The sequence below is a fragment of the Chenopodium album genome, chromosome 23 (assembly GCF_948465745.1).
Source record: "Chenopodium album chromosome 23, dcCheAlbu1.1, whole genome shotgun sequence".
Taxonomy (NCBI): domain Eukaryota; kingdom Viridiplantae; phylum Streptophyta; class Magnoliopsida; order Caryophyllales; family Amaranthaceae; genus Chenopodium; species Chenopodium album.
The window spans coordinates 5,686,085-5,757,583 of NC_137856.1; the positions used below are offsets into that span (position 1 = coordinate 5,686,085).

Consider the following 71,499-nt stretch of genomic DNA (forward strand, 5'->3'; position numbering starts at 1 on the left):
GTAATCTTATTACTCTCTTTCAATGTAGAAAGCATGTTTAGATTTGTTTATTATTGTCTTATAATTCCTAGTATCATGTTAGGATGTTTAATATTCCTAGTATCATGTTAGGATGTTATTTATGCTTTCTAGTATCATGTTTAGGGTGCCTTTAATCTTTTCTAATATCATGTTATCATGTTAGTACCATGTTAGGTTTAAAGCTTTGATCTTTATTGTTTAGTGACATGCTAGGGTTTGTTATTAACCTTGTTAGTAGCATGCCTATGATCTTGCTATTATTATTAAGCTTTATTATGCCTTATCATGCTATTATCGTTATTATCATTATTGTTTATTATTATGTTGCTTGATATTACTTATGTTTTATTGTTATTGCTTGATCACACCTTTTATGCTTGCTAAAGGGAATTTGTACTTGAAATCATGCTTAATAAGATAATTAATAATTTGGTTTAGGCTAATGTGATTTTAACTCAAGTGATCGCCGATAATAGATTTGTTTGTGCATTAATATTCAACCAACATAGATAAACAGGTTAGGTTTAATATAATGTTTGTATGTTATTCGAAAAGCGCACAAGAATACGAGCAGAACAAAGTAGAGGCCTATTTTATAGGGCGGGTCCTTTCTTTTGTAGATTGGATTCGTACCCTCATCCCCGGACCCTATTTGGTTCAAGACCTTATGGAGTAGTTGATGGTCCTTTTGGATTGTCTTTTGGGTTTACAAGTTCCTAAAACTTGTTGGCGACTCTTTTTGCTCTTTTTCTTTCCCTTTGGAACGCCACCGTACTTTAGTGTATGATCACAGTGGGGTTCAAGTTTGGGGTCATAATGCTTGAAATATTCCCTACAGTAACTTGCTGACTTTTTTTTTCCTATCCTAGTTCTAGCAATAATTTTTGTTGTTATGCACACTCTAAACCAAACCAAAATGTGGTGTATGTTGTTTATCTAGCTATTAGGCAGTGGTGCATGAAAAGAATTGGAGTGAGGTATGAGAAAGCTGCTGCTATGGGGCCAGATGACTTGACTGAGTATGCATCTAGGATTTTGCAAAGTAGGAGTGATGAGTCTAGGTTATGTTATGCTACAGCTTGTGGTGGTGGGGAATTTGAGGTGAGAGATAGGCATGTTCTCTATCCAATTAAGCTGCAAACTGGTACTTGTGGTTGTGGGGTATGGCAGCACTCTGGTATCCCTTGCAAGCATGTGTTAAGGGTGATTTATCATGAAAGACTGCAACCTACAGATTATGTTTCTGCTTGGTTCAAGGGGGCTGCATATAAACAAGTGTATGGAGAGCATATACATCCCATGCCTGATTCAACTCAGTGGCAGTCATTCAATCTTCCTGAGATACAACCTCCATTCATAAAGAGGAGTACTGGCAGACCACGCAAACAGAGAAGAAGAGGGCCAAATGAAGCAAGGAAAGAAAAGAGAACAAGCACAGTGAAGTGTAGCTCGTGCAAAGAAATGGGGCATAACAAGCTAACTTGTGCTACAAGGAAAAGGAAGGCAACTGATGAAGCAACCACATCCAAGTCCAACTCAAGAACAAGAAAGAGATCAAGGAATGAATCATAAGCTCCACCCCAAACCTGAATAGCTGCAACTGTATTTTTTTGGAAACATTTTTTTGAACAAAACATGACTTATTAGTGTACTTAATTTAGGCAGCATCATTTTGAACATTACTTGTACTTTTTTTGGGTGTCAATGATGAAATTGCTAAGACATTTTATTCATTTTTTTTTTGAAGCTGTTACAACCTAATCACTTCAACAACACAACTACAAAGACTACAACAAAAACTATCCCTAATTTTATAAGCACATTAACAACCTTTTGCTGCCTTTTGATCTTCTTCTTTAATTGCTTCAACTCTTCATGCATACTGATCTGTCTTTCTCCATCCCTTGTGTCCATGCTTCCAATTCCCCTGCTTTGACATTCTTGGTGTTGATTGCTCGAACTTTCGTCAACAACAACTTTGCACCATTTGAAATTGTTACATGCATCACACTTGTAATATAGCCTTTGTGGATTTAAAGATGAATCGGAACTACGAATAGCAAATTTCCTCCCACAAACACAATATTTGTTTGCCACTCTAACGTAAGAAACCTCATGTATAGAGGAGGAAGATCTAGAAATATAACTCATAATATGTTAATTTGTGCTTACTTTGATGAAAAAAAGATTATTATGCCTTCTACATTCAAGAGTATTTATAAGAGACCAAAATAACGGCTAGTTCCCCAATTTGAAAAGTAGCCGTTGTACCTTAAACAAAACAGAGGTATTTTGTGTAATTTTTTCCAAAAGTTGGGCATTCTGTGTAATAAGTTTATAACTTAAGGGCATTTGGTGAATTAAGTTTTGCACTAACGGTGGACTAACGTCAGAGCTAGTTACAGGTCATGGTGTGAATAGTACAAGACGTCACTGGTATTTGGTGAATTTTGGAAAACTTGAGGGTATTTGGTGAATTTTCGAAGAGTTCAAGGGCATTTGGTGAAAAAACCGAAAAAATTATAAGGGGTCTAAAAAAGCTAAGAGAAATTCCAAGCTTCTTTTTTTTTTTTTTTGAAATAAGAAATTCCAAGCTTCTCAACATGAGAAACAAATTATGTTTCTCAAATGGCAAAGTCGTAAATTAATGCATTCTTTTTACTTGTCATCGGCAAAATCAAAGTAGCGCTTTTACCCTAAAATCACTAGTTCAAGTAGCGTTTTTACATTTAATTTTACAAATTTAACCTTTTGAATTAATTCGCAAGTACTTATTCTTTTCGGCTCAGCTCAGCTCAGCTCAGCTCAGCTCAGCTTAATAAATTAATGATAATAATAGAATAAAAAGACTGAAATACCCTTTTCCAAAATAAATACACTGACTCTTGGTATTTCTCGTTCAACAGCCCTCTTTTTTTCAGTTTATTTTTCAATTCAATTCATTTCATTCTCAATTTCTACCTCTTGAATCCCTAATCCCTCAAAATACTTCAATCTGAGCCCCAGAGACGAAGAAATTGTTCACCATTTATAAATCATCCGGTCTAAGTTTGTTTTTTGTTTAATTTATTGATAAATTGTTGTAATTTATTCTTTAGTTGTTGTATAAATGGTTATAAGTTGATTTTGAAAAACTTTCGATCGTACAATTGTGCCCAAATTGACGAAGCTTGTGACTCATCTTTGTGAGTTGTAATTTTTCATATGAAGTGGCTTGTTTTTTTATTTTCATTTGGGTATTAATGAAAACATTAATATTGGAAGAACCCAATTGAAATTAGTTTAATAAATTGAAATTTATTGAAAGAATTGGGGAATTTGGGATTGTAAAGTATAAGAATTTTGCCCAGATTATCATAAGATGAATATGCATTGTAGCTTGGACCCTTTGGTTTGCTCTGATTGCAGCAAGCTTTACCAGTACTTACAGCAGGGGAAATGTGAAATTTCATGTTTTTTGCTGTATAAATTGCTCTAATTGGTACATTTTGAGAAGTAGAAGAGATGAAACATTGTTAGTTTCATAATTATGATTAGAGATCTGTTCACTTTATTTTCACATAAGTTCAATTCAGAAAAAATAAGTTTTTGATAAGGGTTATCAAGTTCAAATTAGAACTTTTTTTTTTAAAAAAAAAAAAAATAAGTTCACACATAAGTGAAAATCAAGTGAATAGAACATAACCCAAGTGTTGTTTTGCTACATTTGTTATTGTAGGACAAATATTTGTGCTAGTTGTATATAGGATTAAGTTGGAAAAGAGGTGATACTTTGGACTTGAAGTAAATGAAATTGGTATTTGAATGGGTTAAGAAAGATGTTATATTTCCTTTATTTTCTTATTTCGTAGAAATTTTTTTTTATCTCCAATGGTTGACTTAAGTCTTGTACCTCCATTCCAAAACTTCAAAAGCTAATGCTTATGTAAAACCTATCCCTTTGTATTGTTCTTGACTTGTTCTGCTGAAGTCATCTTAGGCTTTTCTTTTGCTGCTTCTAAAATTGCACAATATCCTAACTCTTTAGTCTTTACCTTCCTTGCTGCCGTGCCTTTTGGTCGCTGTCTCACGTGTTCAAACCAACATAGCCGGTTCTCCCTTACCTTATCATCAATATCTGCAACTTATATTCCTCTGAACATCTTCTTTCCTTGATCCGTATGATTTGACAGCTGTAAATTGTTTGTGATGGCTGCAGCTCTAGCATTATAGGCGAAAAACACTGCATTATGCTTTGCACTATATTGTAACTAATTCTAAGTAGTGATACTGAACTTTGTTTTCATTTTCAGCAAATAATCTTTTTTTGCGGGAAACTATAACCCTTGATTGCATGGAAGAAGAGGACTCTGCTTCTACGCTTGTGTGGAGTTGGGTTATTGAAGCCTTAGCAAAGTCTCAGCTTGTGGATGCCACTCTTTTATATGGTGACATGCTAACTCCATAACACACACCCCCCCCCCCCCCCCCCCTCCTCCAATTCAGCTTTCAAAGTCTGTTGAGATGCATGTAAGATTCATTTTTTGGTCTTTTCAGAGTTGGTTTCGAAGACACCACCATTATTGGGCGAGTCAGGGAGAAAAGCGAGGGAAGCTACTGCCTTGAGGTGTTTAGAAATACTCTTCTGCCCTTCTAATGTGTCAAGTGAAAATCATGTTGCGTCTGACTGGTCAAAATTTGGATTTGATCCAGCAGAAAGCTGCGAAGCTGCAATTCAGCGCCTTTTACGTGAGGTGACTAGCTTTGTCTTGTATTTGAATGGTTCTTCGTTGATTAGGTATTAAGAAGTTGAAAGTTTACTAGAGAAAATATTACAAACTTGGGATGATCATTCTCTTGGTTGGCTGCTAACTCTTGTCTTCATACAGACTTCAGGTTTTAAGGGTGCATCGGACGAGTTAAATTGCAATACTGATTCTTTCGTAAAGCACAAGAATGCAAGTTTGCCGAAATCTACTTTGGAACTGGTACATGGTGCTTTTCATGGTTTTTTTTTTCCTTGTGGGTAGTGGTTCTATTTTGCTGAGGATTTTTGGTCTTAATTTTTAGTTTTTGTTGTTTTTTGTTTTTTTTGGTTTGTGACGAGCAGTTAAAGGACATGATTGTAGAAGATACACATCCACTGGCAGCATCCTTGAAGGAAGTTAGTGGACTCGTTGGAGATCAATGTGTGTTAGATATTCCCTTTGACGGTGGTGATCCTACATCTCCTCCATTAAGGAGCGATGAAGATGATCATGTTGATAAAACCATGCTAGCAGAAGAAAATGGGTGTTCCCCAATATCTGGTATTGACAATCAGCTTAGACAAGCCTACCTTGCAAACGGAAAAACATCTTCTAGGGGTGGTGTAAGCAGTAACCACACTGATACTCATATGCAAGAGCTGGAGGCTGCCTCACATGACATGGACAATCTATGCCCCCCTGGAAAGAAGCTTAAATTGGACAAGGAGTATGGCATACAGTCTAAGCATCAGCATTCAGCTCCTGTTGACAGCAATCAAATGTGTAACCATGCAGAAGATAGACAATATCATGAAGTCATAAAAGTTAATGCAAAACACGATGGTAAATCTTATGGGAAAGATGACGAGCAGTCTAAAGAGTATGCGGAAAATCATGATCAGCAACAAATTTCACCTAATAATGGTAATGCAGAAGCTGAAGAATATCATGAAGTCATAAAAGTTAATGCACAACATGATGGGAAATCTTATGGGATTGATGATGAGCAGCCTAAAACGTCTGTGGAAAATCATGATCAGCAACAAATTTCACCTAATAATGGTGACCACTTCCGCAAAGAGATTGATCTTGCCATGAAAAACCATAACTTCCCGAGTTCACAATGTGTATTAACTGGAGACTCGCTTGAAATGACAGAGTCACAGACAAATCTTTGTATGAAGTGCAATAAAGATGGCCAATTGCTCTCTTGCAGTGCTAGTAGCTGTCCCTTATTGTTTCATGAGAGCTGCTTGGGTTGCTCTGTTAGCTTTGATGATCTAGGAAACTTTTACTGTCCGTTTTGTGCATATTCCCGTGCAATGTCTGAGTATGTTAGAGCCAAAGAAAAAGTTTCTTTAGCAAGGAAAGAGCTCTCCCTATTTATTGGAGGGAGGACTAGGGATCTGCCAGAACGTGATGGTGATTCATCATCAGGGGGTGATGTTAACCTGGGCAAGCATAAGAATGTTGATAAGACAGCTGAAGTGAAGAAAGGTGCTAATTTTGTAAATCAAGCTGCTAAGTCTCATCAGACAAGTTTGAAAGGTAAACAGTTAGAGCTAACACACTCATCTGCCTACATGAATGTTAATGGTTTTGTAATGGCTACACAACAGCATTTATCTTTTCAAGACAGACAAGGTGCTGAAATAATTATCCAACTTTCAAGAGACCCACCTCAAATCTGGAATAAGGAACAAGATGATCATCATTGTGATGGTGTCAAGTTGTCTGGTGATAATAATGAGCTAAAAACTCAAGGAAAACTCACTAGGTGTAAAATTACTGAATTTCATGAAGATGCTTCCTCTGAATCAATTAGTGATTCAGATGGACCACTACAAGATAAGAGGAATGATGGTACCTTGGCATGCCCTAGACCGTTAAGGTGAGAAGCAACGGCAGAATACTGTCTGTTGCAGTTGCTAATAATTCTCAAGTCCTTTAGTATGTGTTAGTGTTGGTTATTGTGTTACTTCTAATCTGTTTTTTTGTTTGTTCCATGCTTTTGTTTGGTGGATTTAAACTCAATTATACGTGTTACACTTGCTGACTGCTTCAATTATTCCTACCTTGTTATGAGTGGTTATGCTGTCTCAACTCTCAATTGTGAGATCTCTCAATTTATGCTTTTTTGATTGGGAGCTAAGGAGTTCATCTGGAACAGTGGAATGTGTCTTTTCATTTTAGCTCTGATTGGTTTGTCAGCCTTGTTTTTATTAGTAATCTTTTTTTAATTTTGTAAGTAATCCAATGTTGGAATACTTAATTGTACAGCAAACTATTGGGTGTCCCTCACTCCCTTGCACTATAGCATATGATTGGGTCTTGTATATTATACTTAATATATTTTTTCCTTGATGAGTGATGGATTCTAAAACGTTCTGTACTGCGTTGCTGGCTGCTTGTTTCATTCTTTACTGTAGTTTTGATGGATTTTTGCCTTATTGGTAGGGTTGCATATATGCTGGCTTCCCTGGATCCTACTGACGATGGAATCCTCCTTTCACATTGGGTAGTGTACAGTTAGTAGTGTTGCCGAGGAACTTGTAGCCGTTAAGTGTGGGATGTGGCGAGAATGACCTATTTAGTTTCTTGCATTCTTTTGCCACAATGTTGATCTTGTTGCTTGTGATTTTGTTTTGTTTGGTATAAGTTTTGTTTTGTTTGTAACTTGCAGCACTATTGTTTTTTAATCAGCTTATAACTATTGCTGTGTCTTTGGATGTTGTAGGTATGATATCATTGATATGACTTTGGAGTTGTCTCTGGTTGGCTTAAAAATGACTGAACTTTTGTTTAATTTGCAGGGCAATTCCAGGATCTCCAGTAGGTAGACGTAAAAAGGTTCGTTGGACAGCAGAGGAGGAAGAAACGTTAAAGGTACCTATTGCCTTGAGATTTTCATCAGCATACCTTCCTAATGTTATTTACTTAATTGTTTTATGATGTTTTTTTGAAGAATGTGATTCTATGCATCTCTGTTTGATATAATACTTCCACACTTCAGGTTTTGGCTCCACCTTTCGTTCTCCATCCTTTTCATATCTTAAATTATTTTGCAAAAGAAAAACATTAGCCATCTCCTGGAAGAAGTCAATCAATCAATCAATCAAAGCCTTAATCCCAAAAGTGGGGTCGGCTAACATGAACCAAATTTGATTATTCCGTGTAGGCATCAACATAAATCTTTCTCCTCCATCCCTTACGATCCAAAACTTCATCCTCACGTAAATCCATGCACTTCATATCCTTCCTCACTCCTTCCAACCAAGTCATCTTTGGTCTCCCTCTTCCTCGTTTAACCCCTCCATGGTCCCACTCTTCCACTCTTCGCACCGGTGCACCCTCGGGTCTCCGTCTTACATGTCCAAACCAACGCAGACGATTTTCCCTTAATTTATCTACAATGCCCGCCACACCTACTTTCTTGCGAATAACCTCATTTCTGATTCTATCTCTTAAAGTGTTTCCACACATCCACCTTAACATGCGCATTTCCGTAACCTCCATCTTTTTAATATGCTCTTTCTTAGAAGCCCAACATTCTGTACCATAGAGCAACACTGGTCTTATGGCAGTCCTGTAGAATTTTCCCTTCAACTTTAAGGGAATGCTGCGGTCGCATAGCACTCCCGTGGCCGCTCTCCATTTAAGCCACCCTGACTTAATCCTGTGGGTCACGTCTTGATCAATGTCACCATTCTTCTGGATGATCGACCCTAGGTACTTAAAACATTCACTCATGGTCAAATCCTTTCCATCCAAACTCACCACTTCATTGCTTGTCCCCCTCTGAGTGCCAAAACGACATACCAAATATTCAGTCTTACTCCGACTTAGCTTAAACCCTCTAGATTCCAACCTTTGCCTCCATTGCTCCAACTTGACATTAACCCCATCCTTAGTCTCATCCACCAAAACGATATCATCTGCGAACAGCATACACCATGGAACCTCATCTTGAATTGGTCTAGTTAATTCGTCTAGAACCGTTGCAAAAAGAAAAGGGCTTAATGCAGACCCTTGATGCAATCCGATTGTAATAGGGAAATCTTTTGTCAACCCTCCGCATGTCCTCACATTTGTTGACACATCCCGATACATATCCTTAACTAGGTCTACATACCTTCGTGGGATACCTTTCTTCAACATTGCCCACCAAAGTATCTCTCTTGGCACCTTGTCATATGCCTTCTCTAAATCAATAAAGACCATATGAAGATCTTTCTTCTTTACCCTATAAAACTCCATCATTTGTCTTATCAAATGGATTGCCTCCATAGTAGATCTCCCAGGCATAAAACCAAATTGGTTATCTGAAATGCTTGTGCATGCCCTCAACCTTTGTTCAATCACCCTTTCCCACAACTTCATAGTATGGCTCATAAGCTTAATTCCTCGATAGTTAGAACAATCTTGAGCGTCTCCTTTGTTTTTATAAACCGGGACCAAGGTGCTCTTCCTCCAATCTTGTGGGATCCTTGTAGCCGTCCATATCTTGTTGAAAAGGTTTGTTAACCAATCAATACCAATCTTACCCAAACACCTCCACACCTCTATCGGTACCCCATCAGGGCCAACCGCCTTCTTAGGTTTCATCTTCCTCAGTGCAATCTCCACCTCTACTCTCCTAATCCTTCGCACATACTCCATGTTGATTTCTTCATCACTCATAGAGGTATCTCCTATCACAACTCCATTACTTCCATTAAATAATTCATCAAAGTACCCCTTCCACCTGTCCTTGATGCCCTCCTCTTGCACTAGGACCATTTGGTTCTTATCTTTGACACACTTCACCATGCCAATATCCTTCCTTGCCTCTTGTCTTCTCTTTGCCATCTTATAAATGATCCTTTCTCCCTCCTTGGAATCAAGCTTTTCATAAACCTCCTGATATGCCTTTTCTTTTGCTTGGCGAACAGCTGCCTTTGCCTTACTCTTAGCCTCCTTATACGCTGCAAAGGTTTCATCACTCCTACATTTTCCTAAGGCTTGATAGCATTCCCTTTTTTGCTTAATTACTGCTTTCACCTCTTCATTCCACCACGAAGTATCTCTCTGTACCGAAGTTCTTCCCCTTACTTCCCCTAAGACCTCTTTGGCCACTCTTAGGAAACAGTTCTTCATTCGTAACCAGGTCATGTCCGGATCCACCTCTCCATCCCAATCCGCTTCTTCAATTACCTTTTCTGTAAAAAACCTTAGCTTTTGCATCCCTTAGGGTCCACCATCTTATCCTTGGTTCTTCTTGTCTAACTTTTTTCTTCGCCTTCTCTTTCAGACGAATAGTCATTACCAATAGCCGGTGTTGGGTGACCACACTCTCCCCTGGGATAACCTTACAGTTTATGCAACTTTGTCTATCTATGCTCCTTGTGAGCAGGAAGTCTATTTGAGTTGCATTTGCTCCATTCCGAAAAGTTATCAAGTGTGAATCCCTCTTCTTAAACCAAGTATTAGCCAAAATTAAATCATATGATTGGGCAAAATCCATAATAGCTTCACCACCGGCGTCCCTCTGCCCATACCCAAAGCCTCCATGGACACTCTCATAGCCATCTCGGCTCGCCCCAACGTGCCCATTTAGATCCCCTCCAATATATAACTTCTCTGAGTGGTGGACACCCTGCACCACCTCGTCTAGGTCCTCCCAAAATTGTCGTTTCTCTTCTGCATCTAAACCCACTTGGGGAGCATAAGCACTGATAACATTCACAATCTCCTTGCCACATAGCAACTTCAGCCTTATCAACCTATCGTTCTTCCGATAGACCTCGATCACCTCTTTTGCCAACCTCTCATCGAGAACCACACCAACTCCGTTCCTAGCTCCACCATTCCTTGTTCTGTGGCTCGTTTCTTGCCCAACATACCATACCTTATACCCCAAAACCAAGCCTCGAGCTCCTTCTCCTGTCCATCTTGTCTCTTGGAGGCACATGATGTTCACGCGTCGTCTTTTCATTACTTCTACCAATTCTGCTGATTTTCCCGTAAGAGACCCCACATTCCAAGAACCAATCCGCAAACTAAATTCTTTTCTCCCACGCTCCCTCCTGATCCCAACTCCAAGTCCTTGATTATTTGACACCACAATTGGGCAATATGGCGCGTCGCTTCTGGGCGACGACCTAGCAACCCTTACATACTTATCACTGCACCCGGGTCTGGGAAGTGCAGCGCGTCGCTCAGTAGGGAACGCCCCAATGGCACGCCCTTGCTCATTTGACACCACACTCGGGCAATGTGGCGCGTCGCTTCTGGGCGACGACCTAGCAACCCTTGCATACTTATCACTACACCCGGGTCTAGGAAGTGCAGCGCGTCGCTGAGTAGGGAACGCCCCCACGAAAATATCTGTTTGGCTCATGTCATGGGATGTGACGAAGTTTTATACTGGCTGTCACTGGCCTACCGTAACCCTCCTCCTTTATCCAGGCTTGGGACTGGCAGCGGGAAACCCACTGGCGGAGTTATCTCCTGGAAGAAGTAATGTAAGAAAAATTAACAAAGCTTAACAATTGTTTTTTTATTGCTATAAACTCATATTATAAGATCAGTTGAGCTTCCAAATTTTGTTGAAAGCATTATATCACTTGTTAGTTGATTTTTGTTGAAAAAACTTCATATATCCACACCTTAATTATCATTGCTCTCTTTGCAGAAAGGAGTAGCAATATATGATCAAGGGAATGGTCGAACCATTCCGTGGAAAAGTATTTTGGAATATGGAGATTCTGTGTTTCGAAAGGGTCGAACAACTGTAGACCTGAAGGATAAATGGAGAAATATCACGCGTGGGACAAGTCCTAAAGTAAAATGAGGTTTTATCTTCTTTGATTCGCCTTTGTAGGTAGCTCCTTTTGTAGCAATGTTTTAGGGCCTTTCTTGGTACATAGTTTCTTTTGTAGTAGGACGTAGATTACCAAGATCCTCCCGTGTAGACGGGGTCTCTTTTGTATATTAACCAGGATCCTTTAGTAGGATTTAGTGCAGTTATTCTCTGCATTATGGAGTTGTGAGTAATGAAGCTGTCTTTTATGTATTCTTAAGTGTGTGTCATTTATTAGAAGTTGTGATTGGCTTATGTGATTATCTTCAACATGTTATGGATGCACCATGCACGGATAAGCTGTTGCTATTGTACTACTCCATAAGTCCATACTCCATAGTACTTGGAGAGTTGGATGGGAATAATCGTGCCCTACGCTCTTCACCTTATTTTTACTGAATATATATTATTTTATAAAATAAAATTTATTCATATTGATTTTTTATTATATTTGTTTTTAAAGTTACTTATGTTACTACTTAAAACAAAATTTTTACTGAATTAAAATTAGTTTTGCTGAAGTTAACTTATTTATTGAATATCATTTTAATAAGATGAGGGCCGAAATGAATTTAATAAGATTGCATGCGATATTATTTTTTCTTTTCATACGTATTTCTACTTGTAATAGTTGTATATACAATACAATACTCCGTATTAACAAATTTAGTCAAAGTTTGATCACCACATGAACAACAGAGAAAGTATAAAACTCGCAACTGCACAATACGCGTGTAATTTCTCAGTTAAATCTAGGATCCAACTCCTCCAAGAGTGTGTGTGTATAGCCAAAGAAATCAAAATAAAATGATTTAAGAGTGAAAGTGAAGAAAGGACAAAGGGAGGCTCCCATAAACTTGGGTAATAAATGGGTGTAGAAGGCGGTGGATTTGCAGCAGGAGCCCTGTGATTACTGTCCTTGGCAAATTCTATGCAACTTGTGCATTAATTTAACCTTTCAACTCAGTAAATTTTGATGTTTTAACCTCTTATAACCATTATATACTTCGTATTAATCTTCCCAAAAAAAATAATAATAATAATAATAAATAAATAAATAAATAAAAACCATTATATAAAGGTATGTAGCTAAGAGATGGGAGGGACCCGAGAATCAGGGGGCAAAATGGTAGGAAAACATGTGAATTTCAACTCGTGATAGTTTAAAATGTTGGTCATGTCCTCAGTATTTGACTAGTAAATTTTGAACTGTAGCACTATATGAGAATCCTAGGAATGGTTTTTACTTTTGTGATTTTGTTCTTTTTTGATTGGTATTGGATGATTTGGGAGTTGTGCATTTATGATTTATGTGGAGTTTAATCATAGTTTCTAATTTTGCTTAGTCTGATAGTTAACAAATTATGAAACTGAATTATTTTGCTCAAAAAAAAAATTGTAACATGTGGTAGTTTTTTTTTTTTTTTTTTTTTTTTTTTGTTAAAGAGTAAGAAAAAAGAAAACACTAGGAACTCCTCCTCACGAGGGGAATTCCTAATGCATTAAAGATGAAGAAGTACAAAGAATAATATCCATATTATCACTAACAAGATGACCTACATTCGCGATCCAATCTGCTGCTCTTTGACTGCATTGATTACTAGAAGATTATCCCCTTCGATGACTAAATGTTGAATCCCTTGTGGAAGAGCAAGAAGGATGCCTTTTTGAAGAGTTGTATATTTTGAAACATAAACAGTGGTATTGCCAAGGTTGAAGGTGCGAGCTGTGATAAGGGAACCAGTGCTGTCTCTAATGATGACACATGCTGCTGCTGAGTTGTTTTTGAGTGAACCGTCAAAGTTGAGTTTGAAAGAGTTTGAGGCCTTGGGGGGGGGGGGGGGGCTCCCAGATAACCTGGTGGCGCGGAATGGAATGGATGGGTTGCTGGTGGGTATGGGTTTGAGATATCTGCATAGGTTATCTCTGCATAGGTAACATGTGGTAGTCTGCTAAATACCATTACTCAATTCGAGTCTAATAAGTAGAAATATACAGTAGTTAAATTTGAATTAATTTATGTGATTGATGTTAGTTATTTACTCATTTTTTATTTTTACAGGAGATAATTTAAGGCTTTTGCTCACGAACACCCCGTGGACGTTAGATCAGCATTTAAAATATTTTTTAAAATGGTATTAATTTTTGAATGCATGACAAAATTACAAGTTGATCGGTGTAATTGTTGTTCATTTTAATTTAATCTTTCTACTTTTAGAAATCTTATACAATGCCCCCGGAGCGTTCCTTAGCTTTTGCGGTAGTTTTGCCTTTATATTAGACTTTTTTTTTATCTTTATTTTTTACTATTCATAGGCTAACTTTGAGTCTTTGACCATCATTTTGTAAAAAGAAATAAATTTCAACATGAAATAATTGTATATTGTTAAATAGGTATTAATATAAAATTTCATAATATCATATTTTTATATTTTAAACTAATATTTAATCATATATATATATAAGGTCAAATTAGTGCATTGACATCTATGACCTATTTGATTGTGTATATTATATATATAGGAGATATTTGACTATGACATCTGTGTATAGATTTAAATTAGTACATTGACATTCGTGACATATTTGATTGTGTCAATGCATTAATGGGGGCACTGGATAAGATAACTAAAAATTGAAAATGTTAACTAAAATGAACATTAAAAATGAACATTAATTATACCGATCAACACGTTATTTTGTCATGCATTTTCAAATTAATACGAAAAACTTCCTCTGTTTTTTTTTTATAGTTGCAACACTTCTCTTTTTACGCTTGTCGATGCATGTTTTCAATCGTTAATATCTTTAGCTACCAATATGTAAAAATTATAAACCTTAGATATTAAAATTGTATAAGTCGAGATGAATCTAACAAGATCCCACATGACTATATTTTTACTTTAGTATAAATTGTTAAAACTAGTCAAAGTGAGATACATGAATAATGTAAAAGTCAAACTGTTGCAAGCTTACAACTATAAAAAACGGAGGAAGTATCATTTTAGGTAATATTTTAAATGCTTATCTAACAATTCAGAGGTGTTCGTTAGCAAGATCTAATATATAAACATAGAGGGAGTAGGAACTCGAAGTACATCACTTGAAAAAATATTCAGCTACTAATTGGTGAAATCTTTAATCCCGTGGAAAAAGTAGAAAATGGATCATCTACAACAAGACCAAAGATTTGTAACGGTCACATGGGCTTTGAACTCGAATTCTCTAAACGTGAATGCATTTAAATTTCCAACCTTTTTCATTTCAATCTCTACTTATACCCGCGCCTTTTTACGCTCAACATTCACACCAAACACTCCACTTCACTTCACTTCACTTACTAAGAATCCAAGAAAATGGATAACTTGAAGAAATCATCACTATCAAAACCATGGAAGAAAGGCCCTGCTCGCGGCAAAGGAGGGCCTCAAAACGCGACTTGCACGTACCGAGGTGTAAGGCAGAGGACATGGGGGAAATGGGTTGCTGAGATCAGAGAGCCTAAGAAGAGAACTCGGCTTTGGTTGGGTTCTTTTGCTACTGCTGAAGAAGCTGCCTTGGCTTATGATGAAGCTGCAAGGCGGCTTTATGGGCCAGATGCTTACCTTAATCTTCCGCATCTGCGTTGCAGCTTTAACCCTTTGAACAAATCGCAAAGGTTTCGATGGTTTCCTTCCAAAAATTTCATCTCCATGTTCCCTGCTTCGAGTGGGACAACACCGTCTTTGCTCAATGTAAATGTGCAACCGAGTGTTCAAGTTATTCATCAGAGACTCCAGGAGTTAAAGAATTTCAGGCCGTCTTTGAGTGATCATAAGAATAAGTCTGAACCCAAGAATGTGACAAGGGATAATAAAGAAGTTGAAATTAATAATGACAAACAGAACTGGGAGAAGCCTCAGATTGATTTGCACGAGTTTTTAGAGCAGATGGGAGTTTTAAAGGAAGGAGAAGCAGCTTACGATAACAAAGTTGATGTAAACAATGGCGAGAATGATGAGTTGAACGAGAATAACATGGAGGAGATGAATTCCGAGTGGGACGAATTAGTTGAAATCTTGAGAGGCGAAGATTATCAACAACCTGAATCAAGCAGCTACGGAGACTATAATATGCAGCACGAGCTACTAACTTTTCCACCTGATGTCTGGGACTTTTGAAGAGCTTCATTCGATTTCACAAATCTAGTTAATGTCAGTCATTAGAGAATATTTAGATACATGTAACCTGATTTAATGTCCTAGAAGATTTGTATGAGATATAGTTATGACTAATTGGTCTCTTTTCAGAAATAACAGATGTTAGTTACAAGGGTTTTGGTAGGAAAAGAAACTAAGAAAGTAATGCCTTTGTGCGTTGCCAAGTTTAAATCATTGACTAAGATCTGCAAAATCTAAGAATGGACAAATTTGTGATAACTTCCAAGATTCAAATGACAGAACACAGAAACTGATGAAATTTCCAGATATGAAGTCTGTTTCAAATGCAAATTGTAACATGAAAAGCTCAATAACAGTCAGCGTGAGATTCGAAGGTCTCCAAAACCGAGCTGTTAACATGTGCTAATGAAGGGTATAGAACTGTTTTAAAGGCAACTTTCTGCTTCCCTAAACTATAAAGTCTAGAACACTATATTTGTGTTTTCCCTTTATACAGCAATAGAAAAGCTAAACAGATCCTACAGGTTTGTAAAATGCATGTCTGTTATTCTCTTCAATCTTCACTCTTGTATCAATGCTATTCCTGTCCCCAATTATCCTTTCAAGGAGCAAACAATATTGCCCAAGCAGTAAAAAATTTCAAGTTTTATATGGGTTTTACTCATTTCCATACTCTGAAGCACTCAGATACTCACCATGCTCCTCAAAATATTCAATCAAACGCTTCAAAAATTGGTCACTACTCACAGTTTCAGTGTCACAAATCACACAACATTGCCTCCTCGCCCGAGTCACTGCCACATTCATTCTTCTACGGTCGCACAGAAAGCCAACCTGTACAATTAACATGAAATTTTCAAGTAACTGCAAAGTCAATTTAACCCATTTGAAAAAAATATACAAAACCCTTTTAGTCAATAATCATATTCCTTTTGGTAATAAAACATTATAGTAATTGCAAAAAAAGAGTATTACCTCTTTCTTTGAGTTTGATCTAACCATTGAAATGATTATAGCTTCTTTCTCTCGGCCTTGGAAACCATCAACTGTTGATATTTCCATATCCTTTAACTTAGTGTCGTTACTTTTTAACATCCTCAATGCCACAACCTATCACAAGAATATTGTGTATTAGTACTGGTAACTTCATGAGATTATTATGCATTAAGAAGCTACTTATTGTCATACCTGTGCACGGTAAGGTGTAATTATTCCAATATCAGAAGCCTGAACCCCACTATCAATGAGTCTTTTGGCATGAGCTATTGCAACCTCAGCTTCACCATCATTTAGGGTGCTGTCTTCTTCATCTTTTTTTTCTTCCATGTCGCAACTGAAAAGTATAAGACAAATTACATGAAGAACTGAAAGAAACTACTCAACTAGCATGACAAAACTCCAGCTATTTCATTCAAGATATAAATTGTTGTACAGCACAATGATAGGTGCAGGAATATAATAGAAGAGTGACTGCGAAGATTTTATAGTCCTTTTAATTGAGTACTAGTACGTAATATTCCTGTATCTATTAATTCTAGTCAAATATGCATAATTAACCACATGATAGATGTCTTCAAAAAAAAAAAAAAAAAACCACATGATAGATCACTACTCTATACATCACTATTCGACAAATGTCACATAACTATGGCACAAGGAAAATTTCTGCACAAATGCAAACAAAATCTATACCCTGCTGTGTCAATGAGCAGAATAGTGGCTTCAGTTGTAGTGGTTTTCTTCACACCTTCCAAATCATAAAGCATATGTGCAGCAACACATGAGTGGGCTTCTATCTGCAATAATGAATATCAAACATCAAGCAAATCTAATTCTTGTTTTCTACCGTATGGCTATAGTTTAAATTATTTGCTAAACAATCTCGTGTAGAGTACATAAGCACCTTGCTGTCGTACAGCTCTTTAGATGACCAATCCATAATAAGTTTGTGCATGCGATATTGAACAGTGAGCATTGACATAATATCATCCCCATACAAGTCTGCAAGACGTTCAAATAAGGTTCTCCCTAGGCCTTTCTTTTCAGCTTCAACACTCTGGATAGTGGGTGGAAGCTGAAGATGATCTCCGGCAAGAATACATCTTGAACCCTGAAATGGAATAATAACTTCAAGAGTTTCTCAGCTAAAAACTCTCCCACTTCAAAGCATTGGAAAAAAAATAAAGATATATATAACAAGTGTGAAATATTGATACATTTTCCAGGTACTAAACCATTTTGACATTAGTGTTTTTTTTTTTTAAAACCTCCTTTGATGATTAACAAGGCAAAAGACATTATCAATATTTAGTAAATTGTTTACATGGCTAAATCTGTTACATTCAAGTGTTGACAATCTTTTTTCCACCTCCGTCCCACTTAAAGTTTGTGATAACTAACTTTGGGATTGCCAAAAAGTATCCAAAGTTTTATCTGAAATTAAGAAGTGTGCACCTTCAATGAGGTGATTTGGATTCAACAGGGGCAAAGGTGCAAAAAAAATTGTGTACCGGTCACATAGGAATATTTAATATCATTTCAAATAGTGATAGAAAACTTCATTTTGGGAAAAGATAAGAGTATAATAGCCAGCAAACCGCAGGCACCAAATCCCCCAATTTGTTGTCATTTCTGCATAGGTGCTCACTATTAAGACTCAAGAGCAAAAGTAGCATGTTATATCATAATACCCTTGATTTTAATTTGGCAAGCGGAAAGACAAAAGATTACATAGTATAAAAGGAGACTTTTTTTTTCCATGTCAAACCCCCTTTTTATGTTTAAGTAGGGCGTGAAAGATGTTCATCTTTTAGTTAATATCAGCAAGAGTCTTTTTTCAAGAAGCAGGAACATGTACCAGCAGCAAAGGATTCTAAACCAAATATCTAAAGCTCATATGAACAGTATCACTGCCTTCAAGAGTTACCTTCAAAAGAGCTATCCAGCATGCAACTTCAAGTGCTTGTGCAGCTTCATCAATAATAACCAGGTCAAAAGTAGATCTATCCAGTTTTTTAGTCAATGCTCCAGTTAAAGTCGTCAATATGACATCTGCATTTTTCAAAACATCAGTCACAGCTAGCTGTTGTCGTTTGCGTTCTTCCTTAGAAAGAGTACGTAGCTCTTTCATAATTTCCCTCTTGGTATTTTTGTCTTTAGCCTTCAGCAGCTTTGTATTTAGTGCCTATATACATCTGGTCCATTAGCAGAAAAAAAATTGACAAGCCCATATAAATGAAGAATATTCACATTTAGAATAAGGTACTCGAATTTCAACAAGAGATCCAAACAATTTTCCAAAGTTTACCTTTATTTCTTTGCGAATGTCTTTTGCTAGAGAATTGTTGTCGCCCCGAAGCACCTACATATATGCAAGTAACCTCTGAGGCAAAGGTGGAGGAAGGAAATGAAAAGTGTCATAGTTGCTTAAAATGCATACTAATATTGTCACAATGTAGAATTGTAGATGTTTCAACCAAAAGAAAGTAAGACATCAATGTGAGTTAAGTTACAAACAGAGGGAGTATATTTCAAAACTCGATTCAGCACAAAATTTGATTGACGTTTATTTACATTTTTTATTATTAAAAGGAGGGGTTCAAAGATCTAAATTTAAGTTGATATTAGAAAGGAAAAGGTGCTGGAAATGCAGGAGGGCAAGTGCAAGCCCTTTTCTTCAGGATAGTTGACATCAGAGTAGGTGAAATGTGATTTTCACTACTATATTGCAGTTACTACAGCACTATAAGATTTTTATCACTATGAAATGGTGCTAGAATGAGATCTCTAGCCTGACATTGTTCATTAATTATTATCAGCAGGAAATTTATAGGTGCCCATCAATCTTATTGCAAAATATGATAGAAAAAGACAAATAGAAAGAACTTCATTTTCTTAACATTGGATAACATTAAATATAATCAATGAATAAGGGAAGTAGTAGCACATCATGACCCACCTGTGCATCTAAGGCACTATCTAATACTTGAGGCAGCAAACGTGCAGGATGACCCACTCTCACAAGCTTGACCCTAAAGAAATTAAATCAATGGAAATAACAATATGTTATACAGAAGATAAAACACAAATCCAAACAAAATCTGAAGACTATAATCTGTAATTTATGAAGAATGCTAAATTAACTCCTTGTTGGCATGCAATGAAAGCAGAAGTATGATTATCAAACTTGATCACATTATCACCTAACAAAATTTCTTCACACTTTGCTACTCATCTAGTCTACTCCTTCCTAATGTCATACACATAAGCATCAATCCATTTTCAATGAAGTCATCCTGCTAGAATTTAAAATTACCTGTGAGGAACAAGACGTTCAACTATATTGTCCACGGCAATATTTGATGCAGCACATGCAAGTATTTTTGATCCACGTTTTACTTCCTGTAAGATAATTTCTACAACGGTTGTGGTCTTCCCAGTACCAGGAGGTCCATGCAGCAAAAACACATTGTTGGATGACATGGCTTTAGAAATTGCAGCTTTCTTTACAGAAAAAGACAGCCAGTTCCAGTTTAGTTCGAATTGATAAAATCAACAGAAATAGAATATAGGTAGCAAGATGAATATGATAATCCCCACCCAAAAAAAAAAAAAAAAAAAAAAAAAAAGAAGAATATGAAAAATCCTGTAGTTCTAATTTCTATGGTTTTCTTCCAAAGTTGGTATTAATATTCAACTCAAAAGAAAGGCAGGAAAATAGAACTGAAAGTAGTAAGTTTAAGTATACAGATCTAACAAAGAACCTTCAGAATCCTTATATCACATCGGGGGAGCAAAGTACGAATTATACGCTATGGTTACAGAATTCCAATGCAAGTCAGATGAGGAGATACAATCCCAATTAAAAAAAAAAAGGAGCAGAAAACATGCATATAATGATTTTAACATTAGGTGGAATAGAGGGGGGAGGAAAGAACAGAAGGGTGAGAGCCATGTTTATGAAGGTCGAAAAGAATATGGTTCCTTAGGAAAAAAATACATCATTGTTTTATTTAATATCCTTCCCGATAATTTCAACATATAAACTGGTTTTAGGATTGGTTTTATGTTATCTATTACATTAAGAAATAATCACATGATATTAAGATTTTAGGTAAAATGAAGTTTGCCCAAGATAATTTCTTGCCAAAGAAATTTGCATCCACGGAAGCAACTGGGGGGGGGGGGGGGGGGGGGGGGATGAGGGAGGAATAAAGAATCATTAAAGAATCTATAATGTAACTTGTATCATATAGGAAGCATTGCAAGACTATAAGCATACTGAAACACTATACAGGAGCAGACAGTACTCTCAAGTAAAGACTGCCACCAAATGAATGAAAAAAGTACGGTAATAATTACCTGAGAATGATCAAGATTCTTGTTGAATGGAGAGAAATCAAAATCTTTCTTTGACCTAGCAGGGGGGTTCTCTCCAAATAGTACAGGAACTAGGTCAGAAGAAGGACCTTTCTGCACACCTTTACTCAGCTCTACCAGGGTATCCTTCATCCTACGATACGTCACCTAGCAACCAATGCAACTTTAGATAGAAGACCTACCAGGGTGACACTGATTGTTCCAATTTAACTTTAGATAGAAGACCTAATGCAACCAATTCAATGCGATTGAAATTATCTAATTGCTTAATACACACTTATTCCATTGACTAAAGGAATTTGAGCAGAAGTCCATTGTTTTACGGTAAAGACTACTTATTTGAAACTATGTGAATGTATTCACATACCCAAGACATCTATTCGAGGCCTCCATACCAAGAAGCAACTTGTTACCTAAATATATTTTCTAATAATATAAAATAGAATATAATTAACAAACTCCCATAAAATAATAATTAGAGATATGAGTAAATGATGTATTGCATTCAGATAGTACTACAGAAAAACAGAGGTGTGGACCGGATGCATTAAATAAGTAAATCCCATTTATCCCATGAGAAGGCAGAAACTAATTAACAGTGAACTTGAAGGTCACAGGAGAGTTCACCCCCCCCCCCCCCCAAAAGAAAAAAAAAAAAAAACACTACTCTCCAATCTGCCTTCTGGACTCATGCACTTGGCTAAGACAGAGGAGCCGGTGTAGTGTTGTGAATCACATGGTATTCTACAGGAGAACTCTTGATGCTTGTTCTCTTTGATTCAAACATGGAGTAATAAAGAGGCTAACCTAAATGGTCAAATTTGTGATCAAATTATAGACGCATGCAAACCATAAAGAATTTGCACAGCAATTCTTATAAGAAAACCTACCTCATTTGCCACTTTCTCAAGTCGTAATGAAGTATTCAGGCCATCCTCTGGAATATCATCAAATGCAACAGTGATAGATGATTCCTAGTCATTAAAATAAGCAAATTTGACTTCAGATCTGTACAATATAATTCTCAGACTCACTAAAGCCACATATAGATACTTTATGGACATTTACCTTCAAACGATAAACTACCCCCTGTCCTAGGGAAGGAGACCCGGCATCAGCCTTGTTCAGCTTTAAAACCACAACATCATGAGTCCCAAACTGCATCATAAAAGCAATACTGAGTATTATAGGCTCAGAATGAAATGGAAACAGGTACAAAAGTAAAGTAGTTGAGAAGCAAGAAGATAGCAGGAGTAGAATATGTGAGACTGAACAATTCTAATTTCGGTCTTTTTTCTTTTTTTTTTTTTTTTAGGAGGGAGGGGGGTATTTTTGTCACATGCTCACATCATATGACATCCATTTTTCTTGAGAGTTACTTCATTTTCCTTCTTCTGTGGAAAACCAAGGCCTTGTTTGGTAGTTAGCTTATTGGGGCTATATTAGCTTATTTGACCAACTTTAGCTGATTGACTAGTCAAATAAGTTAATACAAGTGTTTGGTAGTAAGCTTATTGAATAAGCTTATTTACCTCAATAAGTTGTTTTCCAAAACGTTGGGTTACCCAACGTTTTCAAAGAGCTGATTTGCTTTGGGGAAATTAAATTATAATTTTACCCTCTTGTAAACCCTATGACATACAATGAAGCAAAGCCAAATTAGTATTCTCACTTCTTCTCTGAGCCGTCCACCACTCCATAGCAGATCTGCTTCTCAACTTATCAAGGTTAGTTTTATCAATTTCTTTTCCTTAACTTGTATTTTTTCTTCCTTAATTTCTTTGTTTTGATTATTGTTTTTCAGTTTATTTTATTATATTTGTCATGCATTTTTTTTGTTAAAAGAAATTATCTATTTTAATCCAAATTTTAGCAATCCTTATCTCCTCCCCAAAAATTATCTCATGTTAACAAAAATTCGAAATCCTTGTTAGTTATTACACAGAATAATTCTTTTTTTTTTTTTTTAATTTTTAATTAAACTATATATGTGCCTTATTAACTGTTTTGGCTTTTAATTATGTGATTTTTTTTCTTTTGAATTATATATACGTTTATTTTTTTTTAATCTGAATTATATATGCATTATTGAAAAAAAAAATTATACATCGGAATTTTATTAATTATTTGATTTTTTTTTTTGGTCAGATATATCATGTATTGAAGACTACTGACATAGTTTATCTATTGGGCCAATTAAGGTTCGTTCCTATACTCTAGCATAGATAATTTAGTGGGATTATTTATATTGTTGCTAAAATTTGTAAGTTATGTGATTTGATTTGATTTACTTTCAGTTTAGATCAAGAATGTTTATCACAATTAATGTGCTTTTTATTGATTGTGAAAGTAGGGAAATAAAAATTGGATCATTGTCGTGTTAAGGTTCGAATGTAGTTTATGATGAGATTAGAACATGTTTCTGTATTCAAGTGGGAAATTGCATTCAACTTTTTTAATTGCTTTACTTTGGTAGAATAATTTATGTATTTCATATTTTATAGTTTGTCTATGTTTTATCATCTTTGAAATTGATGTAGAAATCAATTGAATGAAAATTTTGCCGTCTTATAATGAATAGATGGCACCCAACAACAAAAGAGTCAATGATGAAACAGAAGGTGGGGTGAATCGGGCTAATTGGTCTAAAGAAACTTTACATGTGTTCTGCGATTTGTGTATCAAATTTGCGGAGAGGAGTAAGGGTAAGCGTGGTTCCACAACCTCACAACGAATGCCATGGAAGGTGTTAGAGGTAGAGTTTCAAAAAAAAAGACTAACTTAGTGTATGAAAAGAACAAACTAAAAAACAAGTGGGATCACATGAGGAGTAGATGGAGCCTTTGGAAAGCTTTGAAAGGAAAAGAAACCAGATTGGGATGGGATCATGAAAAAGGGACTATAAGTGCTAGTGAGGAGTGGTGGAAAAACAAGATTGAGGTTAGTAGCTTACATCCCTTCACCTATTTATTATTCTGCCAATGTTAGGAAAACAATCCTTTTACCAATTTTTTATTCTGCCAATGTTAGGAAAACAATTTTGATTTTTTTTTTTTTCCATAGGAAAATGCCCATTATAAGGCATTTCAAGATGAAGGGATTGATCCAGATTTGGAGTTAAAGATGGACCAACTGTTTGGAGTTTCAGTTGCTCAAGGGGTGCATAGGTTTACTCCGGTTCAAATTGAAAAAGAAGATGTTTACACTCCTTCCCCTCCGAGTGTTAATGTTGGTGATGTACCATATCAATATGATGATGAGATGAGTGAGAATGATGCATTTAACAACATCCAATCTAGGAGGGAATGGCAAGAAGTTTGGAATGATAATGCCTCCATTCCATCTCCTTCTCCTACTTCTCATTCTCCTACTCCACCATGTGATGAGTACACTAGGAGAGGAAGTAAAAGGGTGCTTGAATGTAATGATGTTTCAGAGAGCTCTAAAAGTTGTAACACTGAAACATAAAAAAAAAAAAAAAAAAAAAAAAAAAAAAAAAAAAAAAGGGCTCTGGAATGTTACTTGAGAAATTAGATGCCATGGTGAAGATAGTTACGGAGAGAAACATGAAGGACATGGAATTAATGAACCTTGAATCTCAAAAACTTACTCTTCTTCTTCTTCACTAGCCGATTCTTTGGCCAAGTTAGTATCGTTGCCCGGTTTAATACCCGGTAGTCAAGAGTTTTGCTTTGCTTGCACCTTAATTGAGGATCCCCAAAAAAGGATAATTCTTGATGGTATGCCGGATGATCACTCGAGATACCAATGGTTAAAATACTTATATGACAAGAGTGAAAAGAAAGAGTGATCATCATGGAACATAGCTAGGTAGTAAGTATTAGCCTTTTGTTATCGAAATGTAGGATATTAGTATTAACTAGGTAGTTTGATTTTCTACTTTTGTTATCGGAATGTAAGTTTAAGTACAAGATACTACGTACATGGAAAATAGCATATGTATGTATGTGATTGTCTCATGATTTTTTGGATAGTAGTTCATGAGCTTGGTTTTTTTTTTTTTTTTTTTTTTTTGTATGAATTATGCTCATTTTAGATGGTACATGGAAAATAGCATATGTATGTGTTAGTTATTTATGTGTTCAGATTTTGTTGTATTTATCACAAATATATTTCTTGGTTGTTTATAGGTATGGACTTGCATGTTAAACGTAATGCAATACGTAAGAGGCGTAGAAATAATTTGTTTTGGGACTCGGTGGCTTGTGCATTGGGTAATATTTCTCTTTATTATGTAAAATACATACATAAGGAGCCATGCTTCACTTCTTATATGACCGGAGAAAGATGGATTCATGAAATATTAAATGGACATGAAAAACGTTGTTTTAACATGTTTAGAATGACTAAGAATACTTTTCGGCAATTAGCCTTTGATTTGGAAAATAAGAGAAGTTGGGTATATTTCTATATGTCCTTAGTATAGGAGCATCAAATCGAGAAGCTCAAGAACGATTCCAACATTCCGGAGAAACCATAAGTAGAGTTTTTAAAGAAGTTTTAGATGCAACACAAGGTTTGTCAAGGGATATTTTAAGACCGAGAGAACCCGAATTCAAGGAGATTCCCAACCAAATTGCTAATGATACGCGATATATGCCATACTTTAAGGTAACAATTTTTTTAGATATTGTTGTTCTTATCTCATATCAATGAAATTTACAATTTATACTAATTTAGTACTTATGTTGGTCACATTAGGATTGCATTGGAGCTATTAATGGTACTCATATAGATGTAATTGTTTCCGAGGAAGACCAATTGCGATACCGAGGAAGGAAAGGGACACCTACCCTTAATGTATTAGCAGCTTGTGACTTTGATTTACTTTTTACGTATGTACTAACTGGTTGGGAGGGATCCGCTCATGATTCTAGAATTTTCCTAGATACAATAAGTAATCCGAGCTTAAATTTTCCAAAGCCTCCTCCAAGTAATTATTATCAGTAGTAAGAATTAAATTTTATTCATTATATATATATATATATATTAGTTTAGTTTACTAACATGAAATTATTAGCATAATACTCATTGCATACCATTTTGTTTAGGTAACTATTACTTGGCATACAAAGGCTATCTTGAAAGAGAAGGGTACTTGACACCTTACCATAAGACAAGGTATCATCAATCTGAATTTCGTGGTTCAAATCCAAGAGGGGCTCGAGAAATATTTAATCAAGCTCATTCATCTTTGAGAAGTTGTATTGAAAGGGCATTTGACATTTTAAAGGCTTGGTGGAAAATATTAGCTAAATTGCCAAGATATACACCACAAGATCAAAACAAAATAATTTGTGCTTCGTGTGCCTTGCATAACTACATTAGATTAAGCAAAATCCCTGACCCAGCATTTGTGATCATTGATAAAGATCCAAACTTCATTCCTCCTGAAGGCTTAGTGGATGGTGATTGTCATTCCATGCAAGAGGCTAGGCGTTTGAGTACTAACGAGATGACAAAAATTTGAAATGAAATTACTGCTAGTTTGATGGCAAATAGGCAATCCAGAAGATGACGGAGTATTTCATAGACATAGATTTTTTTTAATTTAATAGACATTCTCATTTTCCAATATCAAAAGGTTGTTTGCATTGTAACATTACAAAGTTCAGCTTGTAATATTTTTTTTCGATTTCATTGATGTTGTGCATTCACTATTGTTAATATAAAATTATTCTTGCAATGTTCATATAAAAAATGATCTTCTTTCAAAAAAAAAAAAATATATATATATAAAAAATGATCTCACAACTTCATAAAATGAATTATGTACAAAAATTATCTCATAATATCATTAATAAAATTATATGCCCAATTATATCTACCATGTAAATTTGCCAACAATAAATACATATATCATTTATGAAATAACTACTTCTTCAAAGTTAAATATGCTAATGTCCTTATTGGTCATTTTGCAAACTCAAACAGCTTTAAGTAATCAGCTATTTACCAAACACTTTTATACAATCAGCTAACACAATAAGCTAGTCAAATCAGTTAATAAAATCAGCTAGTCAAAATCAGCTAACTTAATCAGCTTCAGCTTTCAGCTTTCTCCCAAACAAGGCCCAAGTATTTTGCTACTTATAATAGATAATTTTTTAACAAGAACACTTTCGGCAAGAGGGAGTCAATACATGATTGTAAATGCTAAACGCAGAATAAGTATAATAGTCTTTTCTCATAGACTGTCAATATGCCACAGACATGTAATACTCAAGCACTTGTCATACATAAACCAAAGGTATAACACTCACCTTGTGAGGGGGAAGAACTTCTCCTTTTGTGGATTGAAATTCAAGAAGACTCTTTCCCATCAATCCTGCCTGTCATGGAAGAAGAAACACCAATTTGGCAACAAAATCCATCAGAATGCAAGAAAATTAAATAGATGAATCATGGAAAATTAATAAATCACTGTTTTAACAAGTTCTCAAACGACAGGCACAATTGTTGCAATTTTGGGAGGAATGCATAAGAAATTATAATAATCAATCTCTTCAGCAATTTTAATCATCTTTTACAAAGGAATGGGTATAAGGGGATTAGATGTATATAGCCTAGCTTAAAGTGATTGTCTTTAATAGAACCTTCAATGCAAATACATTCGACTGACCTACTCCACAATGATACGAATCAAAAGAGCAATTTAACAGAACATTTATATTAGTCCTTTTCTTTACTAGAATTATGATTCCAAAGAAATTATCCTCCCTCCCCTTTCGCACATCTGTTTTCAGTAAACTTGAGAAATAAGAAGTTTAAAACATCAAAGCAACTAGTGTATGGGACTTTAAATTAAAACTAAAGATAAAAAGAGGGATTACCTGAACATCAACACACTTCAGGTTAAGAATAATAGAACCATTTTTTTGAGCTGTTTCGACGCTCCTGGTCGAACTAGTTGTGATAGAAGCAGATATCTCAGCCTCCTAAACATAAGCATATTTTAATCACAAGTTTAAATCACACTTTAACTATCACAGCTGATTAAATTTTCCATGAACAATGAAATCAATCACACAATATTTGAAGAAGGAAATGAAATATGAGCACTTTAAACCATTTGCCATAGATTGCAAAATCAATAGAATCACGAAAAGAAACAATGTGATATGTAGTTGTTGAATTATTCAACTTCCCAACAACGATCAATTTTGATGAATACTAGAAAAATTATTCACAAAACCCACATTACAAACCACCAAAAAGCATCCTAATTTCACAATCAAAATTAATCCCACAATTTGAATTCACAAGCAATTTTAATTTAAGATTCTCTAGAATAAACAAAAGAACAGGAAACCAAAAAAAAAAAAAGATACTCGTAACTTTATTTATGGTGATATACTCAATTTCCCAATAACAACCTTAATTTAAAATTGGAGAAATACCCATTAAATTCAATTCAAAAATAGATAACACCCACAAATGTTCATTAAACAAACAACAAAAATTAAATTAAGAAACAATCAAATGATGAACAGGGGAAGAGAAAGAAATGACCTTTTCGATGTCGATTAAAGGAGCCATGATGGATACAAATTGTTCACGAGACATGGGAGAAGAATTCTTGGTTTTTCCTCCATTCATGGCTGCAATCTTTGGGGTTTTGGAGGAGAGAGAATCAGTTGCAGTGCGCCAGAAATGGTTTATACTGAGCACTGAGTCCTGGTTCTCTGGCTGGTGGTATGGCACTACTTTTACTTTTTAAAGTCCGGCAACCTGCTCAGTTTTATCTCCTTGATTAGACGATGATTTTTTACAGTAATTGCTCCTACTTTACACTATTGGTGTTGGGGTTTTGTTAATCACTATCAAAATCGAGTTTTAGTCCATAAAGTCATTACCAAATCGGGTTTTAGATTGGGCCTTTTTAGAGTAGGTTCGCACTTTAGCTTGAGAATTCATTTTTGTGATATTCAAATCCGCACTTTTTAAAGGTCATATCATTGATGATAAATTTTATTTTATAGTTATTTTTTGCATGATAACTTCGTGCAATAATGAGACAATAGTGAGTTTTCGTTGTCAATCATTCCCAAAAATACATGGCATTAATCGGAGTTCATTTAGTATCAATGTAATTTTCAGTTTTTTGGGGATTTTTTTTTTCAAATCATATGACATACGAAGTATGTCATAAACAAATCAATAATTAGTCAAACTTATTAAAATCATGATAAATTTGATAACTAACAATAGAAAAGTGGAAACACTTTATTCTTGTTTCTTGTTTTTAGTTTAATAAAAAATTAACAAAAAAACAAAAAAAAATGCCAAACAAGCCCGTTAAAGGGGGAAAAAAAATCTTTTGTTGTTGTACATTGCCCTGTTATGGTAAAGAATGGAAAGGAAGATCATTAGATCATACAAACATAACTCAGAATATATGGAAATCGTAATACCTAGAGAGAAAACTACAAAAATATTTGGCAGCTAAAATCACTGCAGCATCAGTTTTGTATCAGATTATGGGTATACAGTATGCTGCAGATAAATGCATGTCAACAAATAATGGATTTGATTGCTTGCAGCCATCTCTCAGAACTTAAAGGGTCTAACTGAGTCAAACTGTCTCCTCCTCCTACCCCTCCCACAGGATAAAAGACAGTTGAACATCCGATCTTATCTAAACACACTACTTGTAAATGAGAGCATCCCGACCTGGACCGACACCAATGTAATGGACTGGCACGCCAACTATCTCTTCTATCCGCTCAACATATCGACGGGCCGCCAGTGGAAGGTCATTGTAGTTTCTAACTGATGATATATCAGTCTTCCACCCGGGTAGAACCTCGTATTCCACCTGAACAAATGGCAAATTACACAACGTAAGGAATTATAATGATATCCTAATATACCATCAGCTATGCAACAAAAGATGATATGATCAAACATAAGTAGAAGGGACAAACATACGGAGTAACAAATAAATTTTCCAAAACTTTTGTTTAGAAGGGACAAACATACATAGTAACAAAGACATTTTCCAAAACTTTTGTTTCGTAGTGCTAAAAGAAATTCAAGACGGGAGTTTGAAATGGGGGTAGCTAGTAAGCCTTAACGTCATCCAACAGCTACAAGGAGTGACTATTAAGAAGTGGTATTCAGGTGACCCGTGTTATAAAAGATGCTGCTCCCTTGCCAAACATGATTTTTTTTTTTTTAACTCAAAATCTTCCACCATAAATTTTTATGGACTATCAAGCTACATGTAATATAGTTATACTGCAGGACAACCATTCAACTAAGCACAATTCTACAACTTAACAGCTGTTCAAGAAAATCCACTCACCTTCAACCGTTCAAGGATACGGAGATCACCGGGGAAAGATTTGATCGGAGTATCATCAACATCCTTGTATGCAACACCCAATTGGATCTCGGGAAGATCAGATAGAACATCCAGTTTTGTCAGGTTCAGAGAAGAGAAGCCATTAATATCGCAACTAAATTTTAATGCAACCAAATCAAGCCAACCACAACGACGAGGGCGACCGGTAGTTGTCCCGAATTCCTGACCAGCAAACCTCAGCAGATCCCCACCCTGGCCCAATATCTCTGTAGGGAAGGGACCAGAGCCAACACGTGTGGTGTATGCTTTTACCTGAAATCAAAACTGTTATTACAAACCTCTGCAGGTAAATAAGCAGGTTGAAACTGCTGATACAAAAGAAATAACAGGGCAAGTAAGAAGAAAGCAATCAATGATTAACAAATTAAACCTCTGCGTTGGGACTGGGGAGAGAGGTGTGTGTGTGGGTTTCTTTCAGTGTGCATATTATTTAGCTGAATTTGACTAGTCTAAACTTATCAAATTTTATTTTTCCTAAACATGTTAAGAGTTTTTTGGAATAAATTTGGTTATAACTTATCTTAATTTACTGGAATTTCTTTTGAATAAACTTATCTGAGCTTAAAGGATTGTATTTTACCTAAATTTAATTATATATAAATCTGATACTGAGTATTATCTTACCTGAAGCCAACATGAATCGAACTAAATCAATCAATCTTTTGCCACACGTCTCAACATCAGCAAAGTTGACCTCAGCAGTAATTACAAAATTCCCGTATAGAGAATTACTAAACTTCTTGCCCACTCACTCCACCGGTCCACCCCCTTAGCCTCAAACACCCTCACCCCCTTTCCCCTTTTCCTATAATGTCCTTCTCTAAACATCTCTCTTTTCACCTCCATTACCTATCATCTCTTCTTGCAGACCTTTGCTTCCGATTGGGATACTCTGCATCTGTGAGCCTATCAAAAAGTATGTGGGCGCTAAGAGAAATCTATTACCTTGAATCTCTTCCCAAACACCCAACTATCTTGTAGCTCTGCAAGCTAGCTGAAGGTAGATACATCCCAGTTACAGTCTAAAATTGGGGTAGCATCCCCAAAGGCATATGATACATCAGCTTTTTAGCTGGATTAAGTTTGAAATCTAACCTCGTCAACCCCCTCCCCCATCACCACCCCGCCTCTTTTGCTCCTCACCACATTTACCACTAACAAACATACCTACTCCCTTCCAGTATTATATATAATATCATCAGAAAAGGGGGGGGGGGGGGGGGGGGGGGGGGGTTGTGTGGTGGTGCAGAAGCTTTGCACTTCTGCAGGTTCCAGAGAGAATCTGGAGGAAAGGTGGTTTCCATGAAGAGAAAAGTGGTTGACAAGTGGATGAAAGTGTGCTGGAAGAAAGGAAAAAATTGGCAATGAAAGGTGGATAAGAGGAGGGCAGGATTAGAGCAGCACACTCCAAATAGCTTTCACCCATGAAAAATTTTGTTGACATGTTTCTCTCCTATGTGTGTGCCAATAATTGTGCATGTATATAAAATTACAAAGGATAAAAGAATATGAAAGAACAAAACTATAATACTACAATGACAAATATAACTTACTACTCCAATAAGATCACCAACGGCTCGGGGAGCAATACCAAGACCAGTACAAATCCCACCAGCTGATGGGCTAGAGGAAGTTACAAAAGGATAGGTTCCAAAGTCAATGTCCAACATAGTAGCCTGACCACCTTCAACCAGAACCTTCTTTTTCTGTGAGATTGATTCATTCATGACCAAAACAGTATCAGCAATGAAAGGCTCCAATCTCTCAGCATACCTTTTGTACTTTTCTACTTCTTTCTTCAACATTTCTGGTTCATATTTAAAATCTTTAAATCTGGCTGCTGCATCCAACAGTAAGATTTCAAGCTTTTGAGGAAATGTATCCATGTGCCTAAGGTCACCTACTCGTATGCCATTCCTTATCACCTTGCTTGAATAAGCAGGCCCAATGCCTCTCTTTGTTGTGCCAATGAAGGATTTAGCTAGCTCAGCTTCTCGAAGACCATCCACTTCTTGATGGAAGTCAAACAACAAGTGAGCACGATCAGAAACTAATATACGTCCATTGCAAGATACTCCATTTGACTCAAGACCATCAATTTCACCAAAAAGTCCAGGCAGATGCACCACGACACCATTTCCAATAACACATAAAGTTTCCTCATTAAGAATACCAGAAGGAACTAAATGAAGAGCAAACTTTTTCCCTTCTGAATTGTAGATGGTATGCCCAGCATTAGCTCCACCCTGACAACAAATAAACAGAAGAAACATGTTTTAAAACGTCAGCATGTTAAACCTGAAGACATCTCATCAAGTGGCTGCCAAAAAAATCAATGAGATCTATACTAATATCCAACGCAATATTTCAAAAACATAAAACAAAAAAAAGATAGAAATCCAAAACAGAAGAATACTGGGATAAGAACAGAATATTAGGTTTAATTCAAACTTTTCAGAATAAACTTCAACAGCAATCCAACTATTTAAGTTGATGTTATATACTTTGTATATAAGCAACAAAAAAAAAAAAAAAAAAAAAAAACAAAACAAAAACAAAAACAAATGTAAAATAAGATACTATCAATTGGAAAGATGCAGCAGACTAAAGCAAGATACTATACTAAACAAAAGACTATAATAAATAAGTAATTAAGCATAGCGCACAGAAAACACATCACCCATAATTTATATTACTTTTCCTTGAAAGTGAAACTATATAGAGGAAACCTGAGTTAGGTAAGGAGCAAGCGTATGTGAAGTTGATGAATTTGGGCTTCATCTACTACAAGATGCACAACATAACGGAAGTACAAGAAATAACTGAGTATAAAATTATATGTAATTCAGGGGATTTTAAGAGAATATAATCAAGGATTTAAGTGATAATACTACCCATTGCACTATCGTAGAAGTAATTGGCATCGAAATTCATACGCCATAAGATAACGAGACTTGTCGAAAACTCTCATGCCTTGTTTGGATAGGAAACAAGGAAAGGAAGGGGAGGGATAGAAGAGGAAGGGAAGAAAGAAGAAAGGGAGGGGGAGGTGAGCTCCATTTTCCCTCCAAATCTCTCCAAATTTGGAGGGATTATGATTATTAAAGAGAGAGAAAATGGATCCCTCCCTCTCATTTCCCTTCCTGCCCCCAATCCTTTATCCAAACAAGAGAGTTTGTCCCCCTCCCTTTCTTTTCCTTCCATTTCCTTCTATCCAAACAAGGTATCAATGTTTTAATTTTGTCCCTAAAAAACTATTCATTCATAGTCACTAAAATAATTTATACACTACATCCATTGCCTTAGCTTTCATTCCTACCCACTTTCATTTTCATTAGACGATTAATTCGAAACGAATCGACAATGTGCTATGGAGTAAATCACAACAAATGAGAAGTGCAAACAATTCAACAAGCCCACACTAACTCCATCCAAATTCCTCCCCCACTAACCTCCCAATTTCAATGCATACTCATAGCATTTCGAATCCCACCACCTTCAAACACAACACTACTATCCAAACCGAAACCAAATTGAACTGAGCTAATCAAATGATTCATAATTGTCTATAACAATGTGAATCGAATCACCCAAATTAAAATAAAATTAAAAAAAAAAAAAATCAATTATTATTCAAATTTAAGCAATAATCATTCATTAAAAATGTGAATAATACAAAAAAAAAAAAAAAAAAAAAAAAAAACAATAACTTTCAGATAACATCATCACTCACTCAATCAGAAATAATAAAATAATATTTAAAAAAAAAAAAAAAAAAGTTAACCTGACAACGAGCAACGACATCAAAATGCTGGGCCAAAATATCAACAAGCTTGCCTTTACCCTCATCACCCCATTGACAACCCAAGACGCCAGAAACCTGACTCAACCCATCGATTCGACTCACTGCCTCACGAGTCGGCTCTGTTACGGCGGTTTTCAGGGAAGAGCACCGTACGACGACGGCGGCGGCGGCGGAGGAGGAAGACTTCCGGAAGGTTCCAGAAAGACGGGAAGGTCGAGAAAGAGAGGGTGTTTTGTAGAGGTTGTAGTGGGTTGACCCGGTGAATGAGACCGGGTTGTGGTCGAGTCGGAGGGCGGAAGTGTTCATTTTTTTGAGGAGAGAGAAACAAGGAAGTTTGGTGGGCTGGGGTGGGGAGTGAAGGGTTTTAGAAAGAGTTGGGAGGAATCAGGTAATAATAAATGTGGTGTGACGTGGAAATGTTTATATTTTTATTAGTAGTAACGAATATATACTTGACCAAATTCATTGCAAAAGGAAAATAAAAATGGACACTTGGAATGTTCCAAGTATTACTACATTGGAGCCGGTTACTCCGTATAAATTGTCTCTTCGACATCGTTACGGAGTACATTGTACATCATGATGATGACTTGCGAAGTTGAGCTAGTTAAACTTATAAAAAATGTTAAATTGTCGATTTAATAAGATTCTTCATCTTAATTAAAACAACAAAAAAAAAAAAAAAAAAATTGTACATCATGATAATACAAGAAAGGAAAATATGCTGCAAACTCAAAGAAAATTATAAGGAGAATACAAAATTTGCAGCATAATTTTGGAGTAATACTATTACTTCATTTTGTTCAAGTTTGCAGCATATTTTGTATTCCCTCCATTTTGTAATACATCTTGTGCTCACTTTGACTTTTACACATCTCAATGCACAATTTTAATCCTATGTGTTTTGAATTATGAGAAATACAAGATTACAAGTTAATCAAGCTGATATACCAACTATGTATATTGGGGAATATATTGGTAACTTTACGTATAAAATTGGAATCCTTGTCTTCGAACCTTCTCACATCACAGCTTTGAATGTTCGAACAGTTTGAAATTCTACTTCATCCCCATGAGCAACACCATTTTGTTGAGATAAAGCTGTCACCACGAACAAGATAATTTTGTAAAAATGGTCACTTGAAAATATTCAAAGTAATCCTTGAGCCAGGCTATTTAATTTCCCTCTTCGACATTACGATGATGATATAGGAAGTTTTGACTAATGTGGTGAGAAAATTTAATGTTTTAAACCATATAGTTGGTCATAAAATAAAATACTAAAAAAACAATGTAAATGATAATTTCTAAAACGATAACAATTGTAAGTGGTATATTCTAAAATTATACTAGTAACTTTTATGTATTCCCTCCATTTATGTAGTTATGCACTCCAAAAGGCACATAACTTCGACATAGAGCTCAAAGATGTAGGCGATCATGATCTCTACTTATGCATAAAAGTCTGGATATTCTAAGCATTGAAATGAGCCGGTGAGCCAAGTATACCAAAACTAGGGGTGTCCGTTCGGTTTTCGGTTTAGATTTAGGTCAAATCCAATCCGATCCAAAATATAATCCGGCTTTCAATTTTTCAATCTGATTCGATCGGAATTACTCTCTCGATCCAATCCAAATTAAAGTTCGGTTATTTGGATCCGATTCGAAAATCCAAATTTAAATACGTTAATTTATAGCGTCTAATAGACTAGTACGATAGTATAAAAATAAGAATGCAATCATAAAAATAATATTCTAAAATTCAGTTTTCGGTTTTGTTTGGATCCGATTAATGTCAATCTAATCCAATCCGAAAATCAGAATTTTCAAAATATCTCAATCCGACCGGATCCGAATGTTGGTTTGGATTATTGGATTGGATTTCGATGTTAATCCGACTTATGGACACCCCTAACCTAAACCCAAACAGTCTTGACTTCTTGAGTATATCCAAAACTTACATTAGTCATGTAATAAAACAAAGAAACCCAAAAAGAAAATGGAAAAAAGAAAGAGGCTAGTTTATTCAACTACAAATATACTTGAAGTAGTGTTTGACTTCAGAAAACCTCTAACCACTACCTCTACCTCTTATAACCTACGGCTCTACCTCAAACGCTAGTGTTGAATAGGCCCTTTGTATAACTGAATTCCGAATAGGCTCCAAATATCACATAAATCTCTATTTCAAGTGAATTATTGCCAGGATCAACGCCTCACACAAATAAACTCCGAGTAGGATTGCCAACAAAAGAATTGAGATACCAATAAAAACTAGTAAATGTACATGTGCTGATGTGCTCCCTATATTTTACAGCTCTGGCTACTTATACAAGTGTATATATACCCCCTCTTTCTCTGTTTTTGTGTGTATATATCTTCCCCTTCCACTCATTCTTTGTTTTTGTCTTGCTTTCCTCTCAACCTCAGCAATATCATGCTGCATCGAAGTTGTGGGAGATTCCAAGCAACAAACAAGTAGTGGTTGAACATCAAATTTTCATTTTTTTTATCATGCAGCAATATTGGCTGTTAACCACTCAGTATGGCACGCAGGTCCAGTTCAACCAGACCTCAGCTAGCTATCTATCAAGCATTCATTTGGTAGACCAGAATCCCTCCTTTTTTGAGGAACTTGTTTCCTCCAAGGGTCATTGTGCAGCTTGTAATGCAAAACCTAAGTAGAACAAATAAGAAAGCTAAGGTCAGTATATACAGTACAACTCTATGAATTTGCCTTAAGTCATACAGTCTAAAATAAATCTCTACTCATAAAGTAACTTATTACTGCTGAACTGCTTTGATACTCAGGCATGGAGTGTCATACACAAGTGTTAGACAAATCAAATTACAAATTTAAAGACACGTGGATGGCTGGATGCAGTCCTTGTGTGGTAAAAAGGTATTAATGAAACATATCCCTGGATCTAAGGTATTTTGAATGTCTTATGTCTATTCCCATTCAAACTTTTGATACAAATGCACAAGATATAGATTATTGGTAACTTATTGTAAGGTTTTCACATATTGAATGGCTCTCTTTGTTATCCCTCTAATTTGAAGGGGGTTTTTTTTTTTTTTTTCTTTCTATAAACGTTGATCAAGACAATTATGGTGTCAAGGTGAAAATCGAAGTGTCAGGTAACGATTACATAACCTTGTCAAAATGTCAAATGTGTAAGACAAAAAGGAGGTTTCATTGTAAAAAATTAAACAAAAAATTGTGAGAATGAGAGAGAACGTAGATAGAGGTAGTGAGATTAAGAGAGGAGAGAGTAAAAAAGAAAAAAACTGACTGGAAATAATGTTTCTAGACTTTTCTGCTAATGGAGTACAAGTGTACAACTGGAGCATCATTATACGTAGATAAATGTGTCATTTTGGATGTTCGGATCGGGTTCAGTGAGGTCGGGTCAGGTCAACTTTTAAAGTTGAGTTATGCTATATTATGTGTCCATGTGACTTGAAATCTAAAATCGGATATTTTTTAAGTCGGTTTCGGATTGGGTCAAGTCGGGAGTGGTTTTGACACCGCCCAAAAACTACTGAAACTAGAATCAAACTCCAGACCTCCACCCATTTGCTTCATCACTGAACCAAAGAAACTTGTATTTTATGTTACACCTACAAAAGCATTTTATATATTTAGGGGCCCCTCTTGAATGGGGACCCTGTGCGGTTGCACTGTCCCAGCGTTGGCCCTGACCACATGGACCAAAAGTTCTTTCCTATGAGTTGTTCTCCACTCACCCCTATCTAAAGCAATATGTTTAGAGATCCAATTGTTTCATTAAGTTTTTTTTTGTAATTAAGCTCATTTCTTTTTAAATTTTCAAAAGCCTCCATTCAACAAACTAAAATATTATGCCTAAATTAAAAAATACTCAATAATCCAGTAGTTTGGAATCTAATGCAATTGAAGTGATGAAAAGAGAAAGTAGATGAGACGATCATTCAACATGGTGAGACACACAGTAGAGAATGTATCAAACCTGTATAAGTGTGGCAAAGGCATCATCTTCAGTAAAATGCAACATCTCTGCAGCCCAATCATCAACACGACCGAAGGCAGATTTCTGCCTTTCAGCCTCAAGCAAGGCAGAATCACGATACAAGAACCGCTGCCAGATTCTCTGTACATTAGCCAACTTAAACTCTATTTCTGTCTCATTAAACCCCTACAATGATACAGGCCCATAAGTTAGCCCAAGACTAAATATAATGCACAACTGAGAAATATATACAGAAACACACACAGGAATGACAGGACAGACAATTACCCTGAGAATCTTTATCAAGTTTGGAATATCATCCTCAGCAATCCGAACAGCAAAACTTTCATAGTTGAGAACGTTCTCATATGGAAGAAAGATGCCATCCTAAACCAACAAGAACCAATACAATTTGGAGTTAGTGGGATCAGATAGCCCATTTTGTAAACTGAATAAGTTTCAAATGATTGGAAGTGCAAGTGCCAAGTAAAGCATATACTCCCTTCATTCTAAAATGATTGACAATACTTTGACTTTTCCCACTATTTATATATTAACTTTGACTAAATAAAATTACTAACATATTAAAAAGAATTCAAATGCAACACGCTCGTGTCGTGCCGAGTAGCACAATGAAGGCACGGACATGCCGCCTGAAGCCCCATGCCTAGAGGTGACACACATGCCTCAAGCTTGCATGGGCATGCCTTGACAAGTGCTACTGTGCGCCACAAAGGGAGACACGTCCATGCTATATGGAGCACGCCCGTGCCTCACTGAGGAAGTTTTATCTTGAAAACTACTGGTTCCAGTTTTTGAAGATGGATGTGCCTCTGAGAAGCATAAAAATTAGCGTTGTTATCATCCCTTTGTTTCTTTCACAACGGAAGTTGGTTTTAACGGGACTTGGTTACTTCAAATTTACAATTAAGGGGTTGAAGTTCTTTGCGTAAGTAGTCAAATGAATAATTAGGAAGCCAAGTACGAAATATTGAGTTTAATTTCCCTTATTTGCTCTATTCCACAAAAATAGGCTTGATAATTATTTGGGAAGCCATTGATAACTCGAAAGAGACTTTTGGTATTATTTAGGGATTACTTTTCCTCTTGTGAATTCAATTATGTAATGGGAAAAGAACTGCAACAACTGCTATTGCATTGATTATATTCATGGTGATCCTTGACCTTAAATGCTTTTATTATCGAAATTTCTTCCTATTTAGATTAATTGCATTGTTTAGTATAGAATTCTTAATATTGATTTGGTTACTTGCTTAATACTAGCTTGAGTCAATTTAATTAATTAATCCTTAGTCTCTTGTGATCCGACTCTTACTTACCCATCTATATAGTAGGAGGAATAATTACGTTATTTTTGCTAGGTATGCGACACGCCTATCAATTGTAATCCATTAGAAAATCAAACAAGATTATCATAAGATGACAAGAACCCAAAACTACCTGAATTATCACAGGAATGCAACCTTGGAGAATGCTATCTTCCATTCTACCACTCCAACCATCTCCAGGGAAGACACCACAAAAAACAGAACTAGCCAATTCTTCATGATATTTTTCAGAGCGTAAAGGTGTCACAAGTACATCATTCTGGTGCTGTCTACCTAGCTTCCCATCTTTATCAACAATTGAACCAAATTCTTTTGCTAACTTTTGTCTTATACCCATGCTATATCTGAATTTTCCAAAAAAAATAAAAACACTATTTCAGCAACCTGATTGATTAGAATTATTGAATAATTACCAAAAAGAATTGAATAACTGCTAAATACAGCTTTTTGGATAACAAAGTTGGTCAGTATAGAGAGCTTACGTAGCTTGCGGTCTGCCATTTTCATAGGCAGACCCCAGATTCCCATTAAAGTAAAAAAGTGTCATCCTCTGGGCACGAGGCCTGCAGCAGAAAGCACTCATGAATCAACATATTAATAATGCACATGTATTAAAACAAGAAAAAACATAATCGGGATTTGCTTTAGCATGAACCTAACATATTATAAAATTAAACAAGCATAAAGAGCATAGCATGATTCAATTCTCTACTAAGAAGTGCACCTTGCCCAAAGTTTGGCCCTAAAGGAGTTCCCATCAGGCCGTTTCCAAGCAGGAAGAACAAGATCTTTGCTAGGGTCGAAACAGGGATGGTTGCCTCTTCTAGCAATGGAAATGTCATCCCAGTTGTCTGCCCAGTAGGCAGTGGTTGAATGATTATGCTTCGAATTAGTGTTCCCCCAGTGAACCAACATCATGCTGTTCCATATCTCCTTGGGGGCATAGCAAGCACCTTCATCCCATGAGAAACTCTGGCACAGAAACAAAAAATACATCATAATCAGCCATTGTTAACATAAGCACAACAATAAGAGTTAAAATTCTAGTACCTCTCTTTTTTTTTTTTTTCAAATATAAAAGTAGAAGTTCTTATGTGAACCATACCCAAATATGATCTTTTCCAGATGAACGTTCCCAATAAGGATAATTATCTACGACATGATCATATGCCCTTTTATAGAAATCCAAAGTGAAGGAGCTCCTAATGCCCCTATATTCCTGAGAAAAAATATACAAGTGTTACAGAAAATATGGATAAAATAGCAAAAACCACAATGGTTGTTTGAAAGTGAAAAATTGCATGAGCATTCCAATCAAATTCACAAATTCTACTTCATTAGTTCATTGAACGCTGGTAATATAAAGCTTTTGAGACAAAGGTCAAAGGATAAAAAATGAACAAGAAATAATATGAACAGGCAAAACGCATGGATAGAAAATTGATATGTGGAGCACCAGATTGGCAGAAGTCTTTACATTTCATTTTTGACCTTGTCAAGGTTGCTTTATTTCCTTGAATGAGAAATTTTCCATTTTGGTTGCTTAAGGTGTTGCAGATTCCATTTTAGTGCTATTCTTGCTATTTCCACTTCAGTGACCTATATGCTTGTTATCTACACTTCAGTGAATTCAAGTTTCATAATCCTCAACACTTGGCTTACCTAAAAGATAGTAGCTTTAATCTCTCATAAAATGCCTACAAAGTTATAGATAAATATATATTGTCAATTATTGACTGCTTAGTGGGTAAACAACTATTTTCTACCAATAATTAGGTTTTAAATTATATTATAAACACATACAATGAAATTTGAGTATGACATCTTGGTTATAAGTGTTCGATTCTACGATTTGAGTCTAGAAATCCTTTAACGATTCAAAATAAATTACAATTTTGATAACCTTGATCTCTCTAGTAGCCCAGTTAGATGAATAACATGAAAACAATGTTTTTCTCAACTTATTCTCCCGCCAAACCTAGTTATCAACTATCAATGATCCCTCAATTGGAGTATTTATTAAATAATTCTGAAGTTCCAAAAAAAATTTTGATTTTCAGAGTAGTTGGAATAAAAACCTGAAAATTTCTTACAGTTGAAAAAACCTTAAAAAAGAAAGTGACCAATTTTTAGTAAAAGGCAAGAAATCCCAATCGTCTAAAGATTTTAAAATCCTACCAACAACAACAACAAAAAAAAAAAAGGAAATTAAGAAATCAGCTAAATTCCAAATACCACAAGTCTAAGAGTCACCATAAAAGGCAATTATACTCATTCTGGCATTCTAGATCCACATATGAAGAACAAAAAACACTAGGAAATTTTTTTAATCCGTATAGAAGCAGCAAATTCCTCGTGTCATTCAATGACATAATTTTTTTGTTTGCCATGTCCCTCGAAAATCTAAACATAAGATATACTCCCTCAGTTTTTAAATACTTGCTCCACTTTCTATTTGCAGCCGTTTTTAAATATTTGCTCCATTTCCTTATTTGGAAAGTTTTTACAATATTTAATTTATTTCTCTCAACTAGTGGGACCCAATAGAATTATACTTTATTACCTTTGGATTCTCTCTCCTCCAATTTACCTTCCACTAACCCCACTACCTCCATATTTTATTACTTTCTCCAAATTCTCCTAAAACTCCGTGTATGGAGAAATGGAGCAATATTTAAAAATGGAGGGAGTAGCACATAACCTTAAATGGGATTAAAAAAAAATGGTACAGTCGAATATTTAAAAACTTGAGACACATAAGAAGAAGGTTGACAATGGTGATATCGAGAAAGATTAGCCACAGAATGACAGAAACTTGAGGTACCAAAGTGGAAACACCAGCAAGGTACAAAAGAATTTACTAACAAGAGGCAGACAAAATGAAAATTAAGTTCCACGCTTATTGTAGAGAGAATAAGTCAAAACAATGAGCTGAATTTGATATTTTGCTATCAGAACTTAAAGAGACACATCATTGATCATTGGAGACTTAATAAAAGTATCCAAAATAAAACTAGTTTTGAAACTTGCGGTGAGTCATGTCTAAAGTGGAATGATAATCAGAGGTCAACAAGGTGGAATATTGGCATACCTCAGGTACAAAAATGGACAAATTCCATCTTATATCCATATTTTACCCTAAGAAGCCACCAGGAAATGTCTTGCATCTAGAAGTTGCAATAAGTGAGGGCCAAGATCATCACAACTAGACAAAGCAGAAGATGAAGAACTGATGTTATTTAGTGGTAATCCATGCTTTGATTAAACAATCATAAAACTAACCTAAGATTCTGCCAACATAGAACCTGGGAAATTAAGAAGATTTTGAATTAAAATTAAGTAGTGTATCTCTGTACACAGCTAATCCAACAGGGGTGCCGTTTTTGGTTTGACATTCCAAGACAGATAGATAACCTTTACAAACAATAAAAACTTTCCAGAATCCACGGAAAATGAAATAATTTATTATAAAATGGGCCAAGATGCACCATGATAAAGTAATAAGTATGTTTTAGCATGTAGAGATCGAATGCAGAAAAGGATATTCTGTACTTAAGTAATTACAATAGACAGTTTAAATCAAAGTACATCAGCATGGTTTGATAAGATAAAACACATGACTCAATATGCAAAAGAATCATTGGGAGTTTTCTTTTATTGTGTGTGTAAGTTCTTCCTAGAGATCAGAATCAACAGACTGCCTGCATCTCAATGCTCAAACGTAAAAATATTGGAAGACAACAGGAACAGGCTTTACTTACTAAAGGCTAAAACTGGGAAAAGGCAAGCAAAGGCAATATTCTAACAGATAAAACAGATCCAAAGATCTCATATGAATAAATAGACATTAAGGAAGAGTCACAATCACTGTAGTTAACATACCTGCAAATTAATGTGGGGAGCGTCATCAGAACGAGTAATGATACATGAATCAAGAACTGGCACAAAGAAAAAATCTGCTTCTTCACCATTTAAAGTTCTATACGGACTAGCTAAAAAGCTTTCATAGATTGCCATCTGTGGGGAAAAATAGTATGTTTTTACTATATTATACAACGTATATAGCATCTATAATCATCAAAATAATGTATGGAATTTGAGGAGTAAAACAAAATACCTGTGCACCATAAAGCTGTTCTGTCCACACAGTAGCATTCCCTTCACCATAGAGTCTGTTTACACACTCAAACTTGAAATGGCGTCCCTGTAAACAGCATAAAGCTTAAGAAAGTTTGCATCAATAAGGTATAGCACAAAACACTGACCTCACCCACCTCGAGGAGAAGACTATTGAATTCTGGGGGCAAATCATAAACATATATCAGAGGCCTTTTCTTTGTAACTGAAGCGCCAAGACCCTTCATACTTTCTACAGCATGTGCATAGCCAGGCATCTCAATCTTAGATGGACGTAGCCACTGAGGCCACTCTCTTAAGGATGAGAAAACTGAAGGGATACTACAATCAGCTCCGTACCAGCCTTCATGACACTGATAAGTGATAACAAAGCCAGATTTTAGAAGTTACCAAGTCAAGAAGCAATATGAACTTATGAAGCATGTAGCTACTTTCTATAAGGACACATAAACAGTGAATTAGCTATATTCAGGAAACCAGTACAGCAATTTTACACTGCAGTAGGTACTGCTTATTCAGAGGAACTCAGAAGGAAAGATAAACAACAAAGATGATATTAGAGACTTCACAGGTATGGGGTTTTGTGGAAGCAGCAAGAAACCCTAAAAATAGGAAATCATTATATTCTTTGGCCACTCCAGTGGCTGACAGAGGCAAACCTAAGATTTTAAATAGGGAATAGTCTCCTTTATATAATATCTTAGATGAACTGCTAAGCTGCCACTGGCTTCCTGATTTCTAGTTCATTCTCTAGCAGTATTTCAGTCAAAGACTTCTACAATCTTATTCTTCAAAAAGTAAGAATTTTCCTTTCAGTCCTTTGATTGGTTATATCATTTTCATCCAGCCTTCCCTAGTATTGGAGTGGCGACAAGGACTCACAATAAACCATTGTCAATTACAGTAATACGGACACATCTACAAATCAAGTACCATTTTAACTAGACAAGAAAATCCAAGATACCTGACAAAATCCACCACGACAATAGCCATGGCTGGAACACTGATTAATGCAGGTGGATATAACTGGATATTCACAAAATTGCCCAATGCGACCATCATATTTACAATGACATTCCTCTTTAAATTTTGCCTTTCCAGCATATGCTTCTTCTGGGTCCACATTACACCACCCTGCCACGCTACTATTTGTTGTGAATACATCCAGATCAGGTTTTCCCCAGTCAGTTGATGGAGATGTAGCACTTGCACTAGAAAGATGAAATGAGATAACTTAAACCATTGTCTCGGGCTCGATAAGTAAGGCATCACATATAGCTTGTTTATATTTCTTACTTGATCTTAAATCCACAATGCTCAGCCACAGGACGATATGGATACTTTGTACCTTCTCCACAAAAGCACATAGCTCTTGTTGTATCACACTTACTCGGGCATATAGAAACGACCCATCGACCATAGGGTAGATCAGGAGTTACTGGATAGTTGCAAGCTAGATACAGTGTCTCTGAACATTGTTCCCCTATGCCATGAAAATACAATCATTATTGGGTACATATAAATAAATTTTGCTGCAAAAAATGCACCTGAAATTATATTTACTGACCACATTGAGATTTCATGCTAGCTCAAGTAAGTTTCATCAAGATGCAGTTAATCAACAAATCATAGAACGGCATAAAGTGCACATTGCGACCTTTTAGGAAATAAAAACACTAACCACTGTATCCATGAAAACATCGACACTGTCCAAGTTCATGATTGCAAACCCCTTGACCGCTGCAATCGTTTTTGCAGACCTTCCCACCAATAATCTGCAAACAAGGTTGTCAAAATTGCACCCACTTAGCACAACTATCATACACTATCTCACACCAAATATCTTGCACACATATACGAATTGGACCGAAATAGGATAGACTTGCATTGAAATTAAATACCATGACAATGCACAATAGTCAAATCTTCCAAATCAAGAGGTATACTATTGTACAGAATAATACCTCAGTGACATTTATTTCCTTAACAACCGAATCACAACCCGAAAGCCACTGCCCAACCTTGGTCTTCCACGGAGCACCACGGTAAACAACTGCCTTATGCAAATCAGCCGGAAATCGACAGGCCAAGTCGAGCCCCAATGGGAAAGCTCCAGCATCATGCTGGGTGTCATTTTTGGTTGATACATTTGATGAAATACATGTAGATTGAGCTTGTTTTATACTAAAATAATCTAGTGTAGGTTTGTAAGGTAACCAAAAGAATTGAACTAGAAAGACTAACAATACCACTAACCCAACAACAGCAATAAGTGACCAAGAGCAATTCTTTTTTTGCATTACCAACATTTCCCAAAACACTAATTCCTCATTAAAATCTACAATGTTCTTCTCATAATAACATAATTGACCAAATCTCTCAATCAGCAATCAAATTGTAAAACCATAATGATGTATTATTCAAATATTATTATTTTCTTTAAAAAAATGAAAATTAAGTTTATACTCCTGGAAAATTCAAGTTTGATCAAATGGGTGTCTCCAAATTCATCTTTTTTTTTTTTCTTTAAAAAAATGAAAATTAAGTTTATAATCCTGGAAAATTCAAGTTTGATCAAATGGGTGTCTCCAAATTCATCTTAATTACAGGAAAATAACATAAATTTCCCCCAAAAAAATGAAGTTAATCACAATTAGAAAAACAGGGGTAAGCGCAAAAATATAGAAATTTTAATACAAAAATTAACAGGAGACTGACCTGAAGATCTGAAAATGGTCACTGTGTAAAATGTATATGAGGGTAAACTATGAAATTTTTAGAGGAATCTTATAAATTAAGAAAGAGCCAAATTTAATCAAGTTTTCTAAAAATGAATTAAATACTTCGTATGAACTATTTGCACCTAACCCCAAAATTGTCCCCCAAAAGATATCGCAATGATCTGAAGGTAGCAAAATGGTGTTTGAAGTGGGATGCTGCTAGTGACCAGTATGTCCTCAGCTGTGAATCTGTATGAACTAGTGATTGATAATTGCAAAATTGTTTATTTTCTTGTACAGTAGTTTTTTTCTTTTTGGAATCTTGCCAATTGCGATTCTCTCACCAATGCATACAGGTGATCGGGTCGTTCGGATCATGTCACTATGGATTGGGCCGTTTTGGGTTTTGGATCAATTGATAATCGGATTGGGTTAGATATCTAGTCTATACTTTGGGTCAAGTTAGGTTCGGGTCAAGTTATTTTAGGTCGGGTCACTTCAAATCGGGTTGATTTCAAGTCAAGTTTGGGTTGGATCAAGTTCGGGTTGGGTCGGGTCAAATTCAGATCATTCCAGGACTTTGGTGAAGATTGGATCGAGTGTAGTATTTATTTATTTTTTTGGTGGAAATGTAATTGTTAATGTTACTATTATTTGTAAGAAATATGCCTTGAATCTGATTTTGGGTCTTGGAGTATCGAGCTATAACTCACGAGGTAGTAGTTTGCAGGCAAGTCGAAGGTTGCGATGAATTTGGAGATATAGCTCCTACGTGAGTGAGCTAGAGCTCACAAATGATAAGCTTATGACTAGGTTGAGCAAGAGCTTGCGGTTAGGTCGAGTGAGAGCTCCGTCGCGCGCAAGGGTGAAACAATTTTGGAAGTTGTGCGCACCACAACTCTTAAAGTTACGAGCATCATTTAACACTAAGGGGGTCAGCGTGTTTTTGTGTCTTTTTGTGATTGTACATTAGAGTACTATATATTTTTATATACTCTCTTTTGGTTTTTTTTTTAAATTTTTTTTTTATATGCATCAGTTTGACCGGCACATTTGCCGAGACGCTACTTTGACCATAAATATATTTAATTGTGTATATGTAAAAATGGTAACAAAATTATATTATGAAACTAGACATTATGACGAATCTAATGATATATAATATAATAACATTTATTCATTTTTTAGAGGTGAAAAATTTAAGTCAACCATGGTATGTGAATAGTGCAATTGTCAAAGTGATACTTTTAAAAAGGAGGGAGTAGGGTTTTATGTTGAACGGTTCATATAAATCTAGCCATTCAAAATTCTAAGAGTCTTACGTGTATTTTCTCATCTTTGAAACCTGAGAGAGGTAGCATTATTAGACGCTCGAGAGATAATCAATTTGTTTTCCGTGATTGGTCTTAATTTGTTCAGAATCTTTAATCTATATTTCCTCAAGATCAATAAAACTATTACTCTTGTGTGCCTGTGGACATAGCCAACGTGTTGTTGGTGAACTAAGTTATGTCGGTATGTGTTTTTCATGTTAATTTTGCATTCAATATTTGTTCTTTTTTTGCATTAGCTATCATCATTATTTCAATAGTATTGTTATTATAAATGCTTTAATATAAGTTATTGAAGTTTTAATTATAAACTAAAATATTAATATTAACCATTTAAAAACCTCGTATATGCTTTGAAGCTATTGAGATCGAATATTAAAGTGTTAATATTAGATTTTAAATTTTTATACTCGTATAAGTTATTAAACATTTGTATCAATTATTGGTATTTTGATGATAACAGGTATAAAAATTTCACCAAAACTACTTTCTCTTAATTGCTATTAATACTCCCTCCGTTTTTGTAATCACGTTGAGTTCAGTCTTACAAATCGCTACGCCATCTCTTTTAAACTCTTTTTGTAATTTTATACATGCTGAACAACATATTCTCGTAAAATTTTACCAGAGTCGTCACAATAAATTTTAACAAATGTGTTTATCTAATCCAAATTATATGACAAGATTACCGTCCTTTAATGTAGGGGAATTGAGGGAGTAAGGAGAGTTGGTGACCATCCATCTCCCACCATATTGTCATTTACTCACACAATTCTGTTACACAATTACACCTTACACTTTTCCAACTTCATTAAATTTTGGCAACCATATTATACCGTACCATTGATACCAGTTTTTTTTTTTATAATCACCCTCAATCAATTACAATTATTTACTCGCAAACTACTCACAAAATTCTCTCTCATCTTCAAATCGCATTGCTCATCTTCTTCACCTCCTCCTCCTTCTTCTTCTTCGTCTCTTTGCAAGTTTCTCACTCTCAAATTCTCTCTCCTGCGCGCAAATCTACTGAGTATTGGCGGTTTTCTTCGAACGAGGTCCGACAATGGCGATTCCAGCTGTGGCTGTGATGGTTCCTATGGGCCTACTCTTCTTCATTTCTGGCTTCATCGTTAATCTTATTCAGGTACTTCATTTTCTCGATCTATTGCTTTAATTTTTTATTTTTAATTTTTCCAATTTTTTGGTGAAATTTTCGACGTAAGTTTTTTGTTTTTGTTTAATTTTAGCTCAGTTACTGCTTTGCGTTGCTACTGTTGCAATTTTTTTTTTTTTGGTTAATTTTTGTTTTGAGGTAGTTTGATTTTTGAATTTTTAGGTTTTTTTTGAGTTGAGCTTTGGAATAATCGCCTAGTTTGGATTAGTGAAATTTGAAGAATTTGATTTTTTTTTTTTTTGCTTCAATTTAGGGTTTGTTTAATCTTATGAGGTTTTAAATTAGTAGTGATTTCTAATGATTTGTATAAATAAGGAAAGTTAATGTTTAATGGTTTGTTTAGTTAAATTGCGGTCTGAGATGTGAGTTTATGATGTAAAGATCTATTTATAAGTTATTTCAATCTTCAATGGATGAAAATGTTACCGTTAAATCAATGCGATGGTTGTTATTGTTACAATTATTCATTTTTCGTAGTTTTATAGCATTATTAGAAATATCCGGTACATTAGTAAGGGTTTGATTTATTTTATGTTAATCAGCAGTAGTAAATATATCGATTGTGTGGCAGAGGATTATTTCTGGAACAATGGACCCTATATAAGTGTTATGTTTTCCTTTCAGGCAACTTGCTTTATCCTTGTGCGGCCATTGTCAAAGAACACATACAGAAGGATCAACAGATTTGTTGCGGAATTGTTGTGGCTTGAGCTTGTGTGGATCGTTGATTGGTGGGCTGGGGTTCAGGTGATTCTTATGATGATATGATCTCTTGCACTTGCTAAAAATGTATTGATATTTAACGGCTTTAGCTTGTGTGGATCATCTCTTCTCCTTGTTGATAGAAAATTGATGCTTTCTACTGTAGTAGACTGTAGTAGGTTAGTAACTGAACCGGTGAAAGACACTCAGATCTCAGCCTATTTGAGTCTTCAGTGTTACACATATTCAGCTAAAAATATTTATATATGGTAGAATAAATAAATTGATTGAATCATATGTCTGTACAGAACAATATTTTGTGCTAAACGTTCTTCTGAGAATAATTAGTATTGAAAGTGGTGGCTAGAGTTGAAGGTGTTTAAATTTGGAAAAACACACTCTGGTCTTCTCAATGAGCATGTAAGAATGGCCATTTTTGTGGGTAAAGTGTTGATTAGTCAGCTATTCACTCATATATGCGTGTATATGTTGGAGGAGCAAAGTGCCTTTTTATGTTTTTGTGAAGCTAAATGTAGAAATAACAATTTAACAAAGGTCAGCGGCTCAGTGGTATTGTTTAGGCAAGTCCTTATTGCTCAACATGAACTAGTTAGACATACTCCCTCTGTTCCCTTTTTTTTTTTGCGAGGGGCGGTGGTGGTGAAACATGACAGTGGTGGTGAGGAGAGAAAAAGTGTGATGGCGGTGGTGGTATAGAGAGAGAAAGTGGTGGTGGTGGATGGGTCTGTGGCTTAATTTTCTTTTTAAAAGGAGGGTGGTGGGTACGATGAGGCATGAGGGTGATGTTGGTGAATTTGGTGGGCCGATGGGTGGTGATGGTGAATCTAGTTGGCTGGTAGGGGTAGTAAATCTGGTGGACAGGTAGGGGTGGAGGTAGGGGTGGTGAATTTGGTGTCCTGGTGGGGGTGGAGGAGGCGGTGGGAGGGGATGTGTTGAACCAGGTTGTGAGGGGTGGAGAGAGAATAGGTTAGAGTTTAAATGATGGTGAGGTGTCTAAGTTAGAGGGAGTAATTCAATAATAAAACATATTAAAGCTCACTTATGTAGTGGGTACCATGACCTAAAATAGAATGGAGCAATCTATAAGGGACGAACAAAATGACATATGGGTCAAACAAATAGGGACAAAGGGAGTAGTACTCTATGATGGGAAGATTTTATGGATGAGTGTAGATTTTGTCATTTTAAACAGAAGTAGTGTGTGTTAATGCTATTATGGCAAAAATCTGGAGTGCATGACAGTACTACAAATTTGAGATGTGGGGAATTGGGTTGTGGAGATTGGAGAAGATGCGGCAGTTACATAAGACATGTCAATATTCAGCAGAGAGAGATCGTAGATAGGTGGTCTTGACAGTATGTTTCATGTTGCCATGATGCTGATTGATATTGATGCAGATAGTTAGCAGTGATTTGTGTCCAAGTGGTATGGAAATTTTACAGTTGAATTTTCTTCTGGTTGTTGTTAACCAATATGAGGTGAAAAAGACAAATTGCCTTTCCGGATATATATCCTTTTAACAACATTGAATACTTGAATTTGAACATTGTAGTGAGAGTTCAGTGACTAAGTTTTACCTTCTTAGGCTCTGTTGTGTTCAACTGTGTAGAAATAAGAATCGGCAAATATAGATTCATTTTGAAATTTAACCAAGTTTTCATGTAAATTTGAATAAATCTCTTATACAGTTATACTAAATGTAAATTATGTTGTGTAACCTCTGTTATCCCATCTAACCAAATCTGTTCTTTTATACATACAACAACGTGCTTATTACGTTGCTTCTGTCAATCTTTATGTGCAATAATCCACTAGTCGTAGAGGAAAACAGTTGCGGGTGGGGAAGGGGGGGTGGGAAGGGCGGTTTGACTCTGTTTACTTGTATAATCATTACTATAGAGTAGATCTATTCAATTTACACATTTTCACTAATATAGTCATTACTATATGATATAATCTATTCAGTTGGACACACCTTGATATACTAGTAAGGAGTAAGAAGTTACCCCGTTGTTCCATACCAAAATTTCTCATGAAATAGTGAAAGAAGTGAGAGGTTGGAGAGATGTGAAGTAAGAAATTTTGGTATGGAAGGGGGGTGACAGGGTTTACATAGGAATGTGGGCTCTCCTCCCCTTGAGCTAGTTTTTGGGGATGGTTATTCTGTGATCCTAAAACATCAGGTCAAAGTTTACAAGATAGAATCTGACCTCATCAGATCATATGAACTTTAGATCAATACCTGAAAAGACCTCAACCTTGGCTCAGCAAAAGTAAGTCCGATTCACCTACTGTTTGCAAATATAAATTCACTTTTATTATAATCAAGTTACTTCCTACAATAAAAAACTATATACTCAGAAACTTAATGATATTTGTATTTGCTTGGCCTCCGGTTACATTGTTTCTTAGACAATAATCCTTGATTTTATGGGATTTCTGCTACTTTGTTTTCTTAAGTAATTCAGCATCGTACTATATGGCTATGCTCAAAGCATTGATTGCTATGATATCTGATAGTGATTAAAATTTAATTTATTGGCTTCTGTTGTGCAGATCAAAGTTTTCACAGATCCTGAGACATTTCAGCAAATGGGTATGTTCGAAATAATTTATAACTCTTGTTTACTTATTATTAAGACAATTAAGTTATTATTTTTGTTATGAGGATTCATATGAGAATCACTGTTAGGAATAAGATTCATTGTTGGAACTTATTTTCTCTGTTTACCATTGAACACTGCATGGGTGGTCAATTTTAGTTTCTTGAAATTCATCTGAATCTTCAAAAAGTTCTAAGCTTTTAATGCTCATCACACATGCGAGAAAGAAGGGGAAGAGTAATATGGTGATTGGCAAATAGAATTATGGACACCTAAGAGTTTGTTACTGGAATGTAAAGGGCAGTAAAGGGGATTTTCCATGAGTTTGTTATACAGGAGTAGATATGAGCAACTTTAGCAGGTAATGAACGAGTACACAGATAACCCTAGAAGAAATGACAGTAGAGGTGAAGTCAAACAGCAGTTGGACGAAAGCTCAATAACCTCAAGTGCACCTTTTGTGCTCAAGTTGCTTATACCTCCAGCACCTCTTTCACAGCCATGGTTGATCATTTATGGGATTAAGGCTTTGATTGATTGATATAGCTCTTTGCAAAAATTTAGGGCAGACCAAACTTGAATTTATGATTATTTTGATGTCATGTGTAGATGAACCATAGGTTTAAAACGTTCAAGAATCTAGAAAGTCACTAAAATTGATACTCCGATGGAGCTCGAGACCCTTAAGGAAAGTATATCTGGGCTGGAATTCATCAACTACATCTTCAGGTTCATATATTAGGACACCTAGAGTTTGCAACTGACCTGACTAAGCGACTGAACACGAGAGTTTTAGATGACAAAGTTATCAAGAGTAAAACCAAACTTTAAGAACCCACACAGCTAAATCTAATACTCCTTCCGTTCCATAAAAAAATCGCATTTCTCTTGGGCACTTAATTTTAGGAGAGTATTGGTGTTGGGGTTTTGTTTTGCATAAGTGAATTAAAAAGTAAGGTAGAGGGTTTATTATATATCAATGAGGTGAGATAAAGTGGGTACCATAATGATTTAATGTAGTAGATAGAAGATGTAAAATATAAAGGAGGGGAAACAAATCAATTTTATAAGCAAAGCCAAGTTAAGGGAGAATAGCAACTTTTTTGTGGGACTAGGATTTAGAGAGAATTGGGAAGTTTTGTAGGAAGGTGGGAGTACCTACTAATGATGGATCTTTGTTCCATTTTATAATGTTCTACAGATGATGTTCCATCATTTGAGGGTGAAGCCCAATTTTGATCAGGGAAGAATGATAAAGTTATGTTTTATCTTGTTGTAAATATCCAAGTCCTAGCTCTTTTTGGCAATGGATTGTGTGCATGAGGGTATAATGAATCCTTTATCTTCTATTTCTATGTTCATTATAGGTGTAAATAGACTAAGAGTGGGCATTGGTGTATGTTATATAATATATCTTGATATTAGTTATTTAATTTTATGAAATTGTTGTATTCTCCAAGTCAAATTATTAGTGTATCAGTAGTTTTTGAATGTTTTTTAATTTTAAGTCTTGTGTCATGAGTGAACTGCTATTTTAATTTTTTGGCAATATCCCTAACTTTATTAAGAGAACATTAGACTTTGAGAGACGGAGGGGTCGAAACTGTAGAGGACCCCCCCCCCCCCCCCCCCCCCCCCCTCTTCAACACAAATGTACTCAAAACAATTAGGACAAATGTGATAATATGGGTATGAGATTGGATACTTATGTTTGGGATTTTGAAGATTTAGTAGGCTAATTTCATCAATTTGTTAAATTAAATTTCTTTGATATATATCTACTGGATTCTTGGTTTTTGTTCTTTGTTTTTGATATGAGAATTAATCACTCTTTATGCTCATTTACTCATTTGTTGTATGCAATTTCACAGGAAAGGAGCATGCATTAGTAATGTCAAACCATAAGAGCGACATTGATTGGCTAGTGGGATGGGTGTTAGCTCAGGCAAGTATTTCTAATGTTGAATTTCAAGCATATATTACTTTATAATTTAGATTTAGTCAACATAGACCTCCATAATAGGATTCTTGCTCACATGTTAATACTTCAATGTTATAATTTAAGACATAAGAGTTTGGTACATACTTTTTGCTCCTCAGCTGATCTTGCATACTTGTGACAGCGGTCAGGTTGCCTTGGTAGCACACTAGCTGTTATGAAGAAATCATCAAAGTTGCTTCCGGTATGTAATCAGACATGCATTACTTCTATGCTGTGAATACTAGATAACAAGTTATAAAACAGTTGCTTTTTTTTCCTTGTGTTAGGAATAGGGATGGCAACGGGTCGGATCTGGACCGGGTCCAGGTGGACCCGGATCCAGATCCGTTTTTTAAACATGGATCCAGATCCGCCCCGGATCCGTCGGGTCTGGAAAATGAAGACCCAGATCCAGATCCGACGGGTCCATCGGATCCGGGTCCAAAACGGGTCCAAAACGGGTCCAAAATAGATTCTATACGTTTTGGCCTAAATTGTTCCTTTACTTTTAATTTTTAATGAAATAAATTTATTATAGCTTTAGTATATAATTATATATGCAGGCAAGGCTTATTGTTGAGTTCTTTTCGATTAGGCTAGTTGAATCGACAAAGACATTGAATCTGTTAAAATTTTTGTGGGACTTCTTGTCTAATTGTTTGGACCAATAAGTAAACAACAACACAAAGTTAAAAAAAATAAAAGCAAATTAAATCAAAAACACAAAATTGCAGCATACATACATATAATTATGCTAGAATTTCTTCAAATTTGTATAGAAAAATCAAAAACAAAAAATGAATTACTTGGTATAATTTATATCAAGATAACATAGAAGAAAGGGAAGGGACTTAATAAATGGAGGTTGGCAAGCGCTTGGAGAAGCTCCTTGGTGCTTAGTAATGGAGGTTCGATCGCTGAATTGATGGAGTTTCGCTCGCCGTAGTCGGCGACGTGAACAAGAGTAGTAGAAACATCAAAAACAAAAATGAACTACTACTACTGATTTTTGACATGGAGAAGATCCTCGGTGAGTCCGTGTCGTTTTGTTCGCCGCCGATTTGACAGGGAGTACGGGGTGGAGAGTAGTGGGGATTGGAGAATGGAAACTAGAGAGAGAAAGTTAGGGTTTGTAAATTGTATCTTTGGTTTCTAATATGAGTTGGGCCGAAAGTTATGACCATTAGAATTTTTTTAAAATTTTTGAAACGGATCCGGGTCTAGGAGATAGACCCGGACCCAGATCCGTTTTTTTCAACAGGATCCAGATCCGACCCGGATCCGTCGGGTCCAAAATTTGAGGACCCATATCCGTGAAAAACGGATCTGGATCCACGGATCCGGGTCGGGTCCAGATCCACTGCCATCCCTAGTTAGGAATCTTAGGATATCATCTTGTCAGTATTATATGCAAGTTGATGCAACTGAAAAACCTATAAGCTCGATGTGCATCATTCTGATAAATGCTTTATTATGTATTTAATTACACATATTGTATTGTCTTTGCTGATTTGGTATATGTTGTCATTATTGTTTGTTGATAAAGTGTGGGAGCAACATATACTCTGCTAGCATTATAAGCATCTTTAAGCAGTATGTTGTGCTAATATGATATGTGTGCTGTGTTAGAATGTTACTCAGACTTTCAAGTTTTGGATATTTGGGAGTGTCTTATATGAATTTCTTAAGCTTCTTGGTTTTTGTTATTTTTGGTAGATGTTATAAATGTAATGAAGCATATTCTTTTAATCATGGCTACTATAGTTATCTTGGCTATTATAGTAATAAGATGATTGGTAAAATGGTTGGAACTAACAGATATGGACTGTATATCCCATTTCAACTGAAAATGCAACCAGATGTTTGGAGGATTAAAAATTAGAAAAGCTGATTCAAGCTATTTTATGTACCTACAGATAATTTTCCTAATCTGGCTTCTGGCATGACATTTGCACAGTGTTATATTTGAGTCATAGTTTCTCAACTAAAGTTTCCTTTGGACAGGGAGGGTGGAAGTACACTTGCTAATTTATTTCATGTTCTTTGTTTTTGGGGCTCACACCAATTCCTATGACTACTGAAAAATAAATAATGTTATTATCTTGATTTAGAACTCTGTGTCTGTATTCTGTCTATATATTTCCTACTATATTATACAGTTGGATACATCTTTATGTGGCGCACCTTTAATCTAACTTCAATTCAGATATTATTTATCGACCCACTTTGTAACTTTAATTTCCCATGTTTCTTTTTTGCTTTATTATTTTCGGTACTCCCTTTATTATGTCCAGTCCATATCTTTGGTTGATAAATCTATTTTCCGAATTGAAGTTGTCTTGTAGGATATCGCAAAAAGCACCACGTTAAGATGTATCCAACTGAACTTATCTAACAAGCTTCATAAAATTTTCTCCTACATGCACTGATGCTAACAATGTTGGCTCATTCATTTCTTGTTCCTCCTGAAAAATTAAATTTGGCAAAAAATAAAATAAAATGGTAAGAACTACAAAGGGCTAGGGTGTATATCAATCTTCTTAAATAACTACCCTGGTGGGTCAGCATTACTCACACCATCCCTAGCAGCCAATTGTTTGGCTACGACAGCTAATTGCCTTAATACTTCATTCCTGCCATCCTAGTTCTCCTTCATTGGTATGCACACTGCCAATTTTGTAAGCCTATCCACAACCCAGATGGTGTCATTACCATTCTTTGACTTAGGTAGACTAGTAACGAAGTCCATCGAGATACAATCCCATTTCCAGCTTGGGGTCTCGAGTGATTTTACTGTCCCTTGTTGTCTTTTGTGTTCTTCTGTATATATATTTATTTACAACATTTTAAGTTCCATCAAATGATGTTTATACATTTCTGTATGCAGGTAATTGGTTGGTCTATGTGGTTCTCAGAGTATCTTTTCCTTGAGAGAAGCTGGGCCAAGGATGAAAGGACATTAAAGGTATTTTTGTATAATGTAGTCTGAATGAGTTTGCATGTACATTTTAAACTTATGCAAGCACACTTTTATCTCACTTGACTCTTGTGGGTTGTCTGCAGCTAGGTCTTCAACGGCTAAAGGACTATCCTCTGCCTTTCTGGCTGGCTCTTTTTGTTGAGGGCACTCGATTTACACAAGCTAAACTTCTGGCTGCTCAAGAATATGCAGCTTCGACTGGACTCCCAGTTCCTAGAAATGTCTTGATTCCACGTACAAAGGTTTAAGCTCTTTGCTAGATCTATTATTAAGTGTTAATTTCAGTTCCATTCACGCTCCTGTAAAAGATACACTTGAACAAAATTTATCGACCACCACGGCACCACTCTCCTGTTAAATAAAAAGGACTAAAGGTACATACCAGTGCTGAGTTGCTGACACACATGCATTCATGGATGTGTATGATTAGGTGCATGCATATCTGTTAGCAACTCAAATGATACTTAACAGTCTCCAAGGTTAACTTTTAGTGAATTACTTCTATCATTAGGTCCCTAGAGTGCTGTGTATGTTTTCAGTGACTGGGGTAGTGGTTGTTGTTATGACTACCCTGTTTAGTTTTAAAATATTTCCTTTCAACCCCGCTCGCTTTTGTAACCTTACTCCAAAGTTGGATGGTGTGAGGGGGTTAAATTTGGTGAGGAAAGAGAGTATACAGTTTGTTGCCTAATCCTATACATTGTTTTTATGGTCTTGTGTTTTGCTCTCTTCTCTTGCAGGCATTAAGCTTCATAATCAAAGAGCCACCTTTGCTGATCATATTCTGTTGTTCTTCATGCAGGGATTCGTTACAGCAGTTAGTCATATGCGTTCGTTTGTCCCAGCAATTTATGATATGACAGTGGCCATCCCAAAAAGTTCACCTCCACCTACAATGCTGAGGCTATTCAAAGGACAGTCCTCTGTGGTAGGCAAAAGTACCTTCAGTGCCAGGATTGGTTTTGCGAATATATCATGTATCCGCTTTGTTAATTATATGATGCCATACCCTTGCATCTAGCTTTTCATTAGAATGTTCGTCAAATGGATGTTGAGCTTAAGTGTTGTTAGCTGGCAGAGACTAGGTTGTAGGTGTTTTGCATGCACATTAAGAAGTCGAGAGCTTTAGAATCTTGTTTTATCTATGGCCATTATATGTGGCACAGTTTGAGGCTCAGTTGCTGCTTGGAAGGCTCTATTTAGGCTTTTCTTTGGTAGAGGTAGATGGAAAAGAAAGGAAGGGAAAGGAAATGAATGAGTTTCCATGTTTGGTATCCAAAATTTTATATCGAATTTGGTAGGAAAAGAAAGGAAGCGGAAAGAAGCTTATATAGTTTCCTCTTTCCTATTCTTCTAATATTGGGGGAATACTAAGAGATTTTTTTCCCCTAAGATGTGAACCCTAATTTTCCCTTCCCTCTTTTTGATTTCTTTTACCAATTAATAACCAAAAATTGGAATCCTTTCTTTGCATTAATATCAAACCAGTGGAACTATAAGTACTTTCTTTTCCCTTCTCTTCTTTAAAAATAAATACCAGAAAAGCTGTTTGTTACAAATTTTAATATTTGGTCGAGTGGAGTTGGAAAAAAAGAATAAAATAGTGGCACTTCATGTTTTTGATTAAGGTAAAGTAATGAGAATAGTGGGGTCACATGTTTTGATTGGATAGTTAAGTTATAAGACCATATGTCCTCAATGGAACGTAGCGGTTTGGGGGACTTTTCAAAAACGAAAATAGTGAACACTTTAAGAGAAGGGAGTATATATTGTTCTATCTCAATACACTGAACTTCCTAACCACCATAAGCTGTATGGTTTTTTTTTTGCTGTGGTTTTGGGTTAGAGTGTTTGCTGAGTTGACTTTAAAGCTTATTATTGTCTTTGAATAACACAGGTTCATGTGCATATCAAGCGGCATAATATGAGAGATCTGCCTGAAACAGATGATGCTGTTGCACAGTGGTGTAAAGATGCATTTGTAGCCAAGGTATGAAATGCTTGCCACTGTTATTCTACTTGTGTGTGCTGAACATTCTTGGCCTGGTATTACGCTTGCGTTATTATTGTTGAAGAATTGAGTTGCCTCATTGGCTTAATTATTTGAACAGGATGCGTTGTTGGACAAACATAAAGCTGATGATACTTTTGGAGATCAACACCTTCAAGACAGTGGGCGACCATTGAAGTCTCTTGTGGTATGTAGCTAAAGTTTAAATGACCTTCCTCTGACTGTGGCTGCTAATTATTGAAAGTGGTGATGACTCCTTTCCTTTTGCTGAATTTGCAGGTGGTTACTATATGGGCAATTACCATTATTTTGGGATCGATAAAATTTCTACAGTGGTCATCTCTCCTGTCCACATGGAAAGGGATTGCCTTCTCAGCTGTAGGATTGGGAATTGTTACTATTCTCATGCAAATATTGATACAATTCAGTCAGTCAGAGCGTTCAACTCCAGCAAGGCAGCAAAGGTAGTCCTGGCAGAGGCAAAAACGACTGGAGACTCATCTTCTGACTCAAAACGAGATAAGCATCACTGAAAGAATAGCTTTGTTCATTCGATTATCACTTATTATTTGATTTTTCTAAAACACAAGTGATATATGCTAGTACATGTATCTTACTCATTATTGCTTGGGTTCAGATATGTTCATGGCATCATGCTTCTCATTAGTTCAATATTTATCTGTTCAAAATATGTATTCTACACTATATACTATAAATATTGTTATTTTTTACGGTCATCAATTATTTATAGGATGATATGGTAATGGTAGGTCCATGAAAAAAATTGGATACTGATTTTAGCACTTAAATTTGATGGCACTGGTTTAGTGCTCCTTATTACCTTTAGCCCTTTTGCCCCTTTGCTTTATTTTGTAATACGTACTATTTTTGGGTGAGAGCATATGAGGCCTGAAGGTGTAATGTACTCTATAAATCAATGATGTTTATACCTTTTAATATGGTCTACTCGTGTGGGCAAAAGAGTGATGCTCGTTGTCCCAGGCTTGGAAAGGTTGAGGTTGCACTTAGACATGGTTTGGAGCTAACGCAGCCTTGACTTTGTACTTGGGTATGGCTTGGTCACTTGATGTTAGGCTTGAGGTTTGGCATGAACATAGATTTAATTTTGTTATAGCTGTTTCCCTTGTTTTTCTTAATTTAAATTATTTTATTTAATACGTGTGTTTTCCTCTAGTCTTTTATGTCAAAATTTGTGAATTTACGAGTATAAAAGAAAATTAATTCTGCACATTAGTTTTTGTTTATTTCAGAAATTTATTTGTAAAAAAATTGTAGTTGGTTAAAATATGATTTGCAGATATATTAGGATTAGGATTCTTAATATTTTATCTTATTTTAGGATATAATTATTTGTTTCCTATCTTATCTTTGTACGATTTGTCACCCTATAAATATGGGTGTATATCAATAATAGTTTTTTATGAAAAAGATTTGTTAGGGGAATTAATCCTTCATTTGAGCGTTGCTCTTTTGATTGTTAATCAAAAACATCACATTAGAGTACTATCCTTTTAATTTTCGTGTAATTTCTTTAGTTCTTATTAAAATTCGAAAATCCAATGTTATTATAGCTTGTGAGCCTTGTGAGAGTCTTGAGAAATCACATAAATTAGAACTAATTAATTGTCAAGATAAAAATCTCATTTGAAGAATTTTGGCCCGAATATCTGAGGCTCCAATTTAATTCCGTAGTTACAACATATCCTTCAAAGAAAATAATGAATCAAAACGAGGTGATGTCAAAAAATACACAACCCAAAAGACATCAAAGGAAAACAAGGTCACAACCCCGAAGATATCAACGTGATAAAAACATTGATGATAAATTACCATGGTTGATACCAAGAAAATTTAGGTCACATAGACGAGGCAACCCCAGGTTGAAGGAAGACGCGAAATCGAGTGAAGCTGTTGAAACAACGATGTCAAATTCTTCACAAGACATACCACAAAAATTAAATTTCCTTCCGTGGACGCCAGGACCAATTCCAGATATTGGAAGTTTGATGGATACAAATTTGTTTGTAAATTTTTTTAGTGATTTACCTGAATCTTAAACTTTATAACGTACATTTTTATTTTAGAGTGCAACCCATTAAAAACATATACGAAGTATCATTTACTGAGTTGTCGGCTTTATAATTTTATTTGTTTGTGTACTCTGGAATTGTAAAGTTTGTGTACTGATTAGAACTGAACTGAAATTAAGTAACTGTGAACAGGCCCTTAGTGATTGCGTTAATGCTTTAAATCATTTCCTAAATCTTTTTTTTTTTGCAAGGCCCTATTGACTTGAACTTTTTTTTTTTTTTTTTGTTAGAACTATTGACTTCACCTTTAAAAAAAGTATTATTAAGTAACAACAATTTGAAATAATTAGAAATAATAATCCCAACTTTCATCAATTGTGGTAAAATAATCCCAATTTTGGATTATACTGGAATAATCCGAACTTTGGAGGGTCTTCTTTTTCTCCAATTCTTAACCGGTCAACAAAAGTCAATGACCTACTATATTAGGTCACTTGACACGTGTCAAACCTTGATTGGTCCAAAAATTTTAAAAACAAACAAAAAAATAAAAAAAAAACAAAAAATTTGAAAAACCCTACCAACTTCCCCTTCCCTACCGTCCCACCATAACCTCCACCACCACTCCCTTGGCGACCGCCGATCTTCCCATGCCGGACCACCGCTCTTCCCAGGCCGGACCGCCGCTTTCCCCCTTCCCCAAAATTCCCTCCAACCCCTCGCGAAACCACCACAAAAACCCCTTTCCCACTCCCGAAAAACCACCAAAAACTCCTCCTCCACCCTGAAACCCTAGCGACTAGGGTTTTTAATGGTGGGGGGAAGGGTGTTTTGGAGGTTTTCGAGAGTTGGCGAGAGTTTTAAAGGGAGTTTCGAATGGTGGTGGTGGCTAGAAAAGGAGTTTCGATCTTTTCAATGGTGGTTGCCGGCGGAAAAGGAGGGGAGGAAGGTGGGTCACATCACTGACATTGGGGGATGGGGGAAACCGGCGTTGAGGGAGGGGAGTAGCAGCAGCCGCCGCCGCATTGGGTGGCCGGATGGGTTTGGCTGGGGTTTTTGTTTTTTTTTTTAAAAAAATTATTTTTTGTTTTTTATTTTTATATTTTTTAACTAATTAACTCGTGACACATGTCACTTTTTTTAAAAAAATAAATAAGTTAACTCATTCAACTAGTAACCAGTATTTGGGATTGAAGAAAAAGAAGACCCCCAAAGTTCGGATTATTCTAGTATAATCCAAAGTTGGGGTTATTCTATCAAAATTGATAAAAGTTGGGATTATTATTTCTAATTTTTCTAAATAATTTCAGTTCAATATTTTAATTCAGTAAAAATAAGTTCAGTTTAGTAAAAAATATTTCAGTTTAGTAAAAATAAGCTTAATTCAGTAAAATTCAGTAACTATAAGAAGAAATATAATACATAATTAGTAAAAATAATTTCAGTTTGGCAAAATTAATTTCAGTACAGTTTAATTAATTTCAGTTCAGCAAAAATAAGGTGAAATTAACGGGACCTAAGAATTACCCAAACACCCTCAAAAAGCTAGGCTGGGTATTTTTTATTTTTATTTATTTATTAATATTTTTTTTTAATAAAATTAGCTTATCGAAATCCATTAAGCTGTTTAAATCATCTGCTCCCTCTATTTAAGAACACATATTGACATTTTTCTCTATTCCCATACTAAGACCCTATTATTTTGAGATTCTGAATAGCATAGCAGAACAGAGTAGAGCAAAAAGGGGCTTACTAATGGGTAGAGTAGATGTTAGTAAGTAGAGTAAATGTCAGCGTATCAGAGCAATTATTATTATTATTGTTGTTGTTGTTGTTGTTGTTGTTGTTGTTATATGTTATTACTCTCTCCGTCCTTTTTTTAAAGTCCCTTTTCTCATTTTTCACGGGAACTAAGGTAATTGTAGATTCATTAAACCATGTGATTGAAAGTCCAAATTACATCAAATGCATTAAATAATTAGTGAAAAAAAAAAGAAAAAAGAGAATACATCAATGCATTGTAGATAAAAAGGAGCAATCAAATTCTATTATTTACAATACATTAAATGCAAAAAATAATTTGGCACAAAAGTAAAAGTTTAGGATATTTTGGGGATTAAATTAGGAAAATGGGGTTAAAATGGTAAAAAAAACCACTTACTAAAAAGGGAAAGATTCTAAAAATTAGACTTTAATTTTGATTTACCAAAAAAGGAATAAGGGACTTTAATAAAGAGACGGAGGGAGTATATTTTTTTATTACTAATTATTAATTATTATGTAATTATTACTACGTAATCATTAATTTTATTTTCAATTATTACTTTGTACTAATAAGTAATTTTTATTTATTACTCCATCATCATTACTCCCTCCGTCCCCTTTTAATAGTCCCTTGACATTTTTTACGGGAATTAATAAACACACATAAGAATAGTAAAAGTACATTGAAAAAGTAAATTGATATTGGGTATGCAAAAAAGTGGAGAGAGAAAGTAATTAAAGTACATTGGGAAACAAAATTTACATGGGAAATTTAAATTTGCACAATGTTGCAAATTGGAGGGAATTTTGGTAAAAAAATTAATATTAATGGTTGTTGGAAAAAGCAAATGGGGTGAACATTTTGGGACTAAAATTTGCCCATAAGAGACTATTAAAAGGGGACAGAGGGAGTAATTATTAATCTTTACTACGTAATTAATAGTAATTGTTAATTAATATAGAGTAATTAATAATTTTAAATTAATAATTACTAATTACTAATTACTAGTATTAATTACTAATTATTGCTGGTTGTTAATTATAACTATTAGTTATTAATTACTCATATTACGTAGTAATTATTTATTTCTTTACATTTTAATATTAAGTAGAACAAGTGTCAGCATAGCAGAGCAGAAAAGTACAATTAAAATCGGTGCAATTAAAAACCAAAAAAAAAAGCCGACAAAGTATTCAACTCAATAATACTTCCTCTATTTCTATTTAGTTGGCGCGTTTGATTTAGGCACATATATTAAGGAGAGGAGAGAGAGTGAGAGAGAATGAAAAAGCAAGTGGGGTAGCTTGTAAATATAAGGTAAAAATTTTACCCAAAAAGGAAACGTATCAACTAAAAAAGAACTTTCTAAAAAGGAATACGTGTCATTGTGTCAACTAAAAAGAAACAGAGGTAACACCATATATATAAGGTCAAACTAGTGCATTGACATCAGATCATGACATATATAGCAAGTTTGTCTGTGTCAGTTTTTAGGTAACACAATACATAAATTGTCCTTTCAAAATTTCCTAATTTTATGGAGTAAGTTTCTGACTTTTGACTGGAAATACAAGAAGGTCAATGCTTGATAGAGAATGCTAAATTGCTAATTAATAAATTACGTAACCTACTTCACTTAATTTGCATTGCACTTAGACGTACAACTACATCATCCCTTATGTTTGCACAACTTCTCTGACCATGACCATCTTCAAACAGCTGAAAGTCTTTTACTTAGCTCACTTTGAGTGTGATAGATTAAGCCAAATGCAACTTCCTAGAAATATCATCTAATTCTTACCGTTGACCGTTGAGTCAATCCTTAAATTTTCTATTTAAGTTTCACATTGACTATATAATGTAAATACTCAGCCTAACAATGTTATCCCATAACACCAAATTTATAAGTTAAGCAACAAATCAAAACCATAGTATATTATAATGTCGTGTTATTCTAGTGAATGGTCGTATTACCAAGATCAAAATAGCTGTAATTCGAGTTTAATGAGTCATTATTTGAATGATCTGAGGCCAACTAAGAAGAAGTCTAGATGCTCGAAAAGGCAGTCACCTGTAACAATATTGAATGCTGATGTATCGAATTTTCGAGCTTTGGTACAGCAGCTAACAGGACGCCCTAGCGAGCCTACTAGGCTCAGGGCGAAGAAAGGTCCGCTTAACATTAATTTTAGGCAAGCAAAAGAGGTTGATGATCCAAGAGTTATGTTTCCTTTCGGGTTCAATAATAACAAGTACCATCACTATCAGTATCAGCAGCCTATACATGCTCATCATAAGCAACAAGGTTTTTCGGGACATCGTGTAGGTGATCATGTGATGTTATTGAGCAATGACCAAAGTAGTCAGACATCAGTTTCAACAGTTGATCAACCTAGGATGAGCATGGAGGAGTTCAATGATATCGATATCGATATCGATGTAGATAAGTGTTTAGAAGAGCTAGCTAGCATAGATGGGAGTGGCTACCACCACCATTGTTGACAATAGTGATGTAAAATATAATGATCGCATAAATGCTCTTTATTTCTTTACTCTTTAATACTTTTTTCATTGTTGTAATAGACTTGTTTTCTCTTTTAATACATCTGAGATTCTGAGTGTGTTTTATGTAAGTGTATTTTGGGACTTCTATATAGTAAAGTCTGTAAATGAACATTGCACGCACTAGTAGTTTCATTACTCGTTATAGCTCAAGGATTGTGGCCATGGATAGTATCACTTTTTGTAAATATTTTGATACCCGTCCGTGTTTTAATAAGTATTACATTTTGACCGACACATAATTACAAGCAATTTAATTGATTTAAATAAAATAAAAGGTAAGTGGGTAGTTGGATTATTAAAAAAATTATAAAGTATTTCTTCTTCAAAAAAAAAAAAAAATTACAAAGTATTAAAAGATTATTGTAAAAGAAATATAGTGTGGTGTGTGGTTAACATCTTAATGAAAGCAATGAATGTGAGAGAAAAAGAAAAAAAAAAAAAGTAGTAATGAGTTTGGGTAACGACCATGAAAGAGATGGATGTAATACTTTCTGAGACTCTTTTCCTTTCTCAAACTTATATCCAAGTAAGCAAATAGGAATTACCTTAAGCTCTAGTTTTTTCTTTTTTGTCGTGTCTCATGTTGCTGTGATGGGCTTTAACGTGAACCGAGGGAGGCGTAGGATTCTATAAAGATACTCTCTCCGTCCCTAAATTACATTCCTCCTTTTTATTTTTGGTATTCCAAAATTACATTCCTCCTTTCTATTTTTGGTAAGTTTTTTTTTTTTTAGTAAATCAACTCTCTTTTTCTGTTTTATATTTAATGCTTTCTCACTCATCCTTACCTAATCTCACTCATAATCCTTGTACCAAATTACAATGAATATGATTGGTTAAAATTTTTTAATTAGGAGCATGTGATTGGTCCTTTTTTTTTGCAAAGGATTGATGACTTGTCATGAGTAATAACTAATCTATCTTTGTACTTTCCATTGCATTACCTAATTATTATTATTTGTCTTATTCTTCCCGCCTTAATTCCCGTGTAGATTTCCAAAGAGGAATGTAATTTAGGGACGGAGGGAATAGTGAAGAAGGAAGTTAAAATGTAGCTTTAATTTTTGCCACAAAAGGAAGTGTAACATTTATAAAAATACAACTGCATTTGGTAAGTGTAACACTGATTAAAATACGCAAGGGTATAACAATAAATAACATTGAGCTGTCAAAAACTAATTTTAAAAATAAATTATTTTATGGAAATTTTGAATTTAGGTACCTCGTAAAATGACCCTAATTGAATTTTCACACATGTTTATAACTTTTTTTATTTATTTTATTTTGGTACCCATCAAATGTAAGAAAATATAGGTTTTAGTACCTCCATCCATGTTCCGTTAAGTTTTCCGTTAGTGGGGCTCATTATCTAATCACTTAATAATTTAATTTTTTTTTTTTAAAAAAAATTTAAAATATAATTAAAAAAAAACTTTTAAAAAAACCAATCAGCCATTGCCACCCCTCCCCGTCAGCCACCCTTCTCCCTCCCCGTGCCGGCTGCCGATGCCCAAATATTCCCCCGGCGCCGGTGAGCCCACATCCTCCAATATCAACCGCAACTATAACAACCCCCAATTATCCCTCTACAGAAATATAAGTATATGACATATATACCGTAGATATACTTGAGCGTGTTACCGCCGCGTGATTACGCAAGGCTACCAAAACTTACTAAACATAACCAATACTTTGCAGTGGAAAACTTCAATATTCTTTCTTTAGACCATAAATAGTAACCATTGTCATGAGTGCTCAAAATAAAATATAAGGACCAACATACCCTAATCTGGGTGAAACTATTCCCGAGACTCTATATGCTCAATCATTGACTCCGACTGAAATTAGTCAACACTGCTTATCATTACAGTAAACGAGGCGAACCAAAACAAAATAAGAAATACGGATTAGTAAAATATGCTAAGTATGATAAGTGAAAGATAATTAAACTCTAATTTATTAGCAAACATGCTTTTGAAATCAATTCCATCATTCCAATAATTAAACCATTAATTCCAACTCATAATTCCAAAACCAATTTCAATAATATTAATAGACAAACCAAAACCAATTCTTCTTTAAAATCCAATTCCTGTAAATCCAATTCTTCACCCAAGTGTGCACACCCCCAAGCTAGTCTCCTTATGTTACAAGGCTATTATTGAGGAAAGTCCCGGCCATACAAAGTCCAAGGCCTTATCAATAAACCAAATCCGCATAGTGAGATTACCAACATGCTTATAAAACATTATTAATAATAATTCAATAAATCCTTTTTAAATCCAATAATTCCAACCTTTATAATAACAATTCAGAACTCCTTTTTACAAATTCAACATGCTTCCAAAATCAAACCTTTTAAACATAAATGATAATTTTAATTATTCAAAACATGATATAAAAATCAATATTCCAATTTATTTATCAAAACCAAATTATGTAAACATACTTTTATTTCATAAATCATAATTCAATCATCATAAAACCATTCAAACATGCTTATTCAAACCAATCACTTTCAAGGTATCTAGCCAGCTAACGTACCTTGATCCTTGCTAGAGAAGCCACACAAAAGGAACCTCAAGAATCTTGATCGAATACACCCTACAAATAAATATAACCTTAATCAATATAAGGTTAACAAATAATCACAATAATTAAATTAAGAACTCCCAACTATATGTACATGAACCTTTTAAATTAGTTTCTCATAAACATCATTAAAAATTTGATTTTAAATAATTAAAACTACTCATAATATTTAATTTTTATAAACCCCCCATAATAATAATAATAATTAATTGAATAAGAGAAGAGAAGAAGAAAACATAGGAAACCAAGGAGAATAGGAGGAGGAAGGTGCGACAAGGGCAGCAGCACGACGATAGGTGGTGGCTGGCGGCGGTAGGTGGCGTCAGAGGTGGAGAGAGTGGTGCTCGGTGGTGGTGGTTGGCGCAAGGAGGCCGGAGAAAAGAAATGAAAGAGAATTTGAGAGAGAATTATGAGAATTTGTGTAAGTGTTTGATCATGAATATAAGAGTATTTATTCATTTATTTTTTTACAAGAATATAAGGGTATTTATAGGCTAGTATGAACATGAATTATGGTAGGAAAATTTAGGAAGAATTATGGCAAGCAGAGTTATGGAATTACTTGGAGAAGTGAATAAATAAACAAGGAAAGTTTTGATATTAGAGGTGATTGAGAATAATAAAATATGGAAGGTGTGTTGTCATGAAAATAATATGGCAATTGGAATTACTTGGGGAATAATCAAGAGAAATAAAAGGTAGAAAAATATGATGATCAAATATTATGAAGATGGGAAAATGGAATTAAGGAAAATAAGAGATTTAGGGAGATAATTAAAAATACAATTTACCAAAATAGTTTCCCCCAAAATAATACAAGAAGGCCGAAAATCTTGAGCTTTACATAGCTCATATTTTCGGATTTCTCTAGTAGTATTTTGGAAGATTTTTGCTCGTGGTTTTAAGGAATAAAATTAATTGGATAAATAATATAGATTAATTAATTAATTAATTAAATACCAATTATTCACCAATAAAAAACTAAGAAAATCGGATTTTCTATATACATAGAAAATCCGAAATTCTTAGCTAAATAAATTGGATTTTTCGGACTCCTTAATTAATTAACAAAATATAATTTTTGCCTTAATTAAAATATCCGAAATATATAAATAATTCGGTTTTTAAATAAGATAGATGGATAATAAATCTTATCCAAAATAATAATTAGATTTCAAAATAATTTTGGCGCCAAAATTCAGATATCATTTTGACTCCAAATAATAAATTTACTAAAATGCCCTTTTTATAAATTAATTCCTAATTATTTAATTAGAAAATATGTATGAAAATACGGGATATTATAGCAACAGCCCACCTCCTCCTTTCCCTTTTCCGATCTCAGCCGCAACAAGCCTCCAAACAACCACCGTTCGCCGAAACAACCCCTCTCCCCTATTCACGCGGCCCCCGAAACCCAAAACCCACCTGAAACAACCCGTAAAACAAAACCCGTTTAGGATTTTTAAACAACTTAGAAAACGGGTGGTTTTCTGGGTTATTTAGGTGGGTGTTAGGGTTTCAGAAGTTAGCTATAATGTGCGGCAGTAGAGGATATGGTCGGTGATGATGGTTGTTTTGCGGGGGATGGCTGGTGCGTGTTTCAGGGGGTATTTTTGGTGGTGGTAGCCTGATGGAGTGTGAATTGGAGGTGGCTGCATGCAAGGGGTTAGTTTTGGTGGTGGTGGTGTAGTGGCAAGATGAGGTGGCTGCGTGCCTAGTTGCTACGTGGCTAAGGGGTGGCTAGAAGGTGGCAAGACCACGCTAACTGAAAACTTAATGGATTATGGATGAAGGTACCAAAACCATTTTTTTTTTAACATTTGATGGGTACCAAATTTTTTTTAAAAAAGTTTTAAACGGGTGCGAAAGCTCAATTAGGGTCATTTTCAAGGTACCAAAATTCAAAATTTTATCACTTTATTTTATTGGAATTTAGTCAGTTTAGTTCAATAAGACTATGTTCAACACGCAAAACAATTTCATTTCAGGTAATTAATTTCAATTCTGTAAAAAATAATTAAGTTTACTATAGTGAAAATTAGATGAAGAGAACAAGACTTTAAGGTATTGAGTATTAAAAGAAATCAAGATTCAACTATAGAATTATGTTTTAAAAAAGATAATAATATTATTGGATTTAATTTATTTTCATTCAACTTTTATTTTCATTCAATTTACCTTAAAAAATATAGTATTAAATAAAAATAAATTCACTTTAGTAAAAAGTTAAGTCACAAATTTTCATATGTGGCTGGCCATATGATGAGTCTTTTATATACAATTACATACTATTGTTCCCCATCCCATGATCAATCGGTTGTATTTTTGCTTATTTGAGCTTTGCATAACTATTTTTATTATTAAGGAAATTTTGACTTTTACCACCTCACAAAAACACAAAAATTGCTTTTACCACCTCCCAATCCAAAAGTTTTACTTTACCACCTCATAAAAAAATAAACAAAGGTTTTATCACCACAACCTAACTCCGGTGACGGAAAGTTGATGTGGGGCCCACCAGTTTTCATTTCCCTCCACATTTAAGACTCGATTTCTTTCTTTCTCTTCCTTTTCTCACCTTCCCCACTGAATTGTCATCAATTTCTCACCTCCCTCCATCAATTTTTCTGAAATTCAACCTCTCTCTCTCCTCTCATTTTCTGTTCTTTCTCTCTGTAAAAAGTTAAACCCTAAGTCTCACATTCATCACTCGCTTTTCTCATCTGAGGAAGACTTGGGACAAGCACCATAATTAAAATTATATTACTTCTAATTGAACAAATTACCATTGCCAAACCCTAATTATATTAAACAACTGTAAATTCAAAAACCCCTAATTTGATTGATACTAACATGAACCCTAATTTTTAAAATCTGAAATTGGGCTCAATTCATAAGTCATTTCCAATTTACGAACCCTAATTGACACTAACATAACAATTGCAACATAATTAAGACAAGAATTGCGAAAAAATGCATACTAATTCATGGTATTTGCGATTTAACTGAAATTTGTACCTCCTTCCAATTTCTGTCTCAACGGACTTTGTCAAATGAGCACAAATCTGGAACAACTGTACTGGATGCTGGGATTGATAGAGTACAGCGAATTTGAGGTTTTAGGAAGAAATTCGCAAAAAAAAAAAACAAGGATTCAATGGATTTTTTTTGAAGAAATGGTGAGCTGGGTTATTTAT

General features: G+C 35.2%; 5 protein-coding genes and 1 pseudogene across 9 annotated transcripts; 3 read left to right on the forward strand and 3 right to left on the reverse strand.

The window, feature by feature from the left end:
* Positions 1-4,317: 4,317 nt before the first annotated feature.
* LOC145608961 (uncharacterized) lies at positions 4,318-11,951 on the forward strand. 4 transcript variants are annotated; one of them, XM_081664541.1, is made up of 7 exons: positions 4,318-4,448; positions 4,558-4,754; positions 4,890-4,988; positions 5,111-6,296; positions 6,384-6,639; positions 7,562-7,634; positions 11,422-11,951. In XM_081664541.1, exons 1-7 carry the CDS (start codon positions 4,355-4,357, stop codon positions 11,578-11,580), a joined length of 2,064 nt encoding a protein of 687 aa, XP_081520667.1. In that variant the 5' UTR covers positions 4,318-4,354; the 3' UTR covers positions 11,581-11,951. The 4 variants fall into 4 exon arrangements, 3 of the variants coding, with proteins under 3 accessions (XP_081520667.1, XP_081520666.1, XP_081520668.1); XR_014105961.1 differs by having other exon boundaries at positions 5,111-6,639; positions 7,206-7,634; positions 11,422-11,499; XM_081664540.1 differs by having other exon boundaries at positions 5,111-6,639; positions 11,422-11,950.
* A 2,994-nt stretch (positions 11,952-14,945) lies between these two features.
* Positions 14,946-15,944, forward strand: LOC145608355 (dehydration-responsive element-binding protein 2F pseudogene; annotated as a pseudogene).
* Positions 15,945-16,016: 72 nt separating this feature from the next.
* LOC145608353 (uncharacterized) lies at positions 16,017-28,874 on the reverse strand. 2 transcript variants are annotated; one of them, XM_081663968.1, is made up of 15 exons: positions 28,662-28,874; positions 27,983-28,087; positions 27,413-27,481; positions 22,197-22,286; positions 22,019-22,102; positions 21,111-21,275; positions 20,065-20,180; positions 19,708-19,780; positions 19,057-19,110; positions 18,676-18,933; positions 17,653-17,859; positions 17,442-17,545; positions 16,938-17,082; positions 16,725-16,859; positions 16,017-16,583 (listed from the first exon to the last, which is right to left on the reverse strand). In XM_081663968.1, exons 1-15 carry the CDS (start codon positions 28,746-28,748, stop codon positions 16,407-16,409), a joined length of 1,869 nt encoding a protein of 622 aa, XP_081520094.1. In that variant the 5' UTR covers positions 28,749-28,874; the 3' UTR covers positions 16,017-16,406. The 2 variants fall into 2 exon arrangements, with proteins under 2 accessions (XP_081520094.1, XP_081520093.1); XM_081663967.1 differs by having other exon boundaries at positions 20,065-20,252; positions 28,662-28,867.
* Positions 28,875-29,523: 649 nt separating this feature from the next.
* On the reverse strand, positions 29,524-34,717 carry LOC145608659 (adenylosuccinate synthetase 2, chloroplastic-like). The gene is made up of 4 exons (XM_081664268.1): positions 34,301-34,717; positions 32,070-32,762; positions 30,457-30,768; positions 29,524-29,967 (listed from the first exon to the last, which is right to left on the reverse strand). Exons 1-4 carry the CDS (start codon positions 34,625-34,627, stop codon positions 29,797-29,799), a joined length of 1,503 nt encoding a protein of 500 aa, XP_081520394.1. The 5' UTR covers positions 34,628-34,717; the 3' UTR covers positions 29,524-29,796.
* A 1,264-nt stretch (positions 34,718-35,981) lies between these two features.
* LOC145608184 (uncharacterized) lies at positions 35,982-46,829 on the reverse strand. The gene is made up of 14 exons (XM_081663793.1): positions 45,764-46,829; positions 45,481-45,574; positions 45,096-45,282; positions 44,764-45,010; positions 43,937-44,152; positions 43,780-43,866; positions 43,545-43,679; positions 40,768-40,881; positions 40,387-40,634; positions 40,145-40,225; positions 39,775-40,006; positions 38,602-38,700; positions 38,314-38,499; positions 35,982-36,998 (listed from the first exon to the last, which is right to left on the reverse strand). Exons 1-14 carry the CDS (start codon positions 46,106-46,108, stop codon positions 36,900-36,902), a joined length of 2,370 nt encoding a protein of 789 aa, XP_081519919.1. The 5' UTR covers positions 46,109-46,829; the 3' UTR covers positions 35,982-36,899.
* Positions 46,830-48,697: 1,868 nt separating this feature from the next.
* LOC145606704 (1-acyl-sn-glycerol-3-phosphate acyltransferase 2-like) lies at positions 48,698-60,172 on the forward strand. The gene is made up of 11 exons (XM_081662529.1): positions 48,698-48,997; positions 49,652-49,774; positions 52,308-52,347; positions 54,226-54,299; positions 54,478-54,537; positions 57,223-57,300; positions 57,399-57,557; positions 58,118-58,243; positions 59,213-59,305; positions 59,427-59,513; positions 59,606-60,172. The coding sequence occupies exons 1-11, from the start codon at positions 48,917-48,919 to the stop codon at positions 59,792-59,794; spliced, it is 1,110 nt and encodes a 369-aa protein (XP_081518655.1). The 5' UTR covers positions 48,698-48,916; the 3' UTR covers positions 59,795-60,172.
* Positions 60,173-71,499: the final 11,327 nt, after the last annotated feature.

Bases quoted from the DNA above. Each gene is read 5' to 3' on its own strand.
- LOC145608961 (XM_081664540.1), top strand. From the start codon at position 4,355: ATGGAAGAAGAGGACTCTGCTTCTACGCTTGTGTGGAGTTGGGTTATT. The intron at 4,449-4,557 runs GTGACATGCTAA...TGGTCTTTTCAG, and splicing joins GGATGCCACTCTTTTATATG to AGTTGGTTTCGAAGACACCA. The intron at 6,640-7,561 runs GTGAGAAGCAAC...TTTAATTTGCAG, and splicing joins GCATGCCCTAGACCGTTAAG to GGCAATTCCAGGATCTCCAG.
- LOC145608353 (XM_081663967.1), bottom strand. From the start codon at position 28,748: ATGAATGGAGGAAAAACCAAGAATTCTTCTCCCATGTCTCGTGAACAA. The intron at 17,546-17,652 runs GTGCTTATGTAC...TCATTATTGCAG, and splicing joins AAGAGCTGTACGACAGCAAG to ATAGAAGCCCACTCATGTGT. The intron at 17,083-17,441 runs GTATAGATTTTG...TATACTTTTCAG, and splicing joins CTGCTCATTGACACAGCAGG to TTGCGACATGGAAGAAAAAA.
- LOC145608659 (XM_081664268.1), bottom strand. From the start codon at position 34,627: ATGAACACTTCCGCCCTCCGACTCGACCACAACCCGGTCTCATTCACC. The intron at 30,769-32,069 runs GTAAGTTATATT...TTTTGATTTCAG, and splicing joins TTGGTGATCTTATTGGAGTA to GTAAAAGCATACACCACACG. The intron at 29,968-30,456 runs GTGAGTGGATTT...CCATTTGTTCAG, and splicing joins GTATCCTTGAACGGTTGAAG to GTGGAATACGAGGTTCTACC.
- LOC145608184 (XM_081663793.1), bottom strand. From the start codon at position 46,108: ATGTTGGTAATGCAAAAAAAGAATTGCTCTTGGTCACTTATTGCTGTT. The intron at 45,283-45,480 runs GTTAGTGTTTTT...TTCATGGCATAG, and splicing joins ATGTTTTCATGGATACAGTG to GGGAACAATGTTCAGAGACA. The intron at 36,999-38,313 runs GTTTGATACATT...TGTTCTACTTAG, and splicing joins CCTTTGCCACACTTATACAG to GTTTTGCATTACAAGCTGCA.
- LOC145606704 (XM_081662529.1), top strand. From the start codon at position 48,917: ATGGCGATTCCAGCTGTGGCTGTGATGGTTCCTATGGGCCTACTCTTC. The intron at 48,998-49,651 runs GTACTTCATTTT...TTTTCCTTTCAG, and splicing joins TCATCGTTAATCTTATTCAG to GCAACTTGCTTTATCCTTGT. The intron at 57,558-58,117 runs GTTTAAGCTCTT...TTCTTCATGCAG, and splicing joins TCTTGATTCCACGTACAAAG to GGATTCGTTACAGCAGTTAG.